This window comes from Diadema setosum, chromosome 9 (assembly GCF_964275005.1).
Source record: "Diadema setosum chromosome 9, eeDiaSeto1, whole genome shotgun sequence".
NCBI classification, from domain to species: Eukaryota; Metazoa; Echinodermata; class Echinoidea; order Diadematoida; family Diadematidae; genus Diadema; species Diadema setosum.
In genome coordinates this window covers 27625488-27697576 of record NC_092693.1, presented here as the reverse complement: position 1 = coordinate 27697576, position 72089 = coordinate 27625488, and the positions used below count along the sequence as shown (strand labels likewise).

The 72089-nt window shown below is 38.0% G+C and overlaps 1 protein-coding gene, 1 long non-coding RNA gene and 1 pseudogene across 3 annotated transcripts; 1 reads left to right on the top strand and 2 right to left on the bottom strand.

The window, feature by feature from the left end:
• Positions 1–6190: 6190 nt before the first annotated feature.
• On the bottom strand, positions 6191–33772 carry LOC140233271 (b(0,+)-type amino acid transporter 1-like). Its single transcript, XM_072313382.1, has 11 exons — positions 33391–33772; positions 31259–31516; positions 15982–16107; positions 15445–15550; positions 12935–12979; positions 11735–11858; positions 10962–11065; positions 9629–9725; positions 8680–8832; positions 7204–7372; positions 6191–6381 (listed from the first exon to the last, which is right to left on the bottom strand). The coding sequence occupies exons 1-11, from the start codon at positions 33770–33772 to the stop codon at positions 6191–6193; spliced, it is 1755 nt and encodes a 584-aa protein (XP_072169483.1).
• Positions 33773–39930: 6158 nt separating this feature from the next.
• On the bottom strand, positions 39931–64686 carry LOC140233270 (b(0,+)-type amino acid transporter 1-like; annotated as a pseudogene).
• On the top strand, positions 43502–46751 carry LOC140232723 (uncharacterized). 2 transcript variants are annotated; one of them, XR_011901500.1, is made up of 4 exons: positions 43502–43794; positions 44656–45045; positions 45916–46134; positions 46614–46751. It is a non-coding gene; the product is annotated as an uncharacterized lncRNA (long non-coding RNA). The 2 variants fall into 2 exon arrangements; XR_011901499.1 differs by having other exon boundaries at positions 43503–43794; positions 46617–46748.
• Positions 64687–72089: the final 7403 nt, after the last annotated feature.

The window sequence follows — 72089 nt, the reverse complement described above, 5'->3', positions numbered from 1 at the left end:
TAATACGCGGATGTGTCCTCTGTGAAAAGATATACAGATATATTTCTTATCAGCTGTTGTGTGATCCCTGCATGTGTTGCGGCCTGGTCATTTTTTTTTTTTCTGTCCTGTCTAATTTTCTTGTAACTTCCCTACATCAGTTCTGACCCTGCAGGAATACAGATTTCTTGCTTAGTTAGTGTCACCTATATAACATAAAAAACAACAACAAAGAGCAAACTTAAATGTTTGCCCTATCTATCAGTATAAGGTGCTTGATCTGAAATAACCACTTATAAAACAGTGGAAAATTATAGATAAACCACAAGAATAACAAAACAAAACAAACAAAGCCATGGAATCATCTTTGAATGCTTGAGTCGTCTTACATGTGCAATTGATGTTTGAAAAGTTATTAAGAATAGTGAACAACCAATTGAGGGACGACAGAAAATGTCTGAAGTTTATAGATATGTATGAGATAACCTGCATGGCAAGATTTAGGATTCCTCTATCTGTGCAAGGGAAGGAGACAAAGAGCGAGAGACAGAGAGAAGGAGAGAGAGGGAATCTGAACTCCTTCTGTTCCTTATCCAAGAATACGACCCACGATCTGGTACGAACCGGTCACACCCGGTCAAAGTCTATATCGCATGAAGTACAAACAACTTAACTTGTATGGGAGATATCACGAGTCAGTTAATGCACAGTGTCAATTAAGTACTCATTAAACGGTTTGACGAGTCAAGTGTTACAACCACCTTAAGCATGAACCTATGCAGAAATGAGGCTACATCTTAAGTCTCATGTTTTCTTCACTTTATAAAAGAAATAACCGCGTAACGACAGCAGTTGAACATTAATCGTGCCTGTAATAATAGTAGTTATAATGTTCCCCTAGCCCATTCTATGGAGAACACAAACTGAAGAAGCCAAATATTTCAAAAACAATACGATGAAACAAGTCGCGATACTTTACAACATAACTATATATGAAACTCGTTAATCAGAATAGAATAGGCGGAATTGATTATCCAGCTTGATTTGCTCTAAGAAACGTTTCGGCATTGAGCTATCTTCAATGTCACCCAACCAACGAATGTAAACGTATTCCTGTCCTTCATCAGGGCAGACATGTATGTAATTATATTGACTGCGTATACTTTGAAAGGGGCAACGCTTGATCACCCATGTTGTGGACCAGGCTGTCTCCTATATAGGCGGCATATATTTCAATGTTTGTCGGTGGTTTCCCTTCACACTCGCAATTCTGAAGTTATCACGTGGTAATTCAATTAAAGAAATATTATTGTCGTATTATTCTCGGAAGATCAGACATCAAATATTGGTCAAATAAACAAACGTAGGGATTTACCAGTCAAACATACTTGCCAAGAACAAGAGTACCTTACAGAGTAAATTTTTGGAATACCTATACAAAGACATAGCGATTTAGCAGGCAACCAATAGACTTAATTCTCAGTCCTCTTCTGACGTAGAGCAAAGTTTTGCATGTAGGACCTACATGAATACAAATCTTGCCTTTGAAGTTGAATGCAATAACCTTAAAATAAAAGACTGAGTTATTCGGAGTAACGAAAACAATTGAGTAATCTATCCCTCTTGTTTGATGACAGAAAATGAAACACAAGCTGTGAATAGAGCGGACTTGGCTCAAAATTTCGTTTCAGGTGACCGTTGGTGGATATTCAGATGTTTATCTTGATTGACATCAGCTGCAAATCAAATTATATGTCCATAGCAACCTATTTAAAAATACGATAATTCGCTTTTCATAATTTTGTGATTTTCCGTGTTCCAAATTTGCTTCATTTGTATTCTTTGCAGCTACGTTCTATGTTAGGCAATTGGTCACCCTTACATTTTCTTTACCATTTGACAATGAAGAAACATATACAACTTAACAAATAAATACTCATACAAATGTAAAACTAAGCAACCAACTTAACATACCAACAAACGAACAATCTGACAATCAATAAACTGGGCTCTTCGCTGTTGTTAGCTCGGTGACGAAGGCTCAAGTGAGCTGTGTTGCAATCATTCTTCTTCAAGCGTCAGCAGTGCGTCGTGAGCAAACTTTTCAGCGTCTTCCTGAAACTCCTATGACGGATTTTCAACAAATTTGGACAGTATCAAGAAAGATTATGCCCTCTGTATTTGAAGAAATGGGTACTATTCCCCACTAGGGGGCCGATGTTGCTTGCAAGACAATTCTAGGTGTAGTCTCGTTTTTGGTCCAAATTTAGGAAAAGTTTTCTCATATTGATTTTTCTTTTTGAAAATGCACGGTCAAAATAATGCTCTACAAACTTGGCAGGTATATATAATCCCTGTGTGATCTTATATACGCCTACAAATGGATACTCAGGTGAGCGCTAAACCTGTGGGTCTCTTGTTTAAATGCATATACATTTCAAGGTGCAAGATCAGCATATCGGTAACACTGGGCATAATTTTGTTAAATGTTGTGGAGTTTGAAGTGCCGCGGTCTATCAACTAAATTCCACAGCACGACGCAAGACATCCAACTGAATTACTATAGCGCCATCTAAGGACACATCCATACAAAGTTTCTCTCGTCCACCTCCCTGTTCGTATAACCGTTTTCTCTCTGCTTCCCATTACATTAAGGACTTAACGAAAGTTGGTCCTGTAGTTCAACTTCTTTGCCATCTGATACATGTTGGTATCATTAAATGTGATGTTGATTTGGTGCAGTTTATGCAAAATGAATGCATTATCGCAACTAACCATGATGTATGTTGTATATAGGCTACCGGGTAGATCTATACAATGATGGGTCTGCTCAGGATCACACAAGCATTCAACTGCTTGCGATGATATTGGATATACGTGACTGTCACACGATTTTAGGTTGCAGGATGTTATATCTATCTTCATAAGATTTAGAGAGAAGGTAAGCTCTTGTTGCAGTGAAATGTCAAAGTAGAAAAAAAGGGCCCACAAGCCCGATATTATACCACGATTCTTAACGCACGTAGAGTCGAATTCGTGAAGTTTTTATTTTCTGACAGTATCAAGCTCGTGGGCCTTATTTACCTAGTGTCGAGTGGGTCCGTTTTTCTTGGCGTCTAGCTAGTTTATGTTTCATGGACCTTTGTACAATAATAGCTCGTTGACTATTACGACTCGTGGGTGTCGAGCTCGTGGAATGACGTCATGATAGCTGTGGTCCTTTGCATCCTCGTCAAAGTGGACTGAGCCGATAAGTCTTCACAATTCCTGTTCGTCTGGCATTCATTTCATATTTTAGAAATACATTTAGTGTACTGTTTCACACTCAGGGTGCAAACAGACGAAGACAAACTCGAATCGAATGAAGGCAAGTTTGTTTATAGTCGTCTGGTTATCACGACCTTTGGGTTTTGATGGTTCCTACCTCGGTTGATTTTAATGTTTCTCTATAAATGCTGTTTCATCATCATCTTCACGTGGCGTTTAGTATAATAATGTTGCCACAGCATATCTCCAGTCTTACATTTTCTCTTCTCTCTCTCAGCCTTCCCCCCCCCCCCCTCCATGTTTGGAGCCTCTCTTAACTCACTCTCTCCCATCTTTCCCCCTCTTAACTCTCTCCCTCTTCCTCTCTTTCCCCATCTCTCATTTACTCTGTTTCTCCCATTCGAAAAAGAGTTGATCCAGGAAGGCAGATGGCTTTAGATTATACGTTTTATTGAGTCTACTCTATCCGTAGCAAGCGATGGAACACGCAAAATAATAAGAAGAAGACAATAATCAAAAACACAAATACAAAATGTCTGGTGACACACCAGTCTCTCCGTGTCTGAGTTGCTTGCATAACATACGCAAATCAGCTAAAACTTACAACCTATGCAAACTTGCACACCAAAGTATAAAATATAGGAGTACATCGAAATATAAATCACATCAACTTAACGAGGATATACTGTATAGCACATCTCAAGAAAGCTCGTTATACGGCACACAGCATTTTCCGATATTCGTTTCTATTATATTCTTGATTTCATGTTCAATGCTTTCTAATTTTCTGAGTCCTTATGCATGGCAAAGCGCTTTAACATGCAATCTTTTCTAAAAAAAAAAAATAATAAAAAATATTAGCAAATACATTAAAGTTGGAATGCTTGTTTTCTAGCACTCGTTCGGTACAAGACAATAAGTTATGAATAGCTCAATATAAGAATAGATATATGTACATTGAAGAATGCCTCTTCAAATTTATTTTGGGGATGATAACAGCAGAAATGATAATTTGATAACTGATTTCAAGACCAACAATGTGAACGAAAAAAGTGCACACATTATTTCAGTCAAGCTGTACTTTTAGCTTGGCAGTATATTCTATGAGGGCAATATTTGCATAATAGGCCATAATATGATACAAACTAAGAGAGCTTCATTCGAAGTAGCGTCTGTAAAATAAAACCCCCATAAAGGTATACGGTCTTCACAGGAATTTGCACAGAAACATAGTATAAAGTGTTGCTCTAACGTCCCCCACAGCTGTAAACTTCAAATCGAATTTACAGTCTCCTTCATGCATGTGACCTGTACAGCAAAGAGTAACAATAAAATAGTGAAATCCATAAGTCAAGAACTTCATATGCTTTGAGGCTGTTCTAATGTAGGCTATGCCTATCATCTTGATGTTGCTTTTGACAATGGAATTACAGAAACAAAATAATTAAATGGACTTGATATCCTCATAGGGGATAACGCAAAATAAGCGGATGCTCTGAATATTAAGTTTGTTCTAAAAACCATTACAAAGACTTCATAATTCATAAGCTCTATAGAATGCGGGATAATAGCGGCAGAACTACTAATTTGACAGGAAAAGATCTTAAGGGGGAAACTGATAGGAAAATGTTGATTCCGTAAAAAACGTACACACATTACTTCAGTCAATCTGTCGTATTTCTCTCTGGTCAATCTTTCTCAAATATGAGAGAAATGTTTGCACAAAAGGCCGTATAAAAGTGCAAATTAAGAGAGCTTGATTCGAAGTAGCGTCTGTAAGATAATAATAATAAAAGAAATGATTGAACGGTATGCACATAAGAATTCGCACAGAAGCACATTACAAAGTGTTGCTCTGACGTCCCATATAACAGTAAACTTCAAACCGAGATTACAGTCTTCTTCATGCATATGGCTTGTATCACATTTCTACACTATGTACAGCAGAGAGTAACACTAAAATGGTGAAATACATAATTCAAAAACGTCGTATGTTTTGAAGCTATTCCGATGTATGCTATTTCAAATATATTGGAATTGGTACTCATGTTGGAATTATAGAAATGAAATGAAACAGAGGATGAAATTAAAATGAACTTACGAATAGATAAATTACATTCTCATACGTATATCCAGCAGATATTCAGTTGGAAATTAAAAACTACTGTAAAACACGTACAATTTGTTAGCCAGAATGTGGGATGGCAATACAGTGTTTATCAAATCTAGTTGACCATGTTCATCTCCAATCACTGGTGAGTTTGTCCTCTACTAAATGGTCATCTTTAAGCATCAAAGGGAAATGCAAATGATATATTGAAATGTATTTTAACTCGATTAACTTTTTTTTTTGGTGTAAAAAAAGAAGCGACGACTAGGCCCTACATAACAATCTCAGTGGGGCATACAGTATGAAAGTACTTTTTATATTACATATATCTAGCAACTTGTTTCCTTGATGTTATTTAGTCTTTTTGTCCACGAAGAGACTGCAAAATACAGTCTTAGCTTTGTAGCATGTCTCCTCCATTTCCTGCAACTTTAATTTCAATTCAATTTTCATTTCCTTTTTCGATGCGTGGTATTGCTAACTTCACGCATTTTTTTTTTGTTACTACATTGTATTGATATTGTTTTATTTTGTGTATGAAAATGTTTCGCATTGTTGGAAATGAAATGAAAGAAATGAATGAAAAAAGATTATCGTGAATAATCTCCATTGGTTCTCTGAAGTTGTCGATTTTGTATAGGAGTGTTATTCCAGAATAAGACAATTGACTCTTACTGGACACGTTTTGTCATGATAATACTTATACGTATACTTATATATATACACTGTACTTCCATATATAGCATCAGTTTAATCAAATATATGGGTACAACCGCAGTGTGAGTGATTCCACGTGAATATAGCAAATAATAATCAAACCCCAGAACAAAGGTTTTATTTTGCTTCCTTCTTATCAAGTATCTTTTGTTTTTCTTCACTCATTCTTCTCGAGCCGTCAATGCCGACCTTTTCTTTAATCTCTTCTTTGTCGACCTGAGAGCCATCCGATGTCGTCATATCAGGTGGTGGTTGGTACTCGGATGGAGTGACGTTGAAAAATAACTGGCAATATATCGTAACGGTATCTGTGGACAATTTCAAAACGAAAGAATTTAGTTAAAGTTTATGTGAAAGACGGCAAGGAGTTTCATAAACCTTGAATGCTTAATGTAAATTCCCTGTAAACTCGAATTTGACCGGATACATAATGCTCTTTTCGCCACTACGTCAGATTTTTGGTGATAATTCCCTCCTTTTTTTTCAAGTTACAACACTTTCTATCATCTTGCATCCTTACTCCTAAGGGGAAACGCCTTGCCAAATTCCTCAGCTTTTTCTCCCACTACTCAAACACTTTTATAACCATAACCTCAAAACTTATATTGATGGTCAATAAGACTAAAAGAAAAGTAAGATATTTAGTAATTGTCATTGCTTTGCGTCTTATACCCCTTTCATAAACTCACCCTCCAATTATCCGCCTAAGAATAATTTCAATAAAAAAATGCGTTCACAAACTCTGAAAATTATCCGCATTATTTTCACTAGCGCCCGTCCTGAAAAAAAGGCGGATAATCGTCATGGTGACTGCACACGTCCCTCCTGCGGGAAAGACAGATGACGTTTGACCGCACCCCGGCAATTATCCGCATTATTTGGGTTTGCGTTCATAAACTCCAAATCTGGTCCCGATGCTGCTATTATGCGGATAATAGAAGGGTCTAAAAAAAACGGATTATTCTTCCCCCTCTCCGATTTTACGACCAGATGATGCGGATATTATCCGTATTATTGAGTTTATGAAAGGGGTATTATTCGTTTCAGCACTCAGCAGCACTCTGGTTGTATCCCTACTCAGCGGGACTCGGGCTAGGGCTGGAAATGCCAAATGTGTATGCTCTGCTCACCCATGAATGATGGTCTGTATTCCCAGAAGATGAAGATGAAATAGGCCACCAGGCCGCTACCAATGAGAATCACAATTCCCAAGACGTCCACCAGCCGAGATTCAACGAAGGGAGCGAGGATGAAAAAGATCCCAGCCACACACAACAGTACGGGGAGGGCTAGATTTACCTGCAGGGAATAGTATTAATAATTATTCAAATTCAATTCAGTGATACAATGATGGACTATTTACTCAGGGTAACCCTAGTGCAAGCACGATTCGCTGAAGTCTTTATCATTACTCGAGCATTAGTCAGGTGAGGAAAACAAAAGATATATGGTACGAATATTTTTTGTACAGGCCTGTACTCATACATACATATCGGTGACAATATTCAAGCGCCTTAAACATTACCGTAAAGTTTGGAATACGTCATGTGAACGCATCAGTCCGAAGACCGTCTTCGCAAAGGGAATGGACATCCCACCGTCAAGAACATCCCTATAGCACGACAGTGAAGAACTTTTCTGCTATCTGATAAAATGTGTGAAAACTGAGCAGATCTCTGTCATTTAGAGCATCGCTTCGTTGTATAGCGCAGATATTCAATTCATGACGTTAGATCATACTGATTTGTTGTGTTTTCACGTGACAGCCTAAGAAGCATTTTTTTTTTCTCGAAAGGTGTAACTATGGGAAAGATAAAGGAAGGACGGTATCGCTTAATGAAATAAAAATCTTGTGAATTGACAAAAGAAAAACAAACATACAAACAGTCACAATTTATAACTGATGCAGCTCTGGTATAATGTTTGTGACAGATTACATTGTTCGTGTGTTGATCCCCTTTTTAGCAGTTATTGTATCAACTGACTGCCTTTTTGTGTTCCGTTAGAAATAGGTAGAATGTTCTTACACAAGGCAAAGAAAAACAATCCCAGTCGTCGGATCCGCTTTCGAATGAAAGCTTGATAGTTGCACAATATGCAAAAGAATAGAATTTAGAAATGTAATGGAGCAATGCAGATGTAATTCACAAATTTTACAAGCTATACTTTTCGTGTGAATTCCACTTTTCCATGTAGAGTTACAAAATAAGATTGTATTGTTTACTTGTTTATTCATCCAAACCAAAGTTGATATCAGTATAATTATTGTATTCACGTTCTGTTGAAGCTTATGAGATTCAAAGTTCCTTAAATATTATGTACTCATGTACGCGTTATGTATATTGCTTTTTATTACTTTAGATGGAAATAAAATCACTTGAATTGAATTGAATTGAATTGAATTGAATTGAATGCATTCGCACGGGATTCCATGAGCTGCGTAACTTTTACAACTCTAAAATCTTCCATCATGCTTGTATTTTTGAACAACGCCCCCTCGAGCACTAGCTAGTGATTCAGGAGGGAGTAACGTAATACCAAAGAGGTTATATAATACTCAGTACACTGGGCTATCATTTTGAGTAAGCCACGTGGGACACACTCACCTTATACGGTCTAGGTATTTCTGGCTTGCGAACGCGAAGGACGATGACAGCCAGGGCGATGAGGGTGTACGAGATCCAAATGGCAAAGCTGAAGAATTCGATTTGGTGTTCGAGACTGAAAGGAAGCAGCAGCATGCCAAGGGACAGGGAGCACTGAGCCGGAAGTAAAGGGTTACAACGTGAACATGGGTCAGTAAAATATCACATAATCCAGGGATAATGGTGTAGTCGATGTATATGAAGTCAGTTATCAAGTTGATTAGACGGTGTTTCCTATTTGAATAACATGCAAATTCTTACACATCTAGTGCTTGTTATTCAAACAGAGCACACCATTTCCGCACTGAATTTACCCGACGACATATTCTACAATAACTTTAAGAGACGGAAGAAGGAACCGTAATAGGTCTAGTGCAACAGTTTTACCCATAGACTTGATCCCAATCAACCTTTGCAATACGTAATTCTCATATAGAACATTGCATGTCTTTTAACAAAATTTACTGGCGGAAGGCTTAGTACAAAAGAGATGAAATTTACGTCATCACGTCTCACAAACACGCGATGTCAACACGCCTAGAACGCTACTTCGGAGGTGAAACGTCAGCCGCGGTGCTTTTCTTTCCGATACATCTATCTAGGCCCACTACATCAGTACCGCTGTCAGTCACAATGAGATATGTTGTATGTGGAAGACAACTCTTCTTCATTCCTTATAGCGAGCTTGGTACTCTACAAACAAAACAACATATACATATCTTCCTGACAGTGTGGAATTCGCTAATTCTTGCTCTTTAGAAGAGTTGGGGGTGTTGCCAGCTAGCAGACGGTGATGGGGTCATGTAGGAAAATAGTTCGCAGACTAAAATGTGACCACGTCTTACAGTGGTGATCATTAATTGCTATTTCATTTTATCATCATTATTCACATCATTCAAACATTTCTTACCATGAGAAAGAGCGCCGCATTTGGTGAAAGGGTGTCAGGACTCACCATACCCAACACTCCCGGCATGTGGCCTTCCCGTCCAAGGGCCACCGTCATCCTGTTTCAGAGTACCACACAATATCATTATCACGTGTGTTTTTGGCCCTTGTCTGGCCCCATTCGATTTTTAATGCTTCTAATTTTATTCACTATTGGATAACTTCATGACATCAAAAGAATACAACTTATTTCCTTGGCCACACTACACAAGTCACATGTCATTGAATAGTCTTTCTTCTTTTTTTTTTCTTGAAAGGCGAATGTTAATGCAGTAAATCTACGCAGTTTTGAGAAAAAAATAACACAAAGAGTCCCGGCATTTTCATTAATAGGTTCGAATTCCCTTGCTTTTCATTTTGCTAGCATTGCTGATTGATCGTTGCATAATACAATGTATACAGATTGTTATCACATACTTTCAAGTGCAATGAGTGAGTAGTCTTATTGAGGGATGTCTGTAAGTAAGGTGTGTGACGACACCGTTGGAATTATGAAGCATGTGCATACTTCAAAATATACAAGGTATGCAACGCTCCGAGACAGATTCACTCCATGTACGTTCTGGCCACGTTCTCTGTCACTATCTCCAAGAGTCTTTTCACCTTCTATATACATCATGGTTCAGTCAGCATGAACTGGTTTCTATCCAGCTCCTTAATGTGATAACGTGATTACGGTGATGTCGAAACAAATACAGTGCACTCCCGTTATAACGAAATGCTCGGGACCGGCGGTTTTCTTTCGTAATAACGAAATTTCGTTATAACCGAACAAATACAATATATAACGAAACGCAAGGAAGCCACTCATATATGACATTCTGTTTGTTGAATACTCGTCATACACTGGAAAGCTATGTAAACAACAAAACAAATAGTTAATCAATTTCAGATTATTGCATTACAATAACGCAAGTTCCCCTCGGAAACTGTGCGTGACACACCAAGCGAACACACAGTGATGTGACGCGTTCGCCCATGCAGAGACGCTGTAAATGTCTTGTGTATTTTCGAAAGCGATCCGCATTTCGTTATAACGGAGCACATTCCTTTTGTTTTTCTTTGTCAGTGGTGCTCGGAAAAGACTTCGTTATAACGAAAATTTCGCTATAACCGTGTTCGTTATAAGCGAATTTTGTACCATAGACTTTAATGGCGATGATTTTGGGACCAGAAGTATTACTTCGTTATAACGAAATTTCGTTATAACCGTGTTCGTTGTAACGGGAGTGCACTGTATGAGGAGTGACATGCCTGACTGGGGTTAGGTAAGGCATAGCCGGACTAAGACATACCTGGAGAATGTGTAGCATATCCCATTCGCCGTTCCAAAGGCTGCACAGCAAATGAGGAATGGTGTTAACCAGCCGAAGATCTGGCTGTGAAACGCCGAGAAGCTCTGTTTGGAGAACGAGAAGGATTTCGAGTACTGACTAGTACACATGAAATTTCAGGGACTTCTTTTTCTATGACCACACTCCATCTCGACACTGGTAATCGTTCGGCTAGTAGGCCCCTATCATAACCTTTTTGCAAAGGTCTTCACGCTGTCACTAGCACTGCCATTCGAGAGCGTAGAGCTAGATAGCCTCTGGACTATTGCTGGGTCTTGGCTTTAGCTAGGGCTTGACTAGTCTCAGGTAACCACCCTCTGCAATCACTACAGCTGAAGGGCTTTGAAAAGGCTCGCGTCCCGCACTTGAGAAAGTCTCTTCGCTTGGGTAAAGGAGCCAGTGAAGCAGTAACAAACAAACTGTCGAAAGCTGCTCAATTCTGTACTATACTTCACACGCCTAAAATGTGAACTTGAAGTAAATGTCCATACTTCGTGTACCTGGTTATCTGACGTCATCTGTACAATTTACCGAACACAAGGATTGGCAACATGAATAAACCCACCCAAAGTATTTGTTATTATCAAAGCTCATTTATTTGAGTCATTCATACTGCGATGACGTTCATGCACATCGAGGTACCAGTAATAGATGATACAAAAGATCTTGCAGTTAGACAAGATTCTAAAATCCCAACTGATTAAAAAAAGGCTCGTTCTCCGTTGCAGACTCACAAGCGCCACAGCTTCTGACTGGAGGACAACATCTGGCGATAGCACACTATAGTAGGCGATGTTTGTCAGAATGTACAGAATCGTCACAGTCGGCATGGCGATAGCGATAGCACGAGGAAGGGTTCTGCAGATAACGTTGGTTAGAAGAGGTATATCAGTTTCGTTGCACAAATTGTTGAAGCATCCTTCAACAAAGACAGTAATCTTCACGGTATTTCATAAAACTTCAAATAATTATGGCCGGAGTTTTAGCGGTCTATTGTGCAGTTAATTACGCTGAACGTGTATGAATTTTAAAGAACGCTTAAACATAAACGTGTTTTATCTCTACTGAAATCTACATGGGATAGTTCTGGAATTTAAAAATTCGACATTTCTGGCGCAAAACGTCATTGTTAAAGGAGATGGCTAGTAACTGATCAGAGAATCAGTGGGAATGTTGGGGGATGACTGTACCAATTCTTGTGGGATTCATTTAAGAGTACATTATAGGTCTATTGTTGTGTGAAAATTGTTTGCTTCAGAATGGTCTCATATTCAAGTAAAGTGCAGTTTAATGTTTCCATGTTGGCCTGCCTGTACAGTAACGGGGCATTAAAGTGCACACTTGTACTCTTAAATGAATCCCACAAGGATTGGGACAATCATCCCCCTGCATTCCCACTGATTCCCACTGTTCAGTTACTATCCATCCCCTTTAAAGAAAGCATTGATATATATAGGATGGTCACATTAATTACGTCTCTATTTCAACCTGCCTAAAATTTAAAAGCTACCTCAGATCCGTCGTATCGATTTTTATGGCGTGTATTGTAATAACCTCGCGATGATGACTTTAGTGGTAAGATCGGTTTGTATAGTTGCTAGGTTAATGACAACTAACATGGTTTTAAAATCGTTTCTTTTTCCATAAACAATGAAACAGCTCTGAGTTGATGACATGAACATCAGCTGAAATATTAAGCTGTAATAACAGTAATACCAAATCCGCACTTACGATATTTTGAAGACATGATAAATCAATCGTTTATTGCGTCCAATCGGCACCACGAAATTTCAGTTCAGTGTGTTTCAATGAAATGTTCAAGAATAAAAGTTGGCATTATGTACATCACGTCCTTTGTTTAAAAAATTTGCTTTAAAAAAAAGTTAGATAAAGCCATAATATTTATGTTACGAGAAAGCAGCATCAGAACTCACTTAGCCGGCTCTTTCATCTCTTCCATTGAATAGGATAAAGTGTTCCTGAAAGAAACAAGGAATGACGGAGTAATTATTTCGTTAAGTTCTACTTATTGGATCGAAACATTTTGTATAGCTCTCCTGTATAGTGTCATGCTAAAAAAAAGTCAAAATAAGTTACTCTATATAGATTATCTTATAACTTTCATACATTTGTGTATTGTCTTCTCATATACGTCTTTGCAATTTAAAGGACTGTCTAACTGTGTCTGTTTACCCAGTGTCTCGATACTGATATTAGAATGAAAAACTTGAGATAGGAGTGAGAAATGAAAGAAAATGAATCATGATAGTATATCATGGTCATCGTAATCATCACCGTCCTGGCGATTAACACCCTATCATTAAGCTAGCAATGCTTTGCTACGTATTATCAATCATCTCAAGGAATTAAACATGCAGCCACATTCGACACATTCCAAAGGAAGCACACAAGCAAGGCTGACCACTTCACAGCCGATACTAACTTGTTGACCCTCAAAGCAAAAGTGGTATTTGGCAATATCAATAGAAAGAAATGTTTATACATTTATTGAAAAATAATGAAATGGATAATTTCCCAAATGTTAATTGACGGATCATTTTTGTCATCTGGTCTACGAAAGTTCATTCTTTGTTTGATTTGAACAGGATTGATGAATCCCATAAACACACGTATGGCTTATGCATTACACGTATGTCGCTCTGGAAACTACTGAAGTGCCTCTAACCAACTTAGAAAAAAGAATGGTCATTTGTACCGATGTGCCCATGAGCTAACCCCAGATTGGCTTATTATGAAAATTGCCTGGACTTCCCCTGTATGAATTCATTAATGACATCAGAATAATCCTTTCATTTCCATACAAATGGCACTAGATATTATGCGGTACTGTACATGTTTGAGCACCGTATGAAAATTAAAGTGACGACGAAAACATGAGTTTTGACAGTCATTGGCAAAAGCTGTATCATTCATGCTCTCTTTGCAAATAAAGAAATGATATTGAGGAGTTTAGAATTTAAGTCTCGGAGAAATAAAAGAGGAAAACCGTTTAATGCATCTCATTTCTGATGTCTTTTTGGGAATGATGTTTGCCATTTCGTTACAGGCATTGAAAAATGGGTGCTGTTCGTTATTCCGAAGGTTCGCTATTCCGAAGGATCGTTATTTCGCAGGGTCGTTAATCCGAAACAAACAAATTCCCTATACCTAGAGGTTCGTTAATCCGAAAATGAAAAATTGTTCATTAATCCTAACATTTGTGGAGTTATCCCGAAGGTTCGTTATTCCGAAGATTCGTTAATCCGAAAATGAAATTCGGAACAATGAACCTTCGGAATAACGAATCTTCGGAATAAAGAGCCTTCGGAATAACGAGCTGTAACCGAAAAAATAATGAAAAGGAGATCAAAGTCCAAATACAAACGTGTATTGAGCAAATAAAGCAATGACAGTGGAACATATTACTAACAGCTTGAGGAAAATCGGACAATCTGTTGGAAAGTTCCGAGCCCATGTGAGACCTTACAAATTCATAACTTTTGAACCGAATGTCTGATTTTGTTCTTAAACTTCAATGATGTGTTCTGCCCAATCCAAACGTAGCCTACCTGTTTTGGGGGCAAGTTTCCATTTAACCTTGTTTGTTGGAATTGTTGTTGCTGTTGGGTTGTTTTTTTTTGGGGGGGGGTGGCATTCTTTTACTCAGTATTTGTAGGGTAATGAGATTGGTACTTGTGGTATATACACCGGTTATCATCTACTCTTAAAACTTACAGAAAGAAAGATTCCGAGCAGTGCCGAGAGAAATCTATCACCCGCAGATCACTACGTTCGGCTGAGTTATTCACTGGAGGCGAGTTGCCTTGGCCGAGATCTTCACGTTAACCAAGGGTCAAAGGACAAGCCCACCCAAATATACAACGTGGATTGAGTGAATGCAGCAATATTAGTACAGTGTAGTACGCATTAGTGACACTTTAAGGGAAATTGGACAATCCGTTCAAAGGTTATGACGTTTTAAAGTTTTTGTGTTGCCATCGCTGGATGAGAAGACTGTTGCAGTTTGTGACGTCACGTATTGAATATGCGACTAGATAAAGAAATTATTAACGGAATTTACTACGACATACTAAAAGTATTGATTCACTTAATCCACATAAACAAGTGCATGTCTCTTAATACCAGTTCGTGTTGCCCGAGGTGTCTCATTGGTACCGTTTGCTAGTGACAACTGTCAGTAATTAGTTACCTGACAGAATTCACAACAGATCGGTATAATCAGAAGCCGATTTGCAAACAGCATCAAGAAGTTATGATGCCGCTTGACTGTTGACAAAACAAAAATGATACCAGAAGAATTCATTCAATTTCAAGTTCTGAATAAGGCTTCGAAACTTTGTACAGGTACATCGTGTCATTCCATTCCAGGTCCAAATGAAATGTAGTCTTTGCATTGATGACTTGGTGATGAGTTATTGATTACCATCCTTCAAAGGCAAACATTCCTTGATAGAAGGCCATCCCATACGAAAAGACATCAGTAGAAGATCCCTCAAAAGACTTATCGACAGCCAGATATCCCGGACCGTCTGCAAGATCAATGGAGTGTGAAAATATTACAAAGATTATTGCAATCTCATAGGTGAGCGTCTGAAAGACAGAGTAATCTCTATACTGTGAAAAACCGTCACCAAGACAAGGGTATCTGTAGTACATTACACAAAGACTCCACACAGATACATGATAGATCAGCTAGCTTATGCTTCATTTTTGCAATTAATATCTAAATTTTAGTAACTTTGATATCAATCACGCAATTCAAACCTGTATTTTGTTTTGTACTTTTTGTCTTTCATTTTTCTTAAAGCAGAAATTTCATTCTAGAATTAAAAAAAAAAAATTGTCCTTGTGAATATTAGGCACAAAAATATGAGTGGAAAAAAAAAAACCACCCAGCACATCTTCCAAAACTTATAAAACTGAACAGTGACTTCAAAAGCCAATTGATATCAAAACCTACCTACTGCAATGTCGTAAAGTCCCAAAGCTATGATGTGAAGAAGAGTCAGGATTTTGATGACGGTAGCGATATTTTGTGCCCTGGCTACCACTCGGAGATTAGAAGCTTGAAGAAGCATTACGAAAACTGGGAGAAAAGAAAGGATTATTGAAAATGGACCTTGTTTATGTTTTATTACACTATTAGATAGGGTCCATGTAAGATAACAGGGTGCAACAGTAGTGAGAACATTAAATGCCTGTATTTTAACTAAAAAAAAAAAAACTGTAAACAGTAGGGAGTTCAGTAGTTATCTTGGCATCTTGCGATGGTTGGGTTCTTTCGTCTAGACCAGTAACTTCAATTTCCGCATTGGGTATTAGTAGGCTTGCTAAGGGCGAAAAAAGGGGCGATCGCTGCATTTTATAGTACAAATGTCTTACTTGGCACAGATGTTCCCTAGGGCAAATGAAAAATTTTCGTCTAAAGAGACAATCTGTATCTATGCAAATAACCCTTAATTCGCATAATTTATGCAAAATACATATAAAAATTATTAAAAAATATATGTGCGTCCAGCAGAAATACCTAATTTGGTAGAAGTATTCTATAGAATATGTGAAAACAATTCCTGCAAAAATTGATTTCATACCTATGTAAATAAACATAAAATTTGCATAATTATGCAAGTTAAATGCAAATTGATTTGTAAACAATTAAAACCCCCTTAAATCTCTTCCTATAGATATATCTTACCCGTTGTAAACACTCTATGAAACAAAATGAGAAAAGAATTTGAATACTTGAACTATCATTACCACCTAATTTACATAATAAATTACTAAAGAACGTAAATTAAAAACACTATTTTTAAAGTTTTTCTCACAGTCTAAGAACTGCATTTTATGATAAAACTACCAAAGTAGTATGCACATCCTTTTGTCGAATGGAAACGGTTTGTAATATCAAAACACTACTTCTCTATGGAAATACCACCTAATTAGCATATTACGCATATTAACACCCGAATGTACCAGATGTCAATGGTCAAGGTCGACTTAACAAATTGTATCAGTTTATGAGATAATTCAGACTGGATTAAGCAAATTTCACCAAACTTGGTCCAAGGATGACGTATGATGGGGCAATTAATTAAGCAGTTTTTAAGTAAAATCGGCAAAGAGGTGAAAGGTCAAAAAGTTCAAGGTAAATGCTCAAAATTTCATTATTTCCCCCATATCTATACAATGTCTGGAGGTAATTTCTTGAAACTTAGTGACTGCACCAAAGTAAGATTCTCCAGAGAGTTTTAGATCAAGAGATCAAAGGTCAAAGGTCAGGTGAAAATGTTAAAATTTCACTTTTTTCTATCTTCATGGAACTTGGTACTGGCAGGAATATTCTAGGGATTTAGGGGTCATTTGTCAAAGGTCAGGGGTCAAAGATCAAGGTCAACTGGGCCCTTAAAATTTCACTATTTCCCTCATATTTATGCAATGCATGTAGAATTTTTTTTCGATGTACATGTATTAGCTATACCTAATTGAGATTCTCAGGGAAATTTCCTGGCAAAAGGTCAAAGCTCTAATGAAAGTGCTATATTTCACTTTTTCTTGTGAATCAAGGTATCATGAAACTTAGTACATATTTGTGCATGTTCTACCTGACAGTGATTCCCTTGTTGATTATCGACAAAAAAAAATGTTAAGTGTTTTTATTTCCTCTTGATAAGTAGGAAAGGACATGGCATTCAGTGACATAGTATAGTCATCACTGTCATTGCATTTAGTATATGGGTCACATGACAGTTAATCTTGATGCACGGAATAACCTCTGACATTCTTACCTTTTACATTTTTAACTGTGTATTTTTTTTTATTTTAACCTCTGACGTCTTTACACAAAACCAGTTAACATAATTATTTTTTTAAAAAGCTTCAAGATCATGTAGGTCATGATCATCTATACAGGTATTAGCTGGTATGTGGTGGAATATAATATTTGTAGGACCGCCAGGGAGTTATATTATCCCAAGGGAAAACAATCACAACCAGGGAGAATATGACATTTACGATCCTTGCAAACAGTAGCATGTGACAATCTCTTGATAAATCACATTCTAGTAATTGTAGAGGTCATGTAATGTACTCTTTTATGGCAATGAATATATTATTTTCCTTTGATTTATTGTTGAAATTGACTGATTTTAAGTCAGAGACCAAGAACATCTCCTATATTGTTCACATGACAATTGTTGCATACATTGTTGCCTTATCACAATGTTATTGTATATAAATTTCCTAGAACAGTTGCCATGCCATAACAGCTCGTAGTATATTGAGGCCAGAGGGATTTTTTTTTTTTCTGAAACAAACTTTGTTTCTAACTCAAGCTTGTAAGTTCTTAATGTGTGCAGATACCCTTGCATCCACATAGTTTGCATAAGCTTGTAATCAGTTTGACGTAAAAAGCCTCTTATTCGCTTGGTTGCCTACAAAATACAATTAAAATCAGATTTCACACTTTCACTATATGGTAGGGTCTTTTTTCGTAATCATTTTCTGACCATGACCTCAGTTGTGTACTGTTTGAAGGGAAAAAAAAGTTCCTTTTGTAAGCAATATTGTTCCGATTTTCATGATATTAGTGTTATTCCTATGTAGGACCTACTGTTATATCTATAGTTATAATCATATCTAGAGTGTCACTATCGAGTGCTATTTTTCCCAACCTGCAAAGTATTTATGCAATGAGGGAATATTGATAGTAAAATGATTTTAAAGATCAATATGTTTCGAAACTTTACGTCTTATATACTTATTTACATAATTTATGCATAAAATGCCTGAGTTAATTAAATAATATGGGAACAATTCAAGCAACAGAAGAGTGTTGTTGAGAGAATATTGTCTTATTCTGTTAGCTTTGGGGATATCAAGTTCAACCGATTTAAGGCATTGTCACATGATTGCTTTTTGTTTGTTCTGATTATCTATGTATAGGTATTAATATGCATATTTTGCAAATAACAGGTTGTTTGCATAGAGACAGTTTGTCTCTTTAGATGAATCATTTGCTTTTGACCCAAGGAACATCCATCCCAGGTTCAAACTTTGTACTACGAGATCCAGTGCTTAATAGATTAGAAATTCTTTCAAAAATGCAGATTTTGGCACAATAACTTGCATAATTATGCAGATTTTATGTTAATTTACATAGGTATGAAATAATTTTTTGCAGGAATGTTTCCACATACTCTATAGAATACTTTTGCCAAATTAGGTATTTCTGCTGAATGCACATATATTTTTTGATAATTTTTATATGTATTTTTGCATAAATTATGCAAATTAAGGCTTATTTGCATAAATACAGATTGTCTCTTTAGATGAAAATTTTTCATTTGTCCGAGGGAACATCTGTGCCAAGTAGGACATTTGTACTAAAATATGCGTTTACCCCCTTAGCAAGTCTACTGTATAGATTTCTAGAGTACGGGGAAACAGAGGGGTCATCCCACGAGCTTGACACCCATGAGACATACAGCACACGAGTTCGACATTGAAACAAGGTCTATGAGTCATAAAGCCCACGATCTTGACACTAGGCAAAATAAGCCCCGTGATGTAATGTCGGGTTTGTTTGTTGTTGTTGTTGTTGTTGGTTTTTTTTTTGGGGGGGGGGGGCTGGTGTCAAGCTTGTGGACCTTGTTTTACTTATAATGTCGAGCTCATGGCCTTATTTGCCTATAGTGTCTGGATGGTGGACTGTACAGCTCATGGGCTTATCTTACTTGATGACGAGCTCATGAGACTTGGTTACTTGTGTCTAGCTCTTGGGCTGTATAACTAGTGGGCTGTATGACTCGTGGGCTGTATAACTAGTGGGCTGTATAACTCGTGGGCTGTATGACTCGTGGATGTCATGCTCGTGACGGGTGTCTTAAACAGATCACTGTCGTCAGAAACGTAACTAAAATCCGAAACTTTCAGAATCTACATTTTTTTTTTCGTTTGTATACCCAATTTGTGGTGGCGCCCTTCCCTCATGGCTGCACCTCTTTGTCGCTCTGAATTTTCTCTCATTTTCATCCTGATTTCATACGTTCGTAAATGACTGTTCGTGAGTATGATACCACAGTTTGCATATTTTGACTGTTGTGGTGCTGTTTGTACCGGTTTCGTGGTTTTACAATATCGAAAAAGATGTATTTAACCTGCTTCAATTTTCGTCGAAGCCAAGGCTTTACACCTGCCATTTCATGTACACTGATTACAACATTAACTTTCGCCTTGATCATGTGTGCACTGACCATGACTAGACTTGTGTACTCGCGTGAAGCTCTTTTGAATGTTGGAAGAAGAGTCGCTATTCATGGTCATACCCCGCCTTTCACACGCAGTGAATGGCAGCTTTGGAAAAACTTGAACGTTGCTCGCGGTACAAAGAGAGGCTGCCGTGGCGGACAGAAGGCTGCTAAATATGCTGCACCTTGTGTTATTTCCCTTGGAAACGAGCATGCTGAGAAAAATCTACATGCAACTATTTGTCATGACAAACCTAATCTTCGCCGTCAGGCTTTTCCCAAAATTACTTTTCAAACTCAACGTAAATGCCGCGCTGGATTGTGGAACGCCCGTTCGATGTCTAAAAAGACGACTTGTATTTATGATCTCATCATAGAGAGCGACCTTGATGTTTTGGTGTTGACTGAATCGTGGCTTCAAGGAAACCAAAGAGATGAACTCGTCTTTGGGGACATCAAAACAACTCTGCCGAACTACACCTTACTCCAGTGCCCACAACAAAGCTCCAGAGGAGGAGGGATATGAAGGTGTGATACATCGCTCCTCAGCTCATGTTACTGTGCATGGTGTGACTGATTTCAAGAGCTTTGAGCACATGGATTTCAGTATCCGACTCTCTTCGGCATTGGTTTTAAGATGCTACGCCGTCTATAGACCACCACCTTCGCCCAGGAACAAACTGACATATAACATGTTCCTGCAGGAATTTCTCACGCTGCTGGAATCAGCAGTAATAGCGGATAACGCACCACTCCTGCTGGGTGACTTCAATCTTCATGTTGACGATGACAGGGATGTCCAAGCTCAGTCATTCATGTCTTCCATTGATTCGCTTGGCTTCCATCAACATGTAGCAGGTCCTACCCACATCGCGGGGCACACACTGGATTTAGTAATGACCAGGAAGGTGGATGATGTTGTCTCTAGTCTCACCCTTCAAACCGGTCTCCCTTCGGATCATTCTGCGGTCGTCATCACTGTCAACATGATGGGGCATCGTAACGGTACGAAACACGTATCTTTCAGAAAGCTTCGAGATATTGATATATCATCATTCAAGCAGGATATTCGCGAGTCTGCTTTATCATCTTCGGCAGCTATGTGTCCTTCTGATGCTGTGGATCTTTACAATCGTACAATGACTACACTCTTGGACAAACATGCGCCCTTACAGAATAAGACGGTGACACCTAGGCCATCAGCACCATGGTACACGCAGGAATTAAGAAAGGCTAAACAGAACAGACGGCGCGCCGAGCGTAAGATGCGGAAATCTGGCCTTTCAGTTGATAAAGACATCTATCGCCAGCAATGTAACTCATACTATGCAGCCCTGATATGAACGAATCCAAGTCCAAACATTGGACTGGTGTGATTGCTTCTGCGGATTGCAAGGAGCTATTCAGAATTGTTAAGGGACTTACGTGCTCTAACCACGAATCTGTTTTTCCAGATCATTTGTCTGATGCTGACCTTGCCAATGATTTTGGGCAATACTTCAGTGACAAAGTTAGCAGAACTATTTCGGCGATAGATGTCTCACCAACTGACGAGTTGTCATCCAGCGTGGAATCACGTTCACTGCCTCAGGTCAAGAGCATTCGTTTCTGCGATTTCCAGCCTGTCTCTCTCTCTGAAGTCAAACAGATCATGACAATTATTAAACCGAAGACATGTGGCCTTGACCCTATTCCTTCTAGACTCATGAAGTCATGTACTGATGAACTCATTCCTTTCATCACAAGGATCGTTAATCTTTCCTTATCATCCGGGGAAGTTCCATGTGCATTCAAGACATCGCTCATCATACCGCTCCTCAAAAAGTCTTCGCTTGACAAGAATGACTTAAGGAATTATAGGCCAGTCGCAAATTTGCCTTTCATCAGCAAGGTTCTCGAGAAGATTGTGTCAGATCAACTCATATCATACCTTGAGACAAACAACCTGTTTCCTCAACATCAGTCTGCGTACCGGAAGTGTCACTCTACTTAGACTGCCTTAGTAAAGGTAGTGAATGATCTTCTGCTTGCCGTTGACAAGGGTCTTGAAGCTGCCCTCATTCTTTTGGATTACTCGTCGGCTTTTGATACTATAGACCACACCAACCTCATCAACTGCCTGAGAGAGCACTACGGGATGGATGGATCTGTGCTTCGCTGGATCGAATCCTACCTCACTGATCGTAGTCAGAGGATCGTTGTGAACGGCGTGGAATCCAGGTCATTTCTTCTTTACTGTGGCGTCCCGCAGGGTTCCGTCGTAGGACCATTGTTGTTCTCCCTTTACTCTGGTCCGTTGAGCCACATCATTGGCTCACACCATGGAGTGCAGCGCGCAATCTACGCGGACGACACTCAGTTGTATGTCATAATGAACGCTGATCTCAAACTAAATGAAGCCAAAACTGAGTTGTTGTTCGTCTCATCTCAGTTTAGGCAGCAACCGGGATTTCAACCTTCTTTGGATATGGCTGGAGAATGCTTTTCTTCCTCTGACTATGTGAGGGATCTTGGTGTTACTCTCGACAAGCATCTCACTCTCACTAACCATATTCGAAATGTCTGCAGATCGGCTTCCTTTGGCATTGCTAGGATCGGGAAAATAAGGAGATTCCTTAATGAGTCATCTACAGAAAAGCTGGTACATGCATTCGTGTCTTCACACTTGGACTATTGCAACAGCCTCCTTGCTGGTCTTCCTTGCTCCTGTCTTGCTCCGCTACAACGCATCCAGAACACCGCTGCACGTCTCATCACACGCACGAAGAAGCATGAACATATCACACCTGTCATCAGATCTCTGCACTGGCTACAAATTCATGACCGCATCATCTTCAAAGTTCTACTCCTCACCTACAAGATTGTCCACAACTTAGCACCATCCTATCTTCATCATCTGGTTTCCCTCCGGACTATATCTACTTCCTCAACAACCAGACGCCTTCGTTCTCACTCCACTGCACACCTTCAACTCACATCGGCACCGCGCACCCGTACCCGTTATGGCAACCGCGCCTTCAGTGTTATTGCACCTACACTATGGAACAACTTGCCCATCCACGTCCGTGAAGCTCCAACAGTAGACTCCTTCAAATCATCACTGAAAACTCATCTGTTCTCTCATGCCATGTAATTTGTATTAATTTATTATATGCAGTCTGTATATATGTTAAGTTCGTTCTATAAGTTATAACTTACAATGTTCATTTTATGTATTTTGTATCTTGTATTGCGTTTCATCGTATCACAATTTGTATATATTCCATAATTGAATCTATTTTCCAATTTTTGCTTCAGCGCTTAGAAACGTTGTAATAAGCGCTTTATAAATGATATTTATTATTATTATTATTATTATTTCGTTTGTATACCCAATCATATGTGTGTGTTGTGTGGTGAAGGTATGTATGGTGTTTATCCCTCCTTTCGTTACTACTGTATCATTCTGTTTAGTATTTTCTGTGGTGTTCTTGTTTTGTCACGGGTCAATGAATCTCGACATGGCCGTCAGGGTGTCGGCAGTCTTCAGCCACTAACAGCCATGTCTGATAGCGTTCTGGACTTAGTTGCGATCATTCATTTACAACATGAATGATTCTTGCAATTTCCCATTTACCGCACTGGACGACAAGGATTTTATGCACCTTGTTTACAATCCTGAAACACATTTGACTGACCCCATAGATATAGCTGAAGTTTTTAATGATTTTTTTTTGTGTAAACATTGGGCCAAATCTGGCTGATAAAATTCCTGAAGCGCAGCGGGAATTTCACTCTTTCCTGGGTGGTAGGAATATGGAATCTTTATTTTTTGTCCCGATTGTCGAAGATGAAATAATAAAGATTGTTGAGAAGTTAAACAATAAAAAAAGTTCGGGATATGATGGAATCACAAACTTCTTGGTAAGAAATGTGATTCATGAAATAATTTCGCCTCTTACTTATATTTTCAATCAATCTTTATCTACTGGTAAAGTTCCTCAAAAAATGAAAGTAGCAAGAGTTGTTCCCATTTTTAAAAAAGGGCGAAAAGACCTTGTCAATAATTATCGCCCCGTTTCTCTTTTAACTTCCTTTTCAAAGATACTCGAAAGACTTGTGTATAAACGCACCCTTAATTTTCTTCTTCAGGCAAAAATATTTAGTGAATCTCAATTTGGATTTCGGAAAAAACATAGTACAACTCACGCATTACTCAAGTATATTGATAAGATAGCTCATGCTATAGATGATGTTTCTCACACTGTCGGTGTTTTCCTTGACTTCTCCAAGGCGTTTGATACAATAGACCATGACATTTTACTTTATAAGTTAAATCATTACGGAATTCGGGGAAGGGCGCTAGAATGGTTCACTGATTACTTAACAAATAGAAAACAATTTGTAAGTATCCACGGTCACGACTCCCAACCAAAACGGATTTCTTGTGGTGTTCCACAGGGTTCCTTGTTAGACCCACTTCTCTTTATTTTATATATTAACGATATCCACAACTCCTCTCAGATTCTTTCCTTCGTTTGTTTTGCAGATGATACAAATTTGTTCTTCTCTCATCAAAATCCTGATGCGCTTATAAACATAATACATAAAGAACTTGTTTCTGTTCAATCTTGGATTTTTGCGAACAAATTATCCTTGAACATCGATAAAACTCAGTATAAAATTATGTTATTCAGTAATTCGCCACCTGTGTTACCTCTCTCTGTCAAGATAAACAACATTGATCTGTCACAGGTCAACAGTACAAAATTTTTGGGTCTTTATTTCGATAGTGATTTGTCTTGGAGAACCCATGTTAATTATGTAAGCAGAATTATTGCTGGAAATACCGGGGTTCTTAACAAACTTAGCTATTATTTTCCATGTAATATTCTACAGAGCATATATTCAACTTTGATATCTCCCTATCTCAACTATGGGATTCCGGTGTGGAAATGCTTCTAAAAACCTTATCGATTCGTTATTTCTTGTACAAAAACGCGCTGTTAGAATTGTTAACCACACGAACAAACTTTTTGTTAGTAACAAAATTTTGAAAATTCCCGAGTTATTTTGTTACAACGTTGGCCTGTTTATGTTTCAATTTTCAACTGGCCAATTACCAGACGTATTTTCCCAAATGTTTACAAGAAATTATACAGTCCATGATTATCCAACTCGTCATCGTTACGCATATCACCTTCCACGTACCCGAACAATTTTCGCGAAAAAATTCATTTTGTTCACTGGGCCCAAATATTGGAACGAACTCCCTACGGAACTTGTAAGTTGTAGCACTGTAACCTCATTCAAACGAAAACTGAAGCAATATCTTCATAGCAGCTACATTGTACGGCATGCATAGTGTATAGTTCTTGTTGCTCTTTATGTTACCCCTGGTCTATCCCTTATTAGTAGTCCGGCAGGTCCTAACCATGAACACTATTTTTGATCAGTCTGCCTGTTGCGCTCTTCATGCACCTATTGTTCCACTCGGTTCTCGAAATTCTCGTACGTGACAGCTGTCGGTTAAGGCCGTGTCACACCTTTCCGGGCAAGCCTTGCGTGCGACTTGCAAAGAACAATTTTGACTACCCGGAGGTCCTCGTAGATGATCCGCACATGACAGTACCTAGCACGTATCTCAACCGTAGTCGCCTGGAGGTGCGCACGCATATTTTTTTTTTTTACCCGCAACCGTAATTAGGCCCTGTCACACCTTTCCGGGCAAGCTACCCGGGCTTGTTACGTGTAGGGATTTTCTAGCATACCGGACATTCCTGAGGGCGAGATAGGATTTGAGCGAGTCAGCGCGTGTGTCTTACTTGCTGGACGCGTTCTTCTTAAATTATACTTGCGAGTATACTGTCTGACCTTTGTACCAGTCGCGTGGGGGCCGACAGCTCAGTGAAGGAATTCCTCTGATGGAATGGCTGAAATCCCATAGAATTTCATTATCTTGACTGCATACGGGACTGCGAAGTACGTGCGTGGGAGTTGCCTGGGAAGTGCTGCCGCTAAGGGCCTCTTACTGGCGTTCTGCGTGGACCTCTCCGGGCATTTCCGCGACTCACCCGGAAAAAGTTTTGGTCATGCTCAAAACTTGGTTGCGGTTAAATCGGACTTGCGTGAGCACCTCCGGGCAACTACAGGCGAGATACGCGCTAGATACTGTCAGGTGCGGACCAACTGCGGAGAGCTCCGGGGAGTAAATTTGTTTCCCCGCAAGTCAAGCCGCAAAACTTTCCCAGATACGGTATGATAAGGCATGAATGAAAATTGCAAACATTCTTGTTCACCCGCTGAAAATCTTCTACGTGCTGGAAACTACCTCCTCGCCAGAAGCCCGCGTAGCTTGCCCGGAATGGCGTGACACGGCCTTAACTATGGTCACACGGAATGCTTGGTTTAGGACCCATGCTCGAATGTTACTCCTGAGCTTTATTTCCCTAGTACACGGTATTGTTTACATTCACAACAAATCTCATCATCATTCCACCTTTTACTTATGTATTTATGTCATACAGTTACGCCATTTTCTATACTCTGCAACACACCCCTTGAATCTCTGCAACCCCAGTTGTTGTTCTACCAATGCCCTTACTAAGTAGTAGGTTATACTGCTGCAACATGTGACCTTTCTGCATTTTTATTTAGTGACATATATCTAATTGGATTTTTGTTTTTGTTTGTTTTAATCGGTTTCCCCATTCCAGTTATAGTTGGTCTTAAAAAAAATCCGCATTTTAAACTTCCCCTAATCTGATTACTCACGGGACCTGCGGCTGTACAAGCTAATGCTTTTGCGCAGGCCCCATCATATTTTTGGCATCATGACCACAGTTTAATTCGCATGCATACAGACCTTGTGTTTATACCAAATCAAACTTCTGTACATTCCGATGAAGTCTCATCTAAATTATGTTTTGTATAATTTTCGTATTTATATACTTTACTGTGATATTATGTGAGAAATATGAAAATAAATTGAAATGAAAATGAAAAAAACTTTGATAACCATTTGTACAACGAATCAGATGTGAAAGAGATGAATGATAATATCCCAGAAATGAAATCTAATTATGATGTCAATGTTTTTGCCAATCGGTTAAAATCTTCCACGTATTTTACTCAGAGTACACTAAAGTCCTACACTGGTTTGTATAGGAAGGATGAGCTGTGTTTTCTTCAATTAAACATTAGAAGCGCCCACAGTAATTTTGATAAGTTTCACTTTTTATTAGAGGATGTTAATTTTCCTAAGAATTCTTTAATTGGTCTGCGGACTGAAACCTGGCTTTCTGACTCACCTAATGATATGTATTTTTTTTTTGCCAGATCATCATTTAATTGTTAAAAATAGGCCGGTTAAAAAGGGGGGGGGGGGCTGGGTTGCACTATATGTCCCCAAATTTCTTGAATATTCTATTTTACATGATGTATCCATCATAAACGGCACTGTAGAATCACTTTTTGTAGAATTGCGTATCCCGAAACGTAAAAATATGATTGTAGGGGTAATATACCGACCACCACAATCGAATTTTCATGAATTCAACGAAATAATTCAGAATATGTTGTTGAAGACAGGTACAGCATATAAAGACTGTGTGATTATGGGAGATTTCAATATCAACTTAATCGCATGTGCTAAAAATAAGTTGGCACAAGAATTTTTAGATGTTTTTTGGTCTTCATTTTTAGTGCCCGTGGTAACAAAGCCCACAAGAATAACCGATTAATCTGTGACACCTATTGACAATATTTTTTATTAATTTACCATTGTCAGATATTAAAACAGATATTGTAATATCAGACATCTCTGATCATTATCCGATCTTTGCTCATTTGTCGACAGGTCAATTTTTTGGAAGTTTTAGAAATTATTATGTTTCTAAGTACAAATTCACTTATGATGATAACATTAATATTTTGAAAGATACTCTAAGTGATGTGGATTGGTCTCCGGTATATTTAAGCGCAGATATTGATTTGTCTTATGATATTTTCATTAAAAAACTGAAGTCATCTATTGATAGTATTATACCACGAGGGAAACAAAAGGGACCCCACCGTAAAATGGTCCCTAAATCCCCCTGGATTACGAAAACATTATATCAAGATCTATAAACAGGAAAAATAATTTGTATTATGAATATATAAAATGGATACATTTAATACTGTATTAAAAAATAAACATATTGATTACAAGAATATCTTAACATCATTGTTGCATACTGGAAAGAAACGATATTATGCTGATCAGTTTATTTTATATGAAGGTGGTATGAAAAATACATGGAAAGTAATTAATCATGCTTTGAATAAGAGTGAGAAATCTGCAATGATATCTCACTTAAAAGTTGCGGATGAGAAAAAGAGTGAACCCAGACAAATGATGGCTGAAACATTTAATTCTTGCTTTTCTCAAATTTGAGAAGATTTAGCCCAATCTATCCCCGCCTCTAATAAATAGTTTTATGCGTTTTTACAGGATTCAAATCCAAGTTCAATTTTTTTTTTCATACCAACAAACTCTGACTTTGATGAAACAGATAATTATCTTTTAAAGAATATCATTAATCAATTTGTTTAACCTCTTTTTTATATTTTCAATTTGTCCTTAACAGCTGGCAAGTTTCCAGATGATATGAAGCTGGCTAAAGTTATTCCTATTTCTAAAAATGATAACAATCAAATAGTAAGTAATTATAGGCCGATATCGTTACTTACTTCTTTATCGAAAATACTTGAAAAAATTGTATATAATAGGACTATTAATTTTCTTAATAAACATAGTATATTAAGTAATCAGCAGTTTGGTTTCCACCAGAAACATAGTAAATCGCACGCCCTTTTGACATTTATTGACCAAATTGCTCATTCAATTGACTCATCTCTGTATGCTGTAGGAATCTTTCTGGACCTCTCCAACAAGACCTTCGATACCATAAACCATGAAATACTTCTCCACAAATTATGCCACTATGGGATTCGAGGAATTGTCTTGGAGTGGTTCAGAAATTATCTATCAGACCGTAAGCAATATGTCAACGTAAACGGTTCCTCTTCTTCTATGCAGTTTATCTCTTGCGGTGTACCCCAAGGCAATTTACTTGGGCCACTCCTATTCCTTATTTACATCAACGATATTCAAATGTCCTCAAATGTATTGCAGTTTATATTATTTGCTGATGACTCTAACATATTTCTTTTACTCTCATTCTGACCTTTTTGAACTTTTTACCAAATTAAGCAATTACCTTATTCATGTTATAGATTGGATGAAAGCTAACAAGTTATCCCTTAATTTGAAAAAGATTTCATATATGATTTTCGGTAACACTCTAACTGATCTTCCTAATCCTTTATTATGAGATGATATTCCAATAATGAAAGTTACTTCTACTAAATTTCTCGGTGTTTCTTTAGATAACAAACTTTCCTGGAATGTCCATATTGATACTATTTGCAAAGTGATTTTTCGTAATATAGGAATGATAGCTAAACTCAAATGTGTTTTGCCAACAGCAAATTTATCAATGCTTTATTCTACGTTGATTTTTCCGTATCTAAAATATGGTATTTTAGCCTTGGGAAATGCCTCATTAACATTACTCAACAGGATTTTATTATTGCAGAGAAAGGTTCCTAGAATAATTAACCATATGTCTATTTATGCACACACTCGTAATTTGTCCATTCAGAATAAAATCGTTAAAATCACTGATGTATATCAGATGCAACTTGGTCAATTCACGTACAAGCTCCATAACAATGATCTTCCATCAGTTTTTGATTCAATGTTTGTTCTTAATAACTCCGTACATAAGTATCCCACGAGACAATCTAGCTGTATCCATCAACCTTTAAAGCGAACATTCTTTTCCCAAAATACTTTTATTTATCGTGGACCCAAAATGTGGAAGTCCCTTTCTACTGAAATGAAAAATTCAATCAGTATTGGCACATTTAAAATCAAACTAAAAAAAAAAAATTATTCAATCGTTACTGAAATTTGATACAACAGACAACCTTCCTCTCAAATCAGTATTTGCTTCCAATTCTCATATGCCGATCTTATTACACAACCTATACTTGACATGCTGTATGCTCGCTGGCTTCCTCGTCTCGTGACCCTTTGTTGTTGTTTATTTGTTCGGGTTTGCATGGATGTTCCTGTATTAGCGTGTGTTTGTTTGAATGTATGTGTATCTGTGTGTGTCATCTGGTCCCATTGCTTTACTTGTACCTCTTCCTCTTATCTCTTCTGAATCGGAATGCCCACTCGTTTATTCGAATCTATACGCACATGTGCATAGACTCCCATCCCCCCCCCCTTTTTTTTTACTCGGGAACTTGCTAATTGTACAAGCTTTGCTTCTTATGCAAGTTCCCTCCATATTCCTTACTAAAGCTAGTGCTGTTCAATAAAGTGATTTCATGAAGATCAAATTATTTGAATAATACGTAGGTCATACATGTTTGTAGTTACAGGTGTGTATGTATCATACTTTTGTTACACTATTGTTTGTATTTGCTTTGTGACACTCCAACCTTGTACAAATTGTTAATGCCCTTACGTAACAATGAATTTGTATTATTTGCATACGGAAATAAATGAAATGAAATGAAATGAAAAATGAAATAGTACCGACGTAATACTTTCCAGGTCTTAGATCAGTGTCACATATTAAACCCAAGGAGACGTTAACGGTATGAGTGTACAACTCTTGAAGGCTTTGCACCCGTCTGATTTTCAATGTTTGGGAATGCGTGGTTTTATCAAAGACAAATTGACAGAACAAACCAATAACAAGAGTTGTATTTGGGTATGCTTTTTGGTAAAAGCACGAAAAATAAAGGAAGGGGTACAATGCACTATCTACCCGTGTTTGGAGCTTTTGGTAGAGCTATCAAGGCGGAAAGTTTTGACCGACCCTGACGGTCATTATAGTAGGTCATGAAGTTCTTATTCCTATAGGTTGCTTATACACTCAGCATTCGACTTACTGATGAATGTGGCTGCGTGTAACTTGACTGCCGTTTCGTCTCGAAGGCACAAATGATCAGAGACCGAGTTGACATAAGGAAATATCATGTATTCTCCTACAACGATGCTGATGATGGCTAAACTCATCGGCCTAGCAACCAGCAAAGCGCCCCATCCGTGCAGAAAGGCCAAGACTTCACCATATCCCTCATGAAGGTAGGTGTGATCCCCACCAGCTTTAGGAAACATCAAGGCAAGCTCCATGAACACCACCGTCCCTGGAAAAAACATGATAGACCAACACACTCAGTACAGCACATAGGTACTGAGTATTTACTCACTTTCAACCATTTATTTGACTTCTTGATCTTCTTCAACTGAGAAAAACATAGCTAGAATTTTTTTTTTCAGATTTCTATTGTTAGTTTTAGTCTTGATTTTTTATCAAATCAAATCTTGGGTGAGCCATGATAACTAAGGATTTAAAACCATGTTGTGTAAGTACACACAAATACACAGCAACCCAAGCACCCACGTATATACCCCCCCCCCCCCCATACACTTCATGAAGGCTACGGTCACAGCAACCAAAGTCAGCCTCCTCGGCTACCGGTCGGCGAGTTTTTAGCCAAAACCGGTCGGACAACGATCGGTGACCGATCAGTGACCGACCAGGCGCATCTGATTTAGGGCATCGGTCGGTCGCCGCTGAAGTTTTAACGCGGAGTTAAAATTTCAGCGGCGACCGACCAGTTTTCACTGGCTGTCCAAAATACGCTCGGTGTCCGAGCGGGAACCGCCCAGGCACTGACCTAATCGAGCGGTCGTTGCCGAGCGATTTAGGGAACAAAAATAAGAGAGACAAAAATGACAACAGCACAGAAGAAAACCAAGAAAATAGATCGAGCGGTCGCCGTCGAGCGATTTAGGGACTAAAAAAAATGTTAAGATAAAAATGACAGAAGCACTGAAGGAAACCAGGGACTAGATGGAGAAGATAATGTAGCGCAATTTGGAAGAAGCAGGGGGAGGGATAAGAGGCAAGGAAACCCTCAACATCTCAGCATCTCAACATCTCGGCAACCAACATGAGGGACACGGAAGTCAGAGGCAACCACTCTAGGGCAAAAGAGATGAAAGCTAAAAGTTAGTGTTGATATGTTGACGTAGTAAAATATGGTTTGGTTACCTTATCATTCATTAAAGGCCTATTGATTGAAGAAGAAATGAATGACAAGAGATGGGGGAAATTAAAATATGAAATTAAATAGGAATAGAAAAAACTGTCAAATATAGAAAAAACAAGATATTTTGGAAAATTTAATCTATTCTAATCTTTGTTCCATCTTGGGTGTTCCTCCCCTTTGTTTTATTTCCTAATTTCTAGTTATCTGTGGTATCACATAGCTGAGGTTTGTTAGTTGATAAGTTAACTCTTAGATCTTTTGCCTCGAGTTTTATTTTAATCAATCAATAAGTTAATTAACACATACAAATCACATAGGTACATTAATAAACACTGGTAGCTCGTGAGAAATTTCCGGCAGAGACCAGCGGGTGGCCGTCGGTACGCCTACGGGTCACCGGTAGATGACCTATCGATCACCCGTCGGTCGCTGAGCGATTTCGTAAAAATCGGCCGGTGGCCGTGGGAGATCATCCAGTTGTCGATGGGGCATCGCTCGGTGACTGCTCGGACTCTGCGCATTGCAGATCCCTATATTTCGCCCAAATTTTACTGAAAATCGATCGGTGACCGATGGGAAATCGACAGGGCACTGCTCGGCCATCGCTACGGTTTTACAGCCTGCTCAGCATCTCCAAAAACTGCTGAGCGGTGCCAAAATTTCAGCAGCGACCGAGCAGGCTACAAATCGGTCGGTTGCCGCTCTGAGTTGTGACCGTAGCCTAACTCCGAATTCAGCTTCAAGGAGTGTAGGTATTGTCAATTAAGTGTTGCCATCAGTTAAATTGATTGAATCGATAAATAGTCAAAATCGTTCCTAAACACAAATGTGTATCATTAATGTAGTAATATTTACCATGTAGTGGTTCCCTAACGTGAATCCAAAGATACATACATATACATATAATATTTACATGTACCGTGCATACAAGTATTAAAAGTGAGGAAAAGTTTTTATGAGTTTACCAATAAAAGCGATGACACCGCAGAAAAACCAAACAAGTAGGCTGGCGCCGGGACTCCCGCTGTACCTCAATACCCCTCTCGGAGACACAAATATACCAGTCCCAATGACAACCCCAATCAGCAGCGAGACAGTTTCGACTATGCCGAGTTTTCGGCGTAGAACTACCGGTGAGTTTTGCGTGCTTTGGAAGGACAGGAGGGTGTCGGTGCGGCTGATATCGGACTTCATGCTGACCTTGCTCTCGGAGCGATCCAGTCTTGGAGGTTGACCACCTTCCGATCTGTAGACTGGATAGGAAGGTGCAGATTCATGGTTGCTGATGCCGCTGTCGTTGACCATCTTCTGAGAGTTATCCCCGCCTCTGGGAGTGGGAGGCGCCATTTAGCTTTTCCGTGCTATGACCGCTGCAGGTAATACAGTGTGTGTGTTGAACAATATATTGTCCAGCGTGGAAAAGGTCAGCCAAAGTGCTGCATAATATATTTATATTGAAAACAAAGAGGAAAACTATCACATAGATGCATGAAGGAGAAATCTAGTTGGGAGCGGTCTCAAGCAATCAAATTTATGAAAACGGACAAGTCTTGTTTGAAATGCTATTGATCAAGCTGCATTCTTCAAACTGCCGTTATGAGCGGACTGGTTGTCTTTACATGTTGGGTCGCTCTACAGAATCCAAAGATCTGATGTTGATGTTTACTCTATCTCTGAAGATCATTAATTTATCTGATTGTGAATGTGCCAGGCAGTGACTACCAGAAGTTCGCTGAGATGACTTTTGTGTGCGTATTCGACCTCTCTCTCCCTCTCTCCCTCTCCTTCTCGCTCTCTCTCTCTCTTGACCGATAATGAAGTCTTGAAGGAAGATTAGTGCTTATCAGCTTAAGGAGAAATTCTATTCTATATCATGTTCCTTTGAATGAAAAAAAAAGAAGCCTCAGAGAAGTTGATCAGTGAAAAATTGGGGGAAACAGATACATTAAAAGGTGTTGAGCAGCTCTCCACCAGGTAAATATGACACATAAAGTCACCAATCTTTTCCCGACATAAATTTCCCTCAGACCTGTTCTTGGTCTATGATAACAATATTTTTGTTTTTGCGTGTCTTCCTCAACGAATAATTTCTGTCATTGCCCATTTTTTTTTTTTGGGGGGGGGGGGGAATGAGAACTAGGCCTACTATCAAAAATCAGTGTGTGTGTGTGTGTGTGTGTGTGTGCGCGCGCTTGCGTGCGTCCGAGTTTTGTCCCACACCTTCACTGACCTACTTCTCTGATTTTTCTGCTTTCACACAAACAACACACTGTCAGGATAGAATTCCAAGTATATTCAAGAAATGAAGTTCAAAAAACTGCAGCTTGGCGGGAATAGGAAAATCCAACAAAAAAGGGTAAGAAATATTCGTTTCTCCATTAAATCAATCAGCTACAATTCAAGTTGCTTGCTCTGTTTTATCATATGTTCCACTGTGTGCTTGGCACCGTTACAGATGGGTGTAAACATTCTCTCCGTTTTCATTCTAATCATGATCCGAACCTGATACCGATATTTACCCAGTCATCTAGAAGTGGATATTTAACTAGCGATGATTAGAATGAAATGACTCGGGGGGATTACAATATTTATTCATATTGATACTCTGCCACGCTAGTAAATAGTTTTTGTGAACCTATAATTGTATATTACAGGATATTTTTTCTTATCAAAATGTCATCATGTACATGACAACCAAAGGCGTAATGAGCAATCTCATCCCCCTTGTTGTTGTTGTTGTTGTTGTTGTTGTTGTTGTTGTTTGTTTTTTTTTTTGGGGGGGGGGCAGAAAAATATGCATACCACTTAGTGCCATAATGGGCAATTGTTTAACAAGATGGGCGGAGAGTGAATGCTGATATTTACGATAATGGTCAAGATGTGGGCCTACAACTATGTTTTATCTTAGGAATACTGTATTTGCTGTTCATTAGTCATGAATCTAGAGTAGCGTGTATCTACCTACTAACAGTAAATAGATGAATGATAAAAAATAATACTCGACGGCATCCGTTAAAAAAGAAAAGAAAAGATGCCAATGTCAGAGTACAGCTAGGTGTAAGATTATGCGCGTCAGCGCAGAACAAGGAACGAAGTGTCCGAGCGTCGCCATAGGGTGTGGGAGAGGAGTTTTCTCCATCCTTGGGCCCTAATGAGCCAAAATATTTCTAGGCTGTAAGTCATGCGATATGCTAGATATAATGTTTTGGCTTACTCTGATGAAAAATATTGTCTCAAAATTTGACTTTTTGGTGGTTGGAAAGCCATGTTTGTTTGTTTGTTGTGATTACTTTTTAGAGGGGGATTCTGCATGTGAGGCGTGAAAAAAAAAAAAAAAGTTTTTCAGGATATGAGCGTGAGAAAGACCCCGAGGCGTGAGTCCCACATGAAATTTGGTAGGTCTGACATGAACGTTATTTACATTTTTTTTTTTTTTTTTGTATTGAGATTTCCATTCCATCAGTTCGTCATTGTTCACTGATCAAAATTTAAAAGACAAAAGAAAAGACTACATTAACATGCGAACTAGGAAATCATTCTGTCATATCTCGACATTTATAATTATGGTCAACCAAACCGTGGTTAGCTTAAAACCTCCAAAATAATCTCAAAGAGAAGAGTGATAATGATTACACAATGTTCTCTGTGTAATGTTTAAAAAGGATGCCTTCTGAGGGTACCATGAATCAACACAAATCAACATGCATTTGGATTTCAGGGGGGCTTTAAAATGATGGTCATGGTGGAGATGAGAAAAGGACTTTTAACTTTCTGCGAGATACCAAGAAAACACATATGGTATAGTACAGAGCATATCATGTTAAGAGGAATTCAAAGTTTATTTGATAAAAATCGGGTTTGGAATGACTGAAACATCAAAAAACAAAGTAAAACAAAGCGATCGTAATAAAGTGTGGGTCCCACCATCGCTCTTTTTTGGATAACTCAGCCATTTCATAACCAAATTTTCTTCAAATAAACGTTGAATTCCTCGTAGAATTACATGCTATTTCATATTTTATAAGTTGTTTCTCATTATCCTACCAACTAATGTTAGAAACCTGAAATTAGGTCTGAACCAAAACTATACGATCCCTTTAAGGACTTAGCATTGAACGAAAGTTGGAGCACGTACTGTAGTTCAACTTCTTTGCCATCTGATACATGATTGGTTACATTAAATGTGATATTGATTTGGTGCAGTTTATGCAAATGTTTAGGGTTACATAAGCATTCAACTGCTTGCGATGATTTTGGTTATACGTATGGCACGATTTTAGTTTGCAGGATGCTATCCAATCTATCTTCATAAGATGTAGAGAGAAGGTAAGCTCCTGTTGCAGTGAAATGTAAAAGTAAAGAAGAAAAAAAAGGCCCACGAGCTCGATATTATACCACAATTCTTAACGTACTTAGTGTCGAATTCGTGGACTTTTTGCTTTCCTACAGTATCAAGCTCGTGGGGATTATTTACCTAGTGTCTAGCTAGTAGGCCCGTTTTACTTGGTGTCCAGCTCATGTGATATGACTCATGGACCTTTATGTAATTTCTAGCTCGTGGGCTGTATGACTCGTGGGTGTCGAGCTCGTGGGATGACCTCATGGTAGCTGTGGTCTTTGTCGGCCTCGTCAAAGTGGAATTCTGAAGTCTTCAGAATTCCTATACATCTGGCATTCATTTCATTTTTTTAATACTTTCAGTGTACTGTTTCACACTCAGGGTGCAAAGAAACGAAGACAAACTCAATTCAAATGAAGACAATTTGTAATCTTCTGGTTACTACGACCTTGGGGTTCTGATGATTCCTAACTCGAATGATTTGAATGTTTCTATATAAATGCTGTTTCATCGTAATTTTTACGTGGCGTTTGATATAATATGTTGAGGCATATCTCCGTCTTACCCTTTCTCTTTTCTCTCTCGGCCTTCTCTTTCTCTCTGTTCCTTTCTCTCCCCTTTTAACTATCTCCCTCTCCCTCTCTTTCTCTATCTCTCATTTACTCTGTTTCTGCCATTCGAAGTTGATCCAGGAAGGCAGATGGCTTTAGATTATACATTTTATTGAGTCTACCATCACCTGACCATACCAGTAGCAAGCGATGAAACACGCAAAAGAAGAAGACAAAAATACAAAGCACAAAAAACCGTCTGGTAATATATCAGTCTCTCCTTATCTGAGTTGCTTGCATAACATACGCACTTCAGCAAAACTTTACAAACTATGCACACTTACAGGTCAAAGTATCAACTCTATATAGGAGCGCATGGTTATATGAATCGCAGTAACTCAGGACATATAGCACATCTCAAGAATACTAGTGCATTTTGTCATATACGGCGCACAGCATTTTCCGATGTTCGCTTCTACAATGATAATTATTCTTGATTTCATATTCAGTACTTTCTTATTTTCTAAGACCTTAAGCTTGGCAAAGCGCTTTAACAAGCATTTCCCCCCTAAAAACCAATACATTAGCAAATACATTAAAGGGCCCCTGAAATCCAAATGCATGTTGATTTGTGTTGATTTATGATACCCTAAACATCACTTTTGCGGTGAAACTAATATCTAAAAACATCAAATATATTTTGAACGATTTTTTCTTCTATTTTTCTTCAGATTACTTGGGAACGCCCCCCCCCCCCCAAAAAAAAAAAAAAATCCTTCCAAACCTATATTCCTCAGATGACCTCATCTGTTAATCATTGCTAAAGTACTGAAATGTTTAACAAAAGACATTGGAATGCACCTTCCCCTCGACTCAGCGTAACTGACATGTTTCTGTGATATTAATGTGACTAACAAAAGACATGGCGAGGGAATGCATGCATTTGGACTTCAGGGGCCCTTTAATGTATTTGCCAATGTATTGGTTTTTAGAAAAAATTGCTTGAGTGTTAAAGCGCTTGGCCAGCATTCCAACTTTAAAGGGCCGCTGCTTTTCAGGGGCCTTTTAAAAGTGGAATGCTTGTTTTCAAGCCCTCGTTCGGTACAAGACAATAAGCTATGAATAGCTCAATATAAAAATAGATATATACATACATTAAAGAACACATCTTCAATTTATCTTAGAATAATAACAGCAGAAATGATAATTTGATAACTCATTTCAAGACCAAAAAAGTGAAACCGTAAAAACGTACACACATTATTTCAGTCAATTTTTACTTTTAGTTGGTCAATATATTTCAAATATGAGTGCAATATCTGCATAATACGCCATGTAGTACGAATTAAGAGCTTAATTTGAAGTAGCGTCTGTAGAATAAAAATGCAAAAAAAAAAGAGAGGTATACGTCTTCACAAGAATTTGCACAGAAACATCGTACAAAGTGTTGCTCTCACGTCCCCTATTCATAGCTGTAAACTTCAAACCGAATTTACAGTCTTCTTCATGCATGTGACCTCCATTACCTTTCCATGTACAGCAAAGAGTAAGAATAAAATAGTGAAATACATAATTCAAGAACTTCATATGTTTTCAGGCTGTTCTAATGTAGGCTATTCTAATCATCTTGATATTGCTACTCACACTGAAATCACAGAAACAATAGAATTGAAATGGAGTTTATATCCTCCATACAATAGAATTGAAATGGAGTTAATATCCTCATAGGGAATAACGTAAAATTAGCGGATGCTCTAGAAATTAAGTTTGTTGTAAAAACTATTGCAAAGACTTCAAAATTCATAAGCTAGAATGCGGGATGATAACGACAGAACTACTAATTTGACAAGAAAATATCTTACGAGAAAATCGATAAAATATTGCTTCCGTAAAAAAAAACAAAAACAAAAAGAAAAACAAAACAAAACAAAAACATACACACATTACTTCAGTTAAGTTGTCGTATTTTTAGCTGGTCAATCGATCTCAAATATGAGGGGAATGTTTGCATAATAGGCCATCTGGTACATATTTAGACAGATTCATTCGAAGTATCGTCTGCAAAATAAAAACGCAAAGAAAGGATTAAACGGTCTGCACGTAAGAAATTGCACAGAAACAAATTACAAAATGTTGCTCTGACGTTCTATATAACAGTAAACTTCAAACCGAGATTACAGTCTTTTTCATGCATATGGCCTGTGAGCTACTCTATGTACAGCAGAGAGTAACATTAAAATGGTGAAATACATAATTCAAAAACTTCGTATGTTTTGAAGCTACTCCGATGTATGCTATTTCATACATTTTGATATTGCTACTCACGTTGGACAATGTTGGCATTACAGAAACGGTGAAATTCAAAAACGAACTTGAGAATAGATTAGTTATATTCTCATTATGTAGAACCAGCAGATATTCAGTTGGAAATTAAGTTGTCATGAAAACTACTACAAAACTTGTAACTTTTGGTTAGCCAGAATGCGGGATGGCAATACAGTGTTTATCAAATCCAGTTGACCATGTTCATCTCCAATCACTTGTTACTTTGACCTCTGAATGGTCATCTTGAAGGGTCAAAGCGAATATGCAAATGGCATACAATTGTACTGAAATGTATTTGAACTGGATTAGCACTCTTTTTTATGTAAAGAAAAGAAGCGACGACTAGGCCCGACGTAACATTTTCTCAGTGAGGCATAAAGTATGAAAGATTATCGTGACGAGAACAATCTCCATTGCTTTTCTGAAGCTGTTGATTTGGTACATAGGAGTCTTATTCCAGAATAAGACAATCAACTGTTACAGTATTCGTTTTGTCATAATTATGTTTACGTATTTACATACTTACATATACATAGCATGAATTTAATCAAACATAATAATAACCGCAGTGCGAGTGATTTCAAATGAATACAGCAAATGATAATCAAACCCCAGAACAAAGGTTTTATTTTTCTTCCTTCTCATCAAGTATCTTTTGTTTTTCTTCACTCATTCATCTCGAGCCGTCAATGGTGACCTTTTCTTTAATCTCTTCTTTGTCGACCTGAGAGTCGTCCGATGTAGCCATATCAGGTGGTGGTTGGTACTCGGATGGAATGACGTTGAAAAATAGCTGGCAATATATCGTAACGGTATCTGTGGACAATGTTATTTCAAAACGAAAGAATCTAGTTAAAATTTATGTGAAAGACGGCAAGGCGTTTCAAAAACCTTGAGTGCTTAAAATGAATTCCCTGTAAACTCGAATTTGACCGGAATACATAATGCTCTTTTCGCCACTACGTCAGATTTTTGATGATATTTCCCTCCTTTTTTTTTTTCAAGTTACAACATTTTCTGTCATCTTGCATCTCTATTCGACAAGGGAAACGCCTTGCCACATTACTCAGCTTTTTCTTCCACTACTCAAGCAATTATAACCTCCAAACTTATATTGATGGTCGATATAATAACATATAAATGATTGTCATTCATTGTTTTGCGTCTTATCCGTTTAAGCACAACATTCTATAAAGCACGGTTGAATCCCTACTCAGCGGGACTCGGGCTGGAAATGTCAAATGTGGTGCTCTGCTCACCCATGAATGGTGGTCTGTATTCCCAGAAGATGAAGATGAAGTAGGCCGCCAGGCCGCTACCAATGAGAATCACAACTCCCAAGACGTCAACCAGCCGAGATTCAACGAAGGGAGCGAGGATGAAGAAGATCCCAGCCACACACAACAGTACGGGGAGGGCCAGATTTACCTGCAGGGAATATTAGTAATAATGATTCAAATTCAATTCATTTCAAATTCATTTCAGTGATACAAACATGGTCCTATCTACGCAGGGTAACCTCCGTCGTAACGTGCAAGCCCCCATAGTGCAAGCACGATCCAAGGTCTTTACATTTACTCGAGCATTATAGTTAGATGGGGAAAATAACAGATTTTGTACAAGCCAGAATACTTTACGTACGCATACATATTGGTGACAATTCAAGTTTAGAATACGTCGTATGAACGCATCAGTCCAAAGCCCGTCTTCGTAAAGGAAATGGTCTTCCCATCGCCCAGAACGCCCCTATAGCACGTGAATAACGTTACTGATAAAATGTGTGAAAACTGAGCAGATCTCTGCCATTTAGAGCATCGCTTCGTTGTGGCGTAGATATTTTAAATGAGCATGATGGACTCGTGAAAGTGATTAGAAGTATATAGGTGGAATGTTCTTAGACAAGGCAAAGAAAAACAATCCCAGTCGTCGGATCCGCTTTCATGGAAGCTTGATAGTTGCACACTATGCAAAAGAATAGAAATTAGAAAATGTAATGTTGCAGTGCACATGTAATTCACAAATTTTACAAGCTATGCTTTCTTTGCAAATTGCTCTTTTCCATGTAGAGTTACAAAATAAGATTGCATTGCTTACTTGTTTATTTTTTATCCAAACCAAAGTTGATATCAGTATAATTATTGTATTCATGTTTCGTTGAAACTTATGAGATTCAAAGATCCTTAAATATTATGTAGGGCCTACTCATGTAAGCGTTATGTATATTGCTTTGTATTACTCTATGTGGAAATAAAATCGATTGAATTGAATTAAATTGAATTGAATGCATTCGCACGGGATTCGATGAGCTGGATTTTCACACCACTGAAATCTTCCCACCGTGCGTGTATTTTTGAACAGCGTCCTCTTTTAACAGTGATTCAGAACGGAGTAATGTAATACTCCGTACACTGAGCTATCGTTTTGTGTAAGCCACGTGGGACACACTCACCTTATACGGTCTAGGTATTTCTGGCTTGCGAACGCGAAGGACGATGACAGCCAGGGCGATGAGGGTGTACGAGATCCAAATGGCAAAGCTGAAGAATTCGATTTGGTGTTCGAGACTGAAAGGAAGCAGCAGCATGCCAAGGGACAGGGAGCACTGAGCCGGAAGTAAAGAGTCAAAACGGGAACATGGGTCAGGTAAAATATCACACAATCCCCGGAAATGGTGTAATCATTGTATGAAGTCAATTAGCAAGTTAATTGCTGAGACGGTGTTCTCTATTTGAATAACATGCAAATTTCTACACATCTAGTGTTTGTTATTCAAACAGAGCACACCGTTTCCGGACTGAATTTACCCGAGGACATATTCGGCAATAACTGTAAGATATTGACTCTAGTACAAGGAACCGTAATAGGTCTACTGCGACAGTTATACCCATAAACCTGATCCCAATCAATCTTTGCAATATTAAATATTTTATTGCATGTCTTCTAACAAAATTTACTGGCGGAAGGCTTACTACAAAAGAGATAAAATTTACGTCACCGCGTCTCACAAACGTGCGATGTCCACGAGCCTAGAACGTTATGTATATACTTCGGAGGTGAAACGTCAGCGATGTTTTTCTTTCCGATAGGCCTACTACGTCAGCACCACCGTCAGTCGCAATGAGATATATTGTATGTGGAAGATAACTCTTCTTCATTCCTGTTACTTATGGCAAGCTTGGTACTCTATAGAAACAAAACAACATCTGTTTAAATTATCTAATTTCCTAACAATGTGGAATTTGGTAATTCTTGCTCTTTACAAGGGTCTGAGTGTTGGTAGCAGACGATGCTGGGATCATGTAGGAAAATGGCGTACTAAAATGTGACCACGTCTTATACTGGTGATCGCTGTTACTTCATTTCATCATCATCATCACTCACATCATTCAAACATTTCTTACCATGAGAAAGAGCGCCGCATTTGGTGAGAGGGTGTCGGGACTCACCATGCCCAGCACTCCCGGCATGTGACCTTCCCGTCCAAGGGCTACCGTCATCCTATTCCAGAGTACCACACAATATCATTATCACCTGTGTTTTTGGCCCTTGTCTAACCCCATTCGATTTTTTTTTAATCCTTCTAACTTCATTCACTACGCAACTTATTACCTTGGCCACACCACACAAGTCACATGTCATTGAATAGTTTTCTTCTTTCTTTTTTTTTTTTTTTTTTGAAAGGAAAATGTTAATGCAGTAAATCTACGCAGTTTTGAGAAAAAAAAAACACGCAAAGAGTCCCGGTATTTTCATTAATAGCTTCGAATTTGCCTGCTTTTTATTTTGCTAGCATTGCTGATTGATCGTCACATCGTCGGTCGCATTACGAACCGGCGAATGTTCGAATTTGGGTCAATTTTTCAAAATTCACTTTTTTCCATTTTTTGAATGTCCATACCAAACTCTATCTATCCCCAAAATATCAAATCGCAAAATTCACGAAAACATGTATTTTTGGTAGTGACGAATTTTCAAAATGTCCAAATGCTGCAATTTGTGACATTACGAACCGGCAAATGTTCGTATACGCCGGTTCGTAAAATCCCTGTTCAGACGGAACACACGTGAGGTATGTGGGGCGAATCGAGGAGCTTGCGAGGCCGCGAGCGAGGGCTCGTCATCACCATCAGTCCCATGCACTCGGAATTGTGCTGGTATGTAACTACTAGGTGCATTTTGTTGCTCATTTGTTATTTAATCTTCTGTTTAAAAACAAAAGTAATGATAATCGGGGCAGGTTAATGTGTAATCATAAAATATTACATCAGAGAAGTAGAATTGCTCGACATTATCATGTAAAAGTAGCTTTCCTGTGTATTTCATTTCCTTGTAGTTGTAGATCCTACACAGTCGTACACCTAGCCACCATTTTTGTCGAAGGTGGTCCTTGATTATTCTTGGTCAGAGATAAAGCAATCCTCCCGTACAACCCGGATGCATTGTTTTTTAAACTAAAGCATAGTAGAATCTAGGGCCTATAAACTGAAAAAAAAATATCGTGTAGCAATTGCAAATACCCAGGTAGAACTGAAAATAGGCCCAAAGAATAAATGATTATCATTGTTTTCAAAGATTCATGTTGTTGCATTAAAAAAAAAAATAGTATTTAGGCCCTAAGTAAGAATGAAATTGCATGATGAGACTGTTTAGCGTCAGTGTTAAGTCAGTTATAGTTACATATAGCTTCCTTAAGCATGCAAGAATAGCTGCTCTGGCCTTTACTGTCTAACTAAAATCCTGCATAAACAGTAAATTTATAGGCTAGATCGAGGTTGTATTCACCGGTATGTTACATATTTTGATTACCGGGACAGATATCAATGAACTTTCAGAAAAATTAAACGAAGTTGATTACCGGTACCGGTACTCACAGTTTTTTTTAACACTCGTGTACCGGTACAAGTATAAGCCTATATCCAGGGATTTTTATTCTATATAAGTTACCGCGGTATCCTATTTGTGCCCTGATAACACTGACATGATTTTCCTTACTTATATCTTGGGGATAATTCTAGGAGCAGCAGGCCACTACAAGCAGGAGCCGAGTCCCCACAAACAAAGGCAGCACCGCTATCATTACAACTGTAGCAGCTAGCATCCCAGGAACATCAGCAGCACCTCTCGGCGCAGGAGCAGCATTAGCAGAGCCTGTAAAGTGCAACTGTAGCAGCTGAACTTCTCCATACAATTGTAGTCGCGAAGCCTCTATGTACTACAGTAGGCCTACCGACAGTACTATTGCAACAGAGCGTCTACGTATGCTACTGTAAAACTCTACATTTGTAGCAGCATGATCCTAACTTTCAACTGTAGCAGCTGAGCCTTTCAGACTGTAGCAGCAGAGCCTCTACGTACAACCGCAGAGAGTAGTGGTGATGAGGATGTTTTTCCTTCTGCCTATAATGGTAAGTTTGATTCGTAACAAGTGATTATGGTACCGGTACTTGTAGACCATAAAGTGTACCGGGAACCAGGTATTCACAAACATTTCTCAGTTTACGGTGAATGGAATAGGTCATTTATTACTTTCAGTGGAATAGATGATTGAACAATACCATGTCATTTGACAGAAATCACTGTTTTGATATCTGGAATGTACTAGGTAATGTAGTCATACCTTTTCTGTAATGTCGATCTTATCTAACTCTACTGTCAAGTATCTTATGCAGATATTAACCTGGTGAGGACAGGCTCATGTTGATATTACAAGCTCTTCCCTAGGCACCTGCTTGAGCATACTTGGGGGAAGTTTCTAATGGCCTTACTGTAATTATTTCATACATGTATATCAATGTTGACTGCTACTCAATGTATTAAAAGAGAAAAAAGCAAGCACTAACACTTCTGTGTATAAGATTGTTAGGTTTTTATGTGAAAGACATCACATTTCTAATCAAAGAATGTGTAGCAGTTATCATTATTTACCTTTGCCAACCCCAAGGTGTAAAAGCTGGACCAATAGCACCTGAATTACTATGCCCTTCAGAGATCAGCAGACTTTGATGACAATTTTTTTTGCATTTCAAATAGGTATGCTGGCTGTAGCTATTTTCATTTTGTCTCACAAAATGTCGTAGGTGATTGCCTGTAAAGAATTTCCTTATGTTACTTTGTTTTTTCTTCTGAAATTGTGCTTTAGCTGTAAGAAATACTCTTCTTCACATTTTTCAAACCTGCAGGTACTTGTAATGTTTTATCACATAGTGTATGACACAACTGTCAAATTTCTCACTGAAATTGTCCATACAATTTTGTGTGTTTTTGAACCACCGTAGGCATAGATGTTCTTGTCAAGTGGAAGAGGGATGGTTCTATGAATCCTGTCAGCTCAAGTGACCTCTATCATGCTCAACGGACCAAACCGAAACAAGGTTCCTGCGTACATATGAGAAGTGAAAATGGCTGGTGGAAAGGGAGGGTGCTTCAAGTCTTCAACATGCCCATGGATGGACGTAGGATGTCAGATGACGAGGGCATTCCTCTTTCTGCCTGAGGTAATTTGAATACATAGTTACTGATTTGTTCTACACATCAATAAGTTTATCAAGATATATTATGTCTTTTTTCATTTTAAAATGATGTAGAGATTTTTATGCATAGTATCATGTAGGTACAATGTACTTTCATTGCATTACCATTTCAATATAAATGTTCAATTCTGTGTAATGAATAAAACAAATGTCATAATTGCAGTTTGTAATGACTGTAGGATGCTGAAGACTGTTAGCTTTCCACTTCCTTTCTTTAAAAGTCTGATATTGATTATTACTTACAATTTATTATGTCAACGTCTCTTCTCAGTCCCAAAACAAAATCAATTACTGATAATTTGCTTTATGTGCATGTAATACACTGTAGATTCTAGTGTCCATGATAGATGTTTGCAAGTATATCTAGTATAAATCTTGTTGATTCTACCCACAGGATGGTCACATAATTTTTTTCATTGATGCATTGTTTACAACTTCCCCAGCAGTATCGTTACTTGCGACAGCAGTAGCAGAGCCTCAACGTCGATTTGTGACAGCTGAATCCCCAGAAACATCAGCAGCACCGCTTGAAGCAGCAGCAGCAGCAGCAGCGGAGCCTGTACATACAGCCCTAGCAGCTGAGCCTCTAAGTACGACAACAGTGGTAGAGCCTCTACTTACCACTGTAGCAGCAGAGCCTCTACTTGCAACTTTAGCATCTGCACTTCCAGGAACATTAGCAACACTGCTAGAAGCAGCAGCAGCAACAGAAGCAGAGCCTCTACAAACAACTGTGGTGTTCGCATTCTAAGAAACAACGCAGCAATGTTACCTTTGAAGCTGAAGGTAATTCAACTGGAGTTGAGAAGTTCAGGGCATTGTATAACTGTTGTTTGTATTTCTTGCATTATCTGTCTGTGTGGTGCAAATTCCTAAAAAAGCAATTATGAGCCAAAACTTAATTTTCCAATAACAAATGTAAAATAATTTAAACATGTGATAAATACTTTGATTATCTTTTTTTTTTCTTTTATCCTTCACTCTTGTAAGAAAAAGTTTGTGGCAGGCAACCTGTAAAATTTAAAGAAAATAGTTTGTCTTCTGCAAAGAATAGTTAAAAAAAAAACAGTAAATGAAGTAACAATTATTCAACCAGACTTGGCAGTTTCATCAAATTATGTATTTATTTTCCTTGCATTAGGTGTACTTGATTTCAATTTGAAAGCAGACTAAGTCCTCCACTCTTATTTCAGATAACAAAGAATACTGAACCTTGCTGGATGATGGAAAACTGTTAAATCTCGAGAAAGCAATGTCCCTGTCAGACATTGAAGAACCGATTTTGATGGTAACCGGACACAGGAAAGCAATAGAAAACTGTTTGTGAAGTGTAATGGAAGTACAGCATATTCATATTATGCTGTATGTATTCTATACTGCCCTTTATCTAGTCTTGTTGGTATACATCTGGTTGTATTTACATTATTATATGTAGTGCACTAACTGTTGACCAACTTTCCTAAAATAAAGACCATTTAGGCAAACTATTGTACATGTTTCTTGTAAGGAAAGGAAAGGGAATTATTGGTGAATTTCTTGCTCATAGTGCCTTGTACAAATATAGACTTGATACATGATCAAGTTTGTAATACTTTCTGGTAATTATTTTATCTCCAGTGTTACATATTTGCTACATGCTTTCAATAATTTCAACACAGTTTCACACAAATCGACCAATTTTTATCACTTCGGGAGGACCTTATTCAAATATAAAAGAAACAATAGAAATAAAGTGTAGTGTTCCAGTATGTATTCCATTTATTGTCTCTTCATTGCAAATTTGGAAACTACTGCCATTGAGGCTTTTGAGGGAGTGAAAGATAGATGTCAGTGCAAAGCCAGAAGATTTTCATGTGGAAGAATATGTAGGTACTGACATCAGTTCTATTCCTGATAGATCTTCAGTTGTCATGAAAAAATTAATGGAATCTAAAACAGAATTGTCAAAAAAAAAGCTGAACAGTGGGGAAGCCTACAAAAAGTCAGAAATATTTGTAGATGGTAGAACACATTTTAACCATCAATGATGTGATTTAACACGTAACCATATCAATCTTTTGGCTATGATTGCCTCAGTGAAAATGGCAGCATGTCTATCAGACAATATTATCATGCCTTGAAAATTCTGGTCCTAGAAAGAGAATGGCTAGCCAGACATGTTATTAACATGTTGTCATGTTGTCCCCCATCCTAAGGACAGCAAAAAGAGACAAATGACGTACACTACTCTCCTCCCAGCAGTCCAGTAGTTGGCAGACTGTTAAAGTTTGTAGACTCGTGTTTATAAACACATTGGGTATCACTTTCATTAATTCAACCCTGGGCAAAATTACCTTGTGAAGTGTGAGGAGAATGGTACACTTGATCATGTTATTGCACTATTTGTGACTAACACGCGTACTACTGTAATACATTAAAGTCAAGGAAATGCAGAACTTCTCACCAATTTACAGGTCAGATTACCTCGTGAAGTGTTGGGAGAATTTTGTATTTTGTACATGTTATTGCACCACTTTTATAGTGGTCAGAACACAATTCTGAAATGCAACAAATGCCTAACTTCTCATTCCAAGTGAGATTACATAGTGAAGTATCATGGAGAATGTCACATTTATTTTGTATCAATTGTAATTTAATGTATTGTAATAATAGTGTGCAATGTAATTATTGTGAGCTGTCGAAAATGCAAAAAAAAAAAAATCACTCTCTGAATTTACAGGTTATATCTGGAAGTTTGAGGAGAATGCTTTGTTTTGTAGTTACTGTATGTAATTATGAACACACATGTGGAATGGTGCATTTTGAATTAATAAAATGCAGAATTCTTCACAAACTTGGGGACTGGTAAATAGAAAACAAAAAAAAAGAACAAAAGAAAAAAAAAAGAGGAGTGAGAGAGACACAGATACCTAGAATTGGGAGAACAAGGTGATTATGACTGCTTTGTAAGAGGGTATGTGTGTGTGTGTGTTTGTTCGAGTGTGTGTACTGGTATGTGCATGTATAGTGTGTGTTTGTGTATGTTTGTGTTTGCATGGGTGTAATTATATTCTCTCAATAATGAATTTACACTTTTTTATAGACAGTGACTACCAGGCGCACTTTTAGTACTCATCCAGTAGTCAATAAAAACCCATTGCACAGTTTGATAACATTACTGGCATCAACAATTAATGTGTCAGAAAGTAGGTTGTGTGTGTGGGTTCGAGTGTGTTTACTGGTATAATATTTGCGTGTATGTGTGTTTGTGTATGTTTGTGTTTGTATGGGTGTAATTATATTCTCTCAATACTGATAATGACTTAACACTTGTAATATTTATAGATAGTGAGTGACTACCAGGCACGCTTTAATAGAACGGTACTCATCCAATCAAAAACCCATTGCACAGTTTGATAACATTACTCGCATCAACAATTAATGTGTAAAAGTACAGGTAGGTTGTATAGTTTGAGAAAATAACTGTGGTGTTTGTTACACTTTCCTAATATCCATGATTATGATACAACTAACATGAATGAACATGAATGAACATGAATGAACATGAATGAATCACAATCCCACTACCTAGAGCGGCGAATGTATACATTACACTGTGCGCGTACCACCTAAGCGTGTGGAATGTGTGATGATACGCGCCATTTTATGTTACATTTGCCGGTTCGTAATGCGCACTCGCTACGTCCACACGTATTGAGCATGGGCTTTACGAACCGGCAAATGTATACATTTGCCGGTTCGTAATGCCCTCTCTTTAGTACGCGATGTACGTAAAACGCTGAAATGGGGGGTTTTACGAACCGGCAAACGCACTTTGCATCACTACCACAGAGCCCCAGGTGCAGCTACAAAATAATATTTAGTATCAGACAAAGCAGAAAATTCCGCTTTCATCACTCTCTTAATATCATCATCAATGTGCGGTTATAAGACACGTTTTTATATGTTTAAAGAAGTCCCGATTCTTTAAACGCGATTATCTCGTAATCGTGTTTCCGCGCAAATTCGAACATTCGCCGGTTCGTAATGCGACCGACGACATAATACAATGATATACAAATTGTTATTTACTTTCAAGTGGAAAGAGGGAGTAATCTGATCGCGGGATGTCAGTAAGTAAGGTTTGTGACGACACCGTTGGAATTATGAAGCTTGTGCATACTTCAAAATATACAAGGTATGCAACGCTCCGATTCACTCCATGTACGTTCTGGCCACATTCTCTGTCACTATCTCCTGAAGACTTTTCACATTCTATATATTTACATCATGGTTCAGTCAGCATGAACTGGTTTCTATCCAGCTCCTTAATGTGATAACGTGATTACGGTGATGTCGAAACAAATATGAGGAGTGAGATGCCTGAGTGGGGTTAGGTAAGGCATAGCCGGACTATTAGACATACCTGGAGAATGTGTAGCATATCCCATTCGCCGTTCCAAAGGCTGCACAGCAAATGAGGAATGGTGTTAACCAGCCGAAGATCTGGCTGTGAAACGCCGAGAAGCTCTGTTTGGAGATCGACAAGGATTTCGAGTACACGTGAAATTTCAGGGACCTCTTTTTCTATGACCACACTCCATCTCGACACTGGTAATCGTTCGGCTAGTAGGCCCCTATATATCCTTTTTGCAAAGACCTTCACGCTGTCACTAGCACTGCCATTCGAGAGCGTAGAGCTAGATAGCCTCTGGACTATTGCTGGGTCTTGGCTTTAGCTAGGGCTTGACTAGTCTCAGGTAACCACCCTCTGCAATCACTACAGCCGAAGGGCTTTGAAAAGGCTCGCGTCCCGCACTTGAGAAAGTCTCTTCGCTTGGGTAAAGGAGCCAGTGAAGCAGTGACAAACAAACTGTCGAAAGCTGTTCATTTCTGTGCTACACTTCACACGCCTAAAATGTGAAGTTGAAGTAATAATGTCCATACTTCATTTACCAGGTTATCTGACCGTGCGTCATCTGTACAACTTCCCCGAACACAATGATTGGCAACATGAATAAAGCCAACCCAAAATATTTGTGATTACTAAAGCTCATTTATTTGAGTTATTCATACTGCGATGACGTTCATGCACATCGAGGTACCAGAAATAGATAATACAAAATATCTTGTAGTTAGACAAGACTATAAAATCCCAACTGATTAAAAAAGGCTCGTTTTCCGTTGCAAACTCACAAGCGCCACAGCTTCTGACTGGAGGACAACATCTGGTGATAGCACACTATAGTAGGCGATGTTTGTCAGAATGTACAGAATCGTCACAGTCGGCATGGCGATAGCGATAGCACGAGGAAGCGTTCTGCAGATAGTATGGGGTAGAAGGGGCATATCAGTTTCGTTACACAATAGATGCTTCAATAAAGACAGTCATTTTCACGGTATTTTATATAACTTCAAATATGGCCGGAGTTTATAGCGGTCTATTGTGCTGGGAATTAAGCTGAACATGTACGGATTTTTACGAACGCTTCAACACAACGGTGTTTTATCTCTACTGAAATCTACATGGGATAGTTCTGGAATTCAAAATTCGACATTTCGGGCACAAAACGTCATTGTTAAAGGAAGCACTGACAAGCAGATGGTCACATAGGTCTCTACTTCAACCTGGTTTAAATCTAAAAGCTAAACCTCCGATCCGTCGTATCGATTTTTATGGCATTGTAATGACCTCGCGATGATGACTTTAGTGGTAAGAGCTGTTTGTATAGATGCTAAGTTAATGACAAACAGCATGGTTTTAAAATCGTTTCTTTTTGTTCATAAACAATGAAACAGCTGTGAGTTGATGACATCAACATCAGCTGAAGTAATTTACATATGCAATCTTGACCAATATCAATATTGTGAAAACGCGTGGAAACCTACAAATCCTTTACTTTTTCATTTGTACGATTTTAATGAATTTAATTTCTATCACTCAGTTCTTGTGGTTTCCCTAAAGTCACTCTGTCTATAAATGTCAACTTGAAAAGGGATGAAATTCAGGAGGTTACCCGTATAAGTTGTAATAACAGTCATACCAAATCCACACTTACGATATTTGAAGATAAACATAACAAATCAATCGTTTATTGCGTCCAATCGACACCACGAAATTTCACATCAGCTTGTTTCAATGAAATATTCAAGAATGAAAGTTGGCATTACATGGACATTACTTTCGGTTTTTTTAATTTGTTTAAAACAAAAGTTAGATAAAGCCATAATGTTTATGTTACGAGAAAGCAACATCAGAACTCACTTAGCCGGCTCTTTCATCTCTTCCATTGAATAGGATAGAGTGTTCCTGAAAGAAACAAGGAATGACCAAGTAATTATTTCGTTAATTTCTATTTATTGAGTCAAAACATTTTGTAGCTGTCCTGTGAAGTGTTATGTGTATGAAGGTCAAAATGTCTTACTATAGATTATCTTATGATTTTCATATATTGGTTTATTGTCTTGTCATATACGTCTTTGTAATCCAAAGGACAGTCTAAGCGCATATAAGGGCAATTATCCCCAAGGGCAATTACCCCCCCCCCCCCCCCCGCTTAATACTGGGTAGTGATAAGGTTAGAGTAAAGATTATGGTTAGGGTTAGTGTTACGGTACAGAGTTTGGGTTATTGTTAGGATTAGGTTCAGGATTAGGATTAGGATTAGGGGAAGGGGAAGGGGAAGGGGGGTAATATGCCCTATAGACCCGTCTAAGCGTGTCTCTTACAATGTCTTAACCATATGTGTCTCGATACTGATATGAGAAAAAAAAGTGAGAAATGGAAGAAACAGTAAAGGAATTCTAGTAACATCATTATAATCACAATCATCACCGTCCTGGCAATATTTACACAATATCTTGATGCTGGCAATGCTTTGCTATACGCATTATCAATCATCTCAAGACAATCAAACCTCCAGCCACATTACACATACTCCACACAAGCTACAGGCAACCACTTCACAGTCGACACTGTTGACCCTCACAGGGGTACCTCCCTGAAATCCTAGTAAAAATTGTATATACACATGTTATCCATGGGACTGGAAGTAATATTTCAAATTCACCGTGACAACGTTTGATACTCTTTATAGAGTACATCATTATTGCGATATCATTATTGCGATATTATAAAGGATGAGCGTCAAGAATGTATTGTTATGTTACTGCAGGACTTCAATCATGCCACAAAACCCAAATGCCAGCGGACTGGAATGACTGGTGTGAAACATGAATATCACTTAAGCTAATGAATCCGATTGCCCGTTAAGAGTTCATTAAGAACATATTTTTCTTCAAAATATCACCTGAGAAAAGTAATGTTAAAGGAGAACTCTGGCTGATTTTCAAACTTTTGCATTTGAACAACTATATATTAGTTATACCGGATACAGAGTTTCAGAACTTACGGTGATTGGGATAAAGAATAGTAATAATTTGAAAATTTATAACAAATTACAATAAAAAAGGATGACGACATAGCAGCTTCACCATAAGAATACATGAGTAGAACCTCAAGAATACCTACCCAAAATATTTCACTCTTTATTTCACCATAACAGCAACGTACATAACTATCCCACGAGACAATCTAAAGAATATCATCTTCCCATAGTGAGAATAATAATAATAATACATACATACAATTTCTATAGCGCCGTTCTCCACTTTGATTAAATGCTCAAGGCGCTTCACAATAGGTACATCAAAGCAAACAGATTGAAAATACAAGTACATCACGGTAATAGAAGAAGATAAAGAAGCAGAAAAAAAAAAGACATGAAAGTCTGTCTTCAAAAGACACTGCTAAACAGATAGGATTTTAAATTACTCCTGAAAGATGTTATAGAGCTTGAGTCTTTCAGCTCACGAGGAAGTGAATTCCACAGAACTGTACACACTCAAAATATATGTCTGTACATATAGTGGACCCAGATTTTGGAATAGCTTAGATAATAACTTTAAAGAATCTGTTAACTTAATACATTCAAATATATATATATATATATATATTTGCTTTCCACATAATACCACTTAATTGTGTTTATAAAAAATCCCCGCATGTTTCACTTGTCCTGGAGATTTTGTAGCGTGTCCACAGACCTTTTCCATTCTTTTCTTTTCTTTCTCCATTCTTCCCTGCTTCTCTTTCCTCGTTCTTCGCTGTCCAGTTACTGTGTACTGTATGTGCATTTTTCTTCATTTCTTTTATTTCTGTGTTTTGTGTTGTTATTGTTGTTGTCTTATTGTTTTGTGTCGCCGCGTGTATATCTTCTCTTTTGGTCACATTTTCCTGGCAGGCACGGGGTTTTTGTGCCATAAATTTGCTGTGTTATAATATTATGTTTCATATGTTTGCATTCTAAAATAATAGCAGGTATTGTTTATAGTACAGCGTATCAGCATCATATATCAAGGAGCAAATGTGCAATGGTATGAAAATGAAAATAATATTAATTTATTTTATTTGTACATAAAATTAATGCTGCCGTTGTTTTGTTTCCAGTGTTCCACGTCCTACAAGCTTTTTCCGTTGTTTTCCGTTGTTATGATTACTAACTTTTTTGTTACCATGACAAAGTGTGCATTGTTTCTTTTTTACGACACCATTCGTGCACATATTTTATTTTGTATTCGAAAAAAAAATGTCCTTGTCGGATGAATGAAAGACAAATTGACAACTTGTACCGTTTTGAATTATGTTTTTTGTTGTTGTTTTTGATGATGGGAATAAACAGACTATTGAATTGAATTGAAAAAGAAAGTACGCATAAATTCAACACAGGTGACCTTGTTAAGTAAGCTTTATTGCGATGTAATTACATTGCTAATTTTCTGAAATATAATGCGCCTCCTGCTCATAACTGATGCATTTTTATGATGAGACCCCACTCAGCATTCTTATAAATTGGCGTCTCTGCACAAAGACCACACTTAATTCCACAAATTTACACGTGGAGCTGTCGATTTAGGTACTACATCATGTGAGATTATGAAATCTCCTGGACTTTCCCTTTAAGAATTTATAACAGACATAAAAATAATCCCTACCTTTCCATACGACAATCCATAGTTATTCTCCTGCAGTACTACCCGTTAATGTTCTGTTTGAGCGCAGTATGTCAATCAAAATGACGACGAAAACATGTGCATTGACAGTCATTGGCAAAAGCTATATCATTCATGCTCCCTTCCCAACTAAAGAAATGATATTAAGGAGTTCATGATTTCAGTCGTGCAGAAATTAAAGTGGAAAAACATTTAATGTATATCTCATTGCTGATGTCTTTAATGGAAATGATGTTTGCCATTTTGTCAGAGGCAATGGAAAAAAAAGCAAACCAAAATCCAAATAAACACGTGGCCTGAAATAATGCAGCAATATTGGTATAACACATTACTGAAGTTTGGGGAAATCGGATGATCCGTTGAAAAGTTATGTATTTTTAAACTTTTGGTGCCACCATGCTGGATGAGAAGACTAACAACTGTTTCTGACAACACTGCAGAACAACGGTATAATGAAACTGTAAAGAAAATTCAACATCTTTCAATTTTCTAGCATAATGAAAGAGCAATTTTCTCACGTCTTTCAGAAAGTAAGATGAATGAAACTACCCTTAACATACATCAGTATCCATTCGAAGGAAGGTGTCATTTCCTTTAAAAGAAAAAAAACAAACATACAAACCACACACACACACACACAAAAAAAAAATCTAATTTCGTGGAATTTTCTTTATGCTTTCTTTATGTCGTTGTTCTGCAGACTTTATAAAACTTCCTAACTTTTGGAAGGATTGTCCGATTTTCCGTAAACGTCAATGATGACATTGTGTTCAACCAATATCGCTGCCTTCACCCTTTCCAAGTAAATGGACCTATAATTTGGGAAAGTTTCCATTTAGCCTTGGGTCTCTTTTTTTTTTGGGGGGGGGGGGCGGCGGTGGTATTCTTTTACTCAGTGCTTTCAAACAAATAATTCCTAAATCATGTAAGGCAACGAGATGGGTACTTGTGGTATATACACCAGTCATTATCTACTCTTTCAGCCTACAAACAGAGATGCGAGACAGAGGAGAAATCACGGAATTACGATCAAATTTCTCTATCACCCGCAGCTCAATACGTTATCCTGAGATACTAGTATTCACCGGAGACAAATTGCCTTAGCCAAGATCTTTGCATTCACAATGGGTCAAAGAACAAGTTCACCCAAATATACAATGTGGATTGAGTGAATGCAGTGGAAGTTTGAGGATAATCGGACCATCCGTTCAAAAGTTATGACTCTTTAAAGTTTTTGTGTTGCCATCGCTGGATGAGAAGGTTGCTACAGTTTGTGATGTCACGTATGAACCACGATATAAAGAAATTATAAACATAATTTAACATGACATATTTCTGGCAAAATGAAAGAGCGCTTGACTCACCTCTTTCCGACAGCATGCAGGGATAACAATGTCATCCTTAAAATGTATCAATAACAAGTCGAGGGGACTTTTTTGCCTACTTTTCATAAAAGATTAAATTTGGTGAATTTCTCTTATTTTCTTAATCTCGTTGTACATCCAGTCATGGCTGCACAGAAATCCTTAAAAATCAATTCATTCAATTCACATAAGACTGCAAGTGACAACTGTCTGTAGTTAGCAGACAGGAAGTACAAAGGATCGGTTTAATCAGAAGACGATTTGCCAGCAGCATCAAGAAGGGAAAAAAAGCCAGAAGTTGATTCCAAGAAGACTTATTCAACGTGAAGTTCCGAACAAAGCTTTGAAACCTTTAACAGTTATACTGTGTCATTCCCTTCCCGTTCTAAATGACATGTAGTCTTTGAATTGATGACTTGGTGATGAGTTATTAATTACCATCCTTCGAAGGCAAACATTCCTTGATAGAAGGCCATCCCATACGAAAAGACATCAGTAGAAGATCCCTCAAAAGACTTATCGACTGCCAGATATCCCGGGCCGTCTGCAAGATCAATAGAGTGTGAAAATATTACAAAGATTATTCCAATCTCATAGGTGAGCGTCTGAAAGACAGAGTAATCTCTATACTATGAAAAACCGTCACCAAGACAAGGGTATCTGTAGTAAATTACACAAAGACCCCACACAGATACATGATAGATCAGCCAGCTTAATATGCTTCATTTTTTTTTTTGCAATTCATCTAGATTTTAGTAACTTTGATATCAATCACGCAATGCAAACCTTTATTTTGTTTTTTATTTTGTGTCTTTCATTTTTCTTGAAGCAAAAATTTCATTCTAAAAAAATGTTTTGCCTTCTGAATATTAGGAGCAAAAATCTGAGTGAGAAAAAAAACCCAGCACATCTCCCAAAACTTGCAGAACTGTATGAACAGTGACTTCAAAAGCAAATTGGTATCAAAACCTACCTACTGCAATGTTGTAAAGTCCCAAAGCTATGATGTGGAGAAGAGTCAGGATTTTGATGATGGTAAAGAAATTTTGTACCCTGGCTACCACTCGGAGATTAGAAGCTTGAAGAAGCATCACGAAAACTGTGAGAAACATAGAATCATTGAAAATGAACCTTGTTAATGTTTGATCAAATAGGTACATGTAGGGTAACAGAGGTAAAATGTCTGTATTTTAACTGAAGAAAAACTTGAAACAATCTCCGCAGTGGGGTAGATCCCTAGAAGGGACGCGAGCTCGATATTGAAAAAAGGGTCTATGAGTTATAAAGCCCACGATCTCGACACTAGGCAAATAAGGCCCAAGAGACCGACACTGCGTACAATAAGCCCCATGATAACATGATAATGTCGTTTTCGTGGGCCTCTTTGGGCTGGTGTCAAGCTCTTGGGCTGTATGACTTGTGAACTTGTATGACTCGTGACCTTTATCCGCATTCTAGTTAACACTTTTTCAATTGAAATTCGTAAAACAAGCACCATTTTGTTATTCATTCATTCAATTCAGAATGATAAAGTCATATATGATCACGGACATGCTGAACTCGTACATTCGAATTCATTTTTTTGGCATCCAATTCAACATCTTTTGCAGTCAGTTTAGCATTTTGTTTAAGCTTTGGCTCTCTTTTTTTTTCAACATAGTTGCTGTTTTGCAAGCGTCATTACATTTCATATTTTCGTATTCATTTTAGAGGTTTTGGCAGCATTTTTTTTTTTTTAATGTGCTTATTGAGCCTTCCAGTCCGAAGATAGTGCATGTGGCCACAACTCTGGCCGTTGAGCGCTTAATTCCGAGTGTGTCGGCCAGTTCTAGGAAGTCAAGGTTATGATGATCAACTGTTCCTAATACCCCGTTCCCACTGCCGATCAGATCAACTCGATCAAGCGAGATCAATCGCGATGACCTATTTTTACCAGAGCAATCCCGACCAAATGCTCGATCGTCCTTCCCGACCGCTATTCGATCTTGTACGATCCACACCCGACCATTCTCGACATCTCCAGAATCTCTCCTCGACAACCACATAGATCTCTACTCGAACATCCCGATCTTCAATCAATACATGATCGCTACACGGTCAATACTCGATTTCTACTAGACTTCTTAGACCAGCCCGACATGACACGATCTGTGTAAGATCATGCATCGAACGGGTCGGCAGGTTCGTACAGTGATCGAGTGAAAGAAGAATTGGTTACAGTTATTCGTTTGGTTATATAAGACAATTCAGTATTAATACTTGAATACGGCATGGCTCAAAAGAGTGCTATTATGATATAAAACTGACTATTAATTGCAAAAGCATGAATGAACGAAATAAATGATTATCATTGGTATAGGTTTTCCAGGCCAATTTCGCACTTTTGTCAGTCCATTTGATAAAAGGTTCATTCAATTTAGCGAAATCCTCGTCATTGCACATTCTGTCATTCAAAATTGCAAGTTGCTCGCACATGTGCCTTTCGAATTCGTAAAACGGGCATTCAAATTGGCACGTGCTCTTCAGTCATTCAAATTCGCCAGCACTGGGGTACTTCAGTCATTTATTTTCGCGTATGGGCAGTCAAATTCCTAACATGTTCAAATTAATGTCATGTTATTTCTTTTTTGAAAAGTAGATAACATTTAAACGCGTATTTGTATGTGACTTATTGTTTAATCCACGCACTGTTAAGCAGTAAAAGTATCGTATTTTTGACCATTACTCGAGTCTGCTGTTCTGTAACGCCCCTTTTCTTTCATACACGCCATTTTAGGTCTACATGTACCAATGCTATTATATAGTTTAATTTCATCTTCTTCCAGTCATGACGGCACAAGTTAGATACAGACGTATTCCAATTTTCTCAAGGGGACAGAAAAAGAATTATAGGAATATTTGATGATCATAACCTTGTCTTCCTAGAACTGGCCGACACACGGAATAAAGCGCTTAACGGCGAGATAAGTTGTGGCCATGCACATGTTGCACTATCTTCGGACTTGAAGAGTCACTTAGCACATTAAAGAAAAAAAAAATGTTGCCAAAATGTCTAAAATGAGTACGAAAATATGAAATGTAATGGCGCTTGGAAAACAGTAACTATGTTAAAAAAATAAAGAAAGAACCAAACCATAAACATGCGTGCTAAATTGAAGGCAAAAGATGTTAAATTGATTGCCAAAAATGAATTTGAATGAACGAAAGCAGCATGTCTGTGATCACGTGACTATATCATTCTAAACTGAATGAACGAATAACGAAATGGTGCTTATTTTACGAATTTCAATTGAAAAAGTGTTAATTAGAATGAGGCTAAAGATAATTTGAATGCTCCAAAATGAATTTGAATGAAGAGCTCATAAAATTGAACTACCGAACATGTCATCTATGCTATATTTTGCTAAATTGAATGCAGCAATTAGGAACTGGACTGACAAAAGTGCGAAACTGGCCGGGAAAATCTATAGTTGATAGAAGAACACTTCCTAGTTTGAAAACACAATCATCAATTCTCGCGCAGGCGTTTCGATTCTATAGTCATCTTTCCTGAAAAAACGATGATAAAGACTGATCACTCTGTTTGTGAGCCACTCAAAAAGGTACCCCCCCCCCCCAAAAAAAAAAAAAAAATGCATTCACTTGTATTCATTCATTTTATCCGTTTTCGGTAGTTATTTTTGACACATTCGTTATCAGTTTTTACGGCTTCACTATCGCTCAGTCAAGTAGGATATCAGTGCCCAAAGTTACAGATTTTGTAAATCACACATTTTCATGGAGATCAAAGCGCCTGCACGAAGATTGATTATCATTGTGTCAAATAGAATTTGAGGTGTTTTTTCGTATTGAATAATGTAACGATTTCATTCAGTCGCTCATATCTTTTGAAATAAGAGACAGTTTTGTAGCACGCTGTCTGCCGGGACACCATGTATAATATAATAGGTTCGTTCATATGCATTCAATATTTGCATTGGATGTGAAGTATAGCAAATTAAAGTTTGATGTCTCATAAAAAAAAAAAAAAAAAATTACACCGCCACGCTTCGTAAGTGCATTACATATAGGTGGGCTGAAATTAATTTGGTCTAAAATGGAAACATAGGCCTATATGCCCTTAAATGCACCATTATATAGAGTTAAAAAAATGACTGCTCTACAACCCTGTGAGTCGTGTTATCTTTGTCATTATTGTTCTCATTATTTAAGAATGAAAAAGTGAATGAAAAATATATATGTATTCATTGATAAAGTATAAGCTCAAGAGTGTGTAAAAGAAAATGCAGGTATCACATTAATTTCTAAATTCATGAAGTGTGCTGATATGTGGAACAGAGTACATTATTATGAAAATTAAAACAATATAAGATTTTACATTAGCAAAAATGATGAAAATCTTGGTTGTTTATTTTTTTGTCAACTCATCCCAGCCAATCGATATCAAGGTGGACTTCAAGCAATGTACATACCAGGGGCGGATCCAGGAATTCCGTAAAGAGGGGGCGCGTTTTTTTTTTCATTTTTTCTTTTTATTTCTTTTGTTTCAACAAAAAAAAAATAAAGGGGGGGGGGGCGTGCGCCGGTTGCGGTCCTCCCTGGATCCGCCCCTGCATATAACTCTCAATAAAAAATAACATTATTAAGCGAAGCAAAAGTGTAACATCTACATAAATAAAATTAAAGTAAGTCACTGAGCATTTATGAATCTAAGTTACAACTACTGTTTTAACACGTCAGCGCAAGAAATAGATTTTATATCAACGTAATCAACTTCAACTTTGAAACAGACAAGCTAGCAAAAGAATTCAAGAAACATGTCTCAGTTTATAACTAAAGTAAATAATCTAGAAAATTTCTTTTCACACTACAGTCATATTGCCAGAATACCGAATTTTTCTCAGTTTCAGTCGTGTTTCCTTTCTTTCTTTTTAAATTTTTATCTGGGAAGTCTAATTCTGCCATGTCTGCTGTTTAGGATTTTTTGTCTTTTGTCTCTTCGTGGCCCTTTTCTTTTCTTCGGTGGGCCTGAAGGCTGACGACATTTAACTTTTTAACGTGACCAAGGACTGCATATATTTTTCATGAACAATAAATGAGTGCTAAGAAAGTACGTCTGCACCTTCTGCAACCACTGTCAAAAAGTGCTCGGTATTTGATCGAGTGCCGGTCGAAGCATGCTCGAGTTTAGTCGAGTATCAATCGATAGCAGTCCTGTATCGGTCGTGTAGCGGTCGAGTTATTCATGAAACTGATGAATCCTGGAACGAGATGATCTGAAATCAATCGTGTAGCATTCGAGTATAACTCGAGATGATCGGGAACTGACCACACTAGATTTCTATACGACCGATTCCCGATCAGCTCGATCTCTTCTCGATCACTTCCCGAGCTGTTGGTGTTCGGGCTTCCTACTCGAATATTTTGGACATGTCCAAAATTATCGTGAAGGAAGCAGGAGCGATGCAGATCAAGGTAGATCGACCCCGAATACTAATGCCGAGCGAGCCCGACCAGGCCAAAAAAGCTTGATCGGGATTGATCGGCAGTGGGAATGCACCATAAGAGGCCGAGACCACCTCCAGAGCGTGGCCAAATGCGCGGCCAATTTTGGCCCCGCATTTGGCCTTTTGCGCGTTTACACTGAAATGAAGGCGGGGTCTTCGTGAGAAATACGTCTGCATCTAACTTGTGCTCTCATGACTGTAAGAAGATATAGGTAATCAGTATTATTGGAACATATAGGCCTAAAATGACATAAATGAAAGAAAAGGGGCGTTACAGAACAACAAACTCGAGTTATATAGGGTCAGAAATATTATACTTTTATTGCTTAACATTGCGTGGATGAAACAAAAAGTCACGTAGAAATACGCGTATAAATGTCCTCATCTTTTTAAAAAATAAAAGAAATAACATGACGTTAACTTGTATGAACATGTTTGGAATTGACTGTCCATACGCGAAATTGAATGACTGAAATACCTTTTCGACTAGTGCTGGCGAATTTGAATGACTGAAGAGCACGTGCCAATTTGAATGCCCGTTTTATGAATTCGAAAGGGACATGTGCAAATTTCATTGATCGAAATGCTTAATTGAAAGAAGAACTTGCAATTTTGAATGACAGAATGTGCAGTGACGAGGATTTTCGCTAAATTGAATGAACCTTCTATCAAATGGACTGACAAAAGAGCGAAATTGGCCGGGAAACCTATATTATCTAGCGAGGTCTTATCAGTGTAACATCTTAACACCAACGCTTGAAACCCGCGTGCCCGTCTGTTTCTCGATATTTTGGAGTGCGTGGCTTCCTTAAAGGTCCAGTTTACCTTTGGGAGCAGTGATTTCAAAAATGTTCAAGATATCACATTTGATGCATATGTGTAGGTCTGTTGTATCATAAAACATCCTACCATATTAAATATTTGCAATAAAACCTAAAATATAAGGAGATATCAGGGTTTTTCTCAGTAAACCGTAACTGTATACGGTTTAGTCTGGAAACATTTTTATTATAACTATTGTTCACATTTTGTGTATTTAACAACACTTAACATCGATTATACAGATTCAAATTTTGACAGTGGTTGTTTCTATCCCTAACTCACATTTTAGAACTATTTTAAAGCACTAATGCTTTCATCTGCAAATGGTAAACTATGCCTTTAAAGACAAACTGACAGGAGACAGAACAAACAAAAAACAAGGAATTTTATTTGGGTATGCTTTTCGGTAAAGGTGCGAGAATCAGCGGAAGGGATACAATGCAATACTATTCGTGTTTGAAGCATTCGGTAAAGCTAACATGGATTACCCTGACGGTCCTTATAGTAAGTTATACTCAAGGTTATATTGCTAGGCTGCTTTAATACGTTTAACATTCGACGTACTGATGAATGTGGCGGCGTGTAACTTGACTGCCGTTTCGTCTCGAAGGCACAGCTGATCAGAGAACGAGTGGACATAAGGAAATACTATGTATTCTCCTACAACGATGCTGATGATGGCTAAACTCATTGGTCTAGCAACCAGCAAAGCGCCCCATCCGTGCAGAAAGGCCAAGACTTCGCCATATCCCTCATGAAGGTAGGTGTGATCCCCACCAGCTTTAGGAAACATCAGGGCGAGTTCCATAAACACCATTGTCCCTGAAGAAAGCGTGATAGAACAATACACTCAGTAGCCTACAGCATATGGACATTTAATCATTTTCAACCATTTATATGACTATGGATCTTATTCAACCGCAGAAAAAACATACACTGTCGTAGGTTAGAATGTCTTTCCAGATTTATGTTGTTACTCTTAATCTTAATTCTTTATGAAATCAAATCTTGGGTAAGCCATAATAAATAAGGACATCAAATTATGGTGTCTAAACACACACAAATACACAGCAACCCAAACACACACGTATACCCCTCCCCCCCCCCCCACACACACACTTATATTACATGTATTAACTCTGAATTCAGCTTGAAGGAGATAGTGTATGGAAATGTACATTAAGTGTTTTCATCAGGTAACTATTGACTGAATGGGATATAATACAGTCGAAATCGTCTCTAGACACAATTATTTGTCTCATTAATGTAGTAATAATTACCATGTAGTGGCTCCCTAACGTGAATCCAAAGATACATACATATACATATAATATTTGCATGTACCGTGCATACAAATACTACAAGTAAGGACATTTTTTAATGAGTTTACCGATAAGGGCGATGACACCGCAGAAAAACCAAACAAGTAGACTGGCGCCGGGACTTCCACTGTACCTCAATACCCCTCTCGGAGACACAAATATACCAGTCCCGATGACAACCCCAATCAGCAGCGAGACAGTTTCGACTATGCCGAGTTTTCGGCGTAGAACTACCGGTGAGTTTTGCGTGCTTTGGATGGAGAGGAGGGTGTCGGTGCGGCTGATATCGGACTTCATGCTGACCTTGCTCTCGGAGCGATCCAGTCTTGGAGGTTGACCACCTTCCGATCTGTAGACTGGATAGGAAGGTGCAGATTCATGGTTGCTGATGCTGCTGTCGTTGACCATCTTCTGAGAGGTATCCCCGCCTCTAGGAGTGGGAGGCGCCATTTAGCTTTTCCGTGCTATGACCGCTGCAGGTAACACAATGTGTTTGTCGAACAATTATCGTCCAGCGTGGAGTAGGTCAGCCAAAGTGCTGCATAATATATTTATATTGAAAACAAAGAGCAAAACTATCACATAGATGCATGAAGGAGAAATCTAGTTTGGAGTCTCAAGCAATCATAATCATGAAAACAGACAAATCTTGTTTTAAATGATATTGATCAAGCTGCCGTTATGAGCGGACTCGTGGTATGTACATGTTGGGTAGCTCTACAGAATCCAAAGATCTGATGTTGATATTTACTCTGTCTCTGAAGGTCGTTAATTTATCTGATTGTGACAGAGGTGCCGGGCAGTGACTACCAGAAGTTCACTGCGATGACTTTTGTTAACGTATTCGACCTCCCTCTCCCTCCCTCCCCCCTCTCTCTCTCTCCCTCTCTCTCTCTCTCTCTCTCTCTCTCTCTCTATCTATCTCTTGACCGATAATAAAGTCTTGGAGGAAGACCAGTGCTTATCACCTTAAAGGGAAATTCTATTCTATATCATGTTCCTTTGAATGAAAAAATAAAAAAAGAAGCATTAACAAAGTTGATCAGGGAAAATTTGGGCGAAAACAGATACATTAAAATGTGTTGCGCAGCTCTCCGTCATGTAGATATATACACACAAATTTTTTCCCTACAAAAATATCCCTCAAACTTGTTCTTGGTTTATAATAAAGAATATTATTGCTTTTGCGAGTCTTCATCGAACAATTTCAGTTATTTTCCAATTAAAAAAAAAAGAAAATTACTATCAAAATCCGTTGTGTGTGTGTTTTTGTGTGAGTCCGAATATTTCCTCCACCTTCACTGACTTACTTCTCTGATTTTTCTGCTTTCACACAAACAACACACTGTCAAGATTAATTTCCAAGTAAATTTTAACAAAATGAAGTTACAAAATTCCAGTTTGGTAGTAAAAACAGAAAAAAATCCCAGAAATATTCGTCTCTCCGTTAAAGCAATAAGCTACAATTCTGTGGTTGCTCTGTTTTATCATATATTCCACCGTCTACTTGGCACCATTACATTTGGGTGTAAACACTCCATGCGTTTTCATTGTAATCACGATCCGAACTTGATACCGATATTTACTCAGTCATCTAAAAGTGGATATTTAACCAGCAATGATTAGAATGAAATGACTCGGATAATCACAATTTATAAATATACCAGTACTCTGCCACGATATATTAAACTGTTCTTGTGAACCTGTAATGGTATAGGATATTTTTTCTTATCAAAATGTCATCATGTACATGACAACCAGAGGCGTAGTGAGCAATCTCATCCCCCCTTTTTTTTTGGGGGGGGGGGGAGCGCAGAAAAAAATATGCATATCACTTAGTGCCATAATGGGCAATTGTTTCACAAGGGGGGGGGGGGGGCGAGGGAGTGAATGTTGATATTCACGATAATGGTCAAGATGTGGACCTACAACTATGTTTTATCTTAGGAATACTGTATTTGCTGTTCATTAGCCACGAATCTAGAGTAGCGTGCACCTATCTACTAACAGTAAATAGATAAATGATAAAAAATATTCGATGGCGTCCGTTAAAAAAACGAAGAAAGATGTCAATGTCAGAGTATAGCTAGGTGTAAGATTCTGCTGGTCAGCGCAGAACGAGGAACGCAGCGACCGAGCGTGGGTATAGGGTGTGGGAGAGGGGTTTTCTCCATCTAACCCTAAAAGGGCCGGGGGGGGGGGAGGCGGAATCCGCCCCCCACCCCCCTCGACGGTTTCGCGCTATAAATCTGTAACGCGAGAAGGCCTCGTCGCGAGGCTTCTTGACTTTCTTCGTTCAAGTCTCGCGCAACTTTTGAGATCAAATTTGCAACGTCCGCGCATACTTTTGCGAAGCCACGCCCATTTTTGTACCGGAATGTCGCCCGAAAACGGGCACAATTTTGTGATTTTGTGTACATTTCCTATGGAAAACAGTGTTCTGTCATGAAAGTCATAAAAACCTGATTATTTTTACAATTAATCACTTTCATTGATTAATTTTGTGCTAATTATGGTAGAAAAGTGTTCAGTGACAATTTCCAATGAAAAAACAGAGAAAAAAACAAAAGTTGAAAAACACGGGAATACATAAGAAATTCTGAAAACAATAAAATACGTAAGAATTGAAATGAGTTTTGGAAGGTTTTTGTGATGTGCAATTGTTGAATATGCTAAAACAGATTTACAGATCAAAAATTAGACTCTCAATGCTTTTAATTAGGCTAAAATATCATCTTGAGCTTAATTTGCATAATTAATTATTTAAAACTAGAAATTAATAGTTTCAAAAAAATCTTATGACACAATCTTGTAGATTATGACATGGGTCTCACGCATGCAAAATTTCATCGCGATCGCACCACCGATGGCCGAGATCTAAGGGGGGAGGGGGCGGAATCCATCCCCCCCCCCCCCCCGCCGTTCTGAGCATAGCCAAAAAAGTAGTTTCTTGTCGCAAAGAAATTTTGAACATGTTCAAAATTTCTTTGCGAATTTGTATTTTCGCTAACGGTAGCAAACATTCGCAAAATACTCGTAAGAATTCGCAAACGGTTGTTATACGGTGTCGCTAAACTTTTTTTAATGATTCGCCACTGCTAGCGAACAAGTATCAATATGGTTCCTATATAAGATTTACCAATTGAGAGAAATTTGTCGTATAGAAAGTTCTTGAAGCTCTTGACATCTCCATCATGTAATTGCTGCAAAAGCTTTTCGCATTGACCAAAGTCTTTCCTCTGCAACAACCACTCTCTGACCCAAAAAAATCTTTCTTGTCTTCTTCCTTTCTTGTTTTTCTTCATCTTCTTTCTTTCTCATAAGCTGCACGATAGCTGTAGCAGCAGCCATGCAAAGCAACTCTTCGAGGATAGCAGCCTCTACTTGGCAGAAATTCATTTCCATATTCTGGAAATCCATCTTTGGTCACAAGAGATCTGAATGCAGTGGAAGGTTGTACGTTCGTTTTATGGGTCTGACTATACATAATCACCTAGTACTTTTCCAGGTCCCAAAACATTCGCAAACTGTCGCAAGGGATTGGTAAACAGTTGCTAATGTTTGCAAAACTGTCGCTTACATTTGCTAACAGTCGCTAATAGTCGCCACCTGTGTTTCGCAGACACTTTCGCAAATATTCGCTCAAGTGTTGCTAATCGTCGGTAAACATCGTTAAAAGTCGCTAACCGTCGGTAATGGCGGAAGCGACTCATTTTTTTTTATATGTTTGTCTTATCTGGGAGAGTAATTTCCCCCTACCTGTTGTAAAAAATAAGCGAGTTTGATAAAACAAAAACGAAATCGAAATATTAGCAGTTTTTTAAACCATTTTCATTTTCATGGGGACAGGCGCTGCTTCTCTGGGGAAAATGATACATTCGGCATAATATGCCTGAGTAACCCTAAATCCTTTCTATCCTTTTTTCTCTCTTTTATATGAAAGTAATTCTTCCTTATTTCAATCATTCTTTAAATGAGTTACGACCGTCGAGTTTTAAGAAATTATACATTCCCATTTTTACTTTTGAGCCTACATATTTTTTCAAACTATAATATAGAAGAGTGGAAATTAATTTTGGCCTACTTTTTGTGAGTTTTGAGTTGGACGGTGACATTGGGTGTCAGATTCAGGGGGTCAGAGATCCTCTGCCATTCACATTCTTCACTTTGTTTTGTCTCAATCTCTTTCATAAAGTAATGCTGGATACTGGCCTAACTTGCTGTTCATGGTGCTCAATGTTGTGCAGTTTTTGCCTGATCGGCGGATCCTTGGAAGTTTCCGCTTTTCGCCGAAAATCTAATCCGTTTGCCAGGTTCTGTTCTATAAAAACAGAAATTACCACTTTGTCACTGCCATCGCAATGCCGACCCTATATAAGCACAATATTTACGTTCTCATGGGCTCATGAGCGCTGTCATGATGCCAGAAAAGTTAAAATGATGAAGTGCTACTATAATCATAATAACGTTTCTTTATATTGTTATCTTAGTGTGACATCACATATTTTTATGATTTTTCAAAATGATTTGATTTTCATGGTTTTTAGTCAAATTATCAAAATCCATAACTTCTGAAGGGATCCTCCGATTCCCACAAACTTCACTAAAATGTCTTCCAATTATTTCCCCATTTATTCAACACTCGTACATGTATATATTTATTGTAAATTTCCCTTAATTGAGACTAATACTATTACTTCGGTACCAATGAAGAAAAAGAAGACATGCGAGGATATTCATTATTTTTATCGTTTTCATTATGATTTATGTGAGAACAGAAAACAGATAGTTTGAAAATAAATGAATACTGTTCATGCTTATCAAAACACTATAGAGTGACACCTCTATCTAAAGAAAAAAATACATATTGGTAAATTAAAGATGCGAATGTGTCGAATAAAAAAAAAAAAGATAAACCAGGTAGCTTAGGCATGACTGGTTATTAGATATAATCACTGTTGTCTGAATCTAGCCACTTATTTTCTTCTATATTATGCGGCAACACCGAGTTAACGTTTCTTCGACTTCAAAATGGTGATGCAATTTTTGAACTTATACTCGTCATCCGACTTGACTGCCCACACCTTTCTGAACACGTGATTGGGTGCTTGCTCTCCTGTCTTCGCAGTTTTGTATAGATCCCGTTACAGTCTATGCCAGTGCCGTGCAGTATACTTGGTATGTTCCCCCCCCCCCAAAAAAAAAAAAAATGCAATGAGATTTTCGCATTGACAACACCCAATATGATTAAACTGTCTAAATGCTACATCAGGGTCTTGAATTACAAGATATTAGCTGTATTTTGCAGAAAACCCCATTCAATTTGGTTAAGCGGTCACAGAAAAATGTGGATTGTTGTAAAGCATGCCAGGCGTCTGATTCTTCCAAGTTTAGCACCTCGATGCTCTCGTGTGTCGAAATAATGAACAGAACTTGGAGGGAAGCGATTCCTGACATGCTCTACAAAATTCCGTATTTCTTTTTGACCTTTGAATGGCTTTTCATCTACGGGGTAAAAATACAGAAAATGTAATAGAGCTCATTATCAACAGATAGGTCTATTGTGTAAACATATTGTTCAGTTCAACGACAATTTCATCTCACCTTTGCTTATAACAAATTAGAGAAACACTGTTAAAGTTGAAGGGAGTTGTAATTGCATCATTGTTATGCAAGTTATTTTCTGTTCACATTTAGTTGATTATTAAGCGTAATGGGCTTACCAGTACACACCCAGCAAACACAAAACGCTTTTAGAACGTTTCCTAAACGTTGTTTTTTTTTTTGGAGGTTCCGTACGTCTTCGTACAAAATGGACGTTTTTTACAAAACGTACATACGTCAAAGTTGGGACTTAGCATTTACCGCAAAGCACAGGTTTTTTTAAAACGTTTTAAAAACGTCAATAGACGTTACAACACGTTTTTATTATGTCTGCTACGTCTTCGTCCTTTATAAACGTCCACAAAACGTTTTTAGGTGTGCTTCGTAAATTAATGAACGTTACAAAACGTTTTTATTTGGTCCGCTACGTGTTCGTCATTGGTTTCTTTATCATGAATATTCAAATAAGAAAACATTTGAAAACCAGTGGAAATAGAAATATGCTGTGTTCAAACAAATAAACTTATCTACGTTATATGGTTCAGTTATTCACAATTTCAAATTGTGTTATGAGGAGGTATTTTCATATTAAGTGTTAATGGGCCTAATTAAGGTGTGTGTGATCTACTTTTAGTAACCATGTCTTCATGCATTACAACATTTTGCTGTTATACAAATGCATGTGATACAGATTCATCAATTGAGAATAAGATGTAGAATAGGTATAGGTGGTAGGACATTAGGAAAATGATAAGGGTAGGATTATACAGGATTAGGTTACATTAATCCCAGATTATGCCTGTATAATCTCATAACTATAATTTTCTTTTGAATACGGGCAATGAAAAAAACAAATTAGACGTCCTTAAAAGGTTTTCTGGACGTTCTAGACGGGTATGGAAAGTTCTCTAAACGTTCTGGAACGGGTCATAAGACTTTTAAGACGTTCTTAACACGTTTCCTGAACGTTCGAGACGGTTTTCATTCTGGACGTCCGCAGAACGTCCAAAGAACGTTTTGAATATTCTTAAAAGGTTTTACTGACGTCTATAACGTCCAAAAGGTTTTCTGCAGGTCCTTAAAAATTATGAAAGGTTTTATTGTTTTTTTTTTTTTATGTTTACAAATTTTTTGTAACGTCCATTTGAAACGTTTTAAATACATCGAAAACGTTTTGACAAAACGTCCAAATAACGAACTTGGAAAGTTTCAAGAACGTTCAGAAAACGTCCAAATGTTAGCTGGGTAGTGTCTATTTTCGAATCCCTGTTGTTGTTTGCCATCGCAGAAGTGTTCGAGTTCTAGACTAGTAGACTTTCCTCTGCCGATCGCATTAGGTCTGGGCGAGTACTCATGCATTCAACAAGGAAAAGTAAACTCACCAGTTGACAAGAGACAGTTTACATCATCTGTCAAGAGAAAACAAGAGAAGTCTGATGCACGATCTAACATTCGTGTGTGAGACGGGAAGAGAGACACGACCAACCTGGCACATGGACTGCTTTTTATACTGTGATCTGCGCACACTGCCCCATCTGGCACGAATGTTTCTTGCGGTCGTTGGGTCCCAACATGCGGCCCGTGTTGGGCTATCTCCAAATCGCGGTCGACAACCTCGGGAGTGATAATGTATCAGGATCAATGTTTGAACATGTCTTTGATCAAATGAACCACACATTAACAGCAAAAAGTGAATGTATGAACTTACAGTGATGTATTTCTAGTTATTGACTTCACTCATCAGGAAATGATATGTCTTGTCGATATGATACAAATATGTAAAAATAAAAGAAAATCAACCTTCCATACATGACGAAATGGAGGTTTTTGTTGGTCCATGGTTATTTCGTGACGGAAGGATAAATCCTAATCAACAAATACATTTTCAACCAAAACATTTTTCCACAAAAACCGTAAATTCCTCGATTTGTCTTAATTTTTACAAGCATGTCATAATCCCTAATTTGATAGGAATGCAACGAAAAAAACTCAATACATGGTGTTTAGTTAGTAACAGCGAACATTTTTTTTCTTCCTTTGTCACATTACTGTTTGTAGTATCATGCTACAACAACAAACTTCTTGAAAATGACCTTTCAAAGAAATCCTTCATTACTTGTTTGTATAATAATAATAATAATAGTGGCTGCTTGTATTATAGCGCACATGTCTACCTTTCAGTGTTCATGGCGCTTCAAAAATGAAAAGATAGATATATACATGTATATACATGTTCAAACACGGCAACG

Coding starts and splice junctions, on each gene's coding strand:
- LOC140233271 (XM_072313382.1), bottom strand. CDS start 33,772: ATGGCGCCTCCCACTCCCAGAGGCGGGGATAACTCTCAGAAGATGGTC. Junction 11,066..11,734: donor AGTCAGAAGCTGTGGCGCTT/GTGAGTCTGCAA, acceptor TTCTCCAAACAG/AGCTTCTCGGCGTTTCACAG. Junction 6,382..7,203: donor ATACAGACCATCATTCATGG/GTGAGCAGAGCA, acceptor AATTGTCCACAG/ATACCGTTACGATATATTGC.